Genomic DNA, 72,089 nt, shown 5'->3' on the forward strand with positions numbered 1-72,089 from the left:
CGATATCTGTTAGTAATCATCAATAGTAGTACAAAGAGCTCTAAAATTAATGAAATTATAATGGGTCCTTGAACCACCTAGCGAAGAGTACAAGCACTCGAACGAGTTAATGGTGTAACGCCATCCTCGCCCATCCCTCACATGAGCCGGACAATCCTTGTGGTAGTAGAGCTTGTTGCAGTAGATAGACGAAATGTCGTTATGCTAAGTCCCGAAAGGACCGACGCACCAAAGCAACAATCATTGGTAATGATGATGATAGATCCGAAGGGACATACATGCAATGGCACCAACTGACATGAACACTTACCAGATGCCAGGAGATCCACCGTGAAGAACCCCACATGCCCATCCCGAGACTAATCGCCACTGGGTGTGGTCCGCCACACCTCATGATGGTAAACGAGATACCCAATACCCACCGGTTGGCAAACGACGAGATTTTCATGTAAGCCAACGCCTACTATAGGCGCAGGATAGAAGTCACCAAAGATGGATAGTAAGTTGATATTGGATAAAACCACGAGATTGAAGGGCATATGTTTCAGCGAGAAACAATTAATTATGATTGCTATGTATTCTAGAGTTGTGCCGTTGTTGGATATAGGTCTGCCAAATGCCCAACATCGTCGTCGCTTGGGTCTCAATTGGATCAACAACAACCCCATAGTTCGACGATGTCCTCACGTGGAACCGTACTTAAGAAAGTGGCCAGCAGTGCATGCGGTGAGGACGGTGTGTTCTTGTTCGGTTGGAGCGGGTGGACTTCCCGCCAGGGCTTGATTGGCCGAAGCCGTACATCTCTCTGCCAAGTAGAACTAGCACATGGCAGAGTCAGTGGCTTCGAGGAGACAGTACCGCCGAACCAATTTTGTGTGCACCAACGGGTATGTCGCCATGGCATGTTTAGATGTGATAACTATGGTACTGAAAATCGATGGGGAATACCAAGATGGTTTCTCATGGAATATTGGATCGTAAAGGCGTCGGTTTGGATCTGGTAAAGACTGTGAGCCGGATGATGAGTGTTTTGCAACAGGCTCGTCAAGCGGGAGCAGCAACAAAGGGAGATTTTGTTTTTGGTTGTGTTCTTTGAGCATCAAGTCTAGATTTCCGGTGTAAAAATCCTAGGTCATGTATCTAGATTCATCTCGTTGTTGAAGGCATTGTGTTTGTGTTGTTTAGTGGAGAAATTTTGTTAGCCTCGGTATGGCCATCTGAGATTGGCCATGAAGAGAGACGAGACAGTCCTTCCACGGGCAGGAGCGTGGACTCCGTCTCCATCTCTTCCTTGGTTAGCTCGTGAACCTGACTCCAAGTCGACACCGTCTTTGCTTTCCTCGTACGGCTCAGGGTCCAACTCCCGTCGATAAATATAATTGCCGTGCTCCTTCTGGCTGCACGCCCACGCACGTAGTATACATAGGTTCTATATCCACGCTCACCGTCTTGTCCACAATGGCGGGTGCCCGCTGCTACCGTGACGATAGCCCTTGCAGCCTAGCCGGTTTGTCCACCAGGAGCGGTACGTCATCCTCCGTTGATCAGCAATGAGCCATCTCTCGTTCTCTATACTTGGTTCCTGGTCTTTTTCCTGGAAGATCGAACCTATAAATTCATTTGATCGGCTGTTGTATTTAGGCTCCCAGTCAACGTGGATTTTTTTTAAATAATACGAATTTTTTATATAATTCCAGAAATAGCGCGCGATTTCAAAAAATTCCAAAAGTGTGACCCGCACTAGTAGAAAACCTCTCATCCATCTAAGCCATTGGTACCGGTTCCCTTACGAACCGGTACCAATGGGGTCATCTATACCGGTTGATTGGCTCTGGCGGGCGAGGAGATTTAATACCGGTTCGTTAGGAGCTTTCGTACCGGTTCGTGTTAGGAACCGGTACGAAAGGTCTTCGGCCAAAATTAAAACGCGTGGTGGGGCCCGGGCTGGACCTTTGGTACCGGTTCGTAACACGAACCGGTACCAAAGGGTACCCAGCCATATCAAAATCGCCCAGATCGTCCCGAGCCCCTGCGCTCTCATTTTTCTCTTCTTCCTCACACTCTAAATTTTTCTCCACCTCTCACACTTCAATAATCTTTATTTTTCTCCACCATTTTAACAAGATTAACGGCATACATCTATCCAAGGGTTAGCAATATCATCCTTCCTTCCGGCGTTCCTAATTTAGCTCAGTTCTTTGGTAGTTTTAACTCGTACTATTTTTGTAGTGCAATCAAGGTGTTCGATGAAATGCCTAAGTCAGTGATTTTATTTTTTTATATGCAATTTGAGCTGAAATTATGGTATGTTTTGTAGGTTTTAATTAGTATCATCCCCGTCCTCACCGCCGTCGATCGCTAGCGTCGTCCCCTAGCCGGCACGGTACCACCTCGGTGAGCCCCTCTTCTTTTTTATAAAAAACAATTAGTTTTATGTGATGAACTTGAATATTAATTAAGTTGGTCACTCATATATCCATGATGTTGTGTACTTAATGATTTTTGATATACATATAAAATGCAGATGAGTCGACAATGGATGTACGGTGACCGGTGCCATCCCGAGTTCATTACTGGCATGCATTATTTTCTCAACGTGGCTGAGGCAAACAGGCGGTCGAATGGTTTCATGTATTGTCCATGTAGTTCCTGTAAGAATATGAAGGATTACTCTACCTCGAAGACCCTTCACGTCCACCTGCTGGAGAATGGTTTCATGCCCAGCTATAATTGTTGGACCAAGCACGGAGAAAGAGGGGTTATATTGGAAGACAACGAAGAAGAAGAGGATAGTGACAACTATCCCAGCTTATTCACTGAAGACGGTGGTAGTAGAATGGGGGAAGACGAAGCTGAAGAAGAGCTCATTTTCGATGAGCCGATTTTTGATGACCCGGATGACGATTTGGGTCGGGCCATTCTTGATGCGAAGATGAACTGCGGAAATGAAAAGGAGAGGTTGAAGTTGGAGAAAATGTTAGAGGATCACAACAAACTGTTGTACCCAAATTGCGAAAATGGTCGAAAAAGGCTGGGTACCACGCTGGAATTGCTGCGATGGAAGGCAGAGAATGGTACTTCGACAAGGGATTTGAAAAGTTGCTGAAAATAATAAAGAAGATGCTTCCAGGGAGAACGTGTTGCCCTCTAGCACGTACGAAGCAAAGAAGGTTGTCTGCCCTCTAGGATTAGAGGTGCAGAAGATACATGCATGCATCAATGACTGCATCCTCTACCGCGGGGAGTACGAGAATTTGAATGCATGCCCGGTATGTAGTGCATTGAGGTATAAGATCAGGCGAGATGACCCTGGCGATGTTGAGGGTGAGTCCACCCCCAGGAAGAGGGTTCCTGCGAAGGTGATGTGGTATGCTCCTATAATACCACGGTTGAAACGTTTGTTCCAGAACAAAGAGCATGCCAAGTTGTTGCGATGGCACAAAGAGGACCGTAAGAAAGATGTGATGCTTTGAGACACCCCGCCGACGGGTCGCAGGTGGAGAAAAATCGACAGAGAGTTCAAGTCATTTTCAGATGACGCAAGGAACTTAAGATTTGGTCTAAGTACAGATGGCTTTAATCCTTTCGGGAGCAGAGCTCCGATCCTAGCACCTGGCCAGTGACTCTATGTATCTATAACCTTCCTCCTTGGTTGTGCATGAAGCGGAAGTTCATTATGATGCCAGTGCTCATCCAGGGCCCGAAGCAACCCGGCAACGACATTGATGTGTACCTGAGGCCATTGGTTGAAGAACTTTTAGAGTTGTGGCGTGACGAAGGTGTACCTGTGTGGGATGAGCATGAACAAAAGGAATTTAACCTACGAGCGTTGTTATTTGTAACCATCAATGATTGGCCTGCTCTTGGTAACATTTCAGGGCAGTCAAACAAGGGATACAATGCATGCACACACTGTTTAGGTGAGACTGATAGTATTTATTTGGGAAACAAGAATGTGTACCTGGGGCATCGTCGATTTCTTCCAAAACAACATCACGTAAGAAAGAGAGGAAAGCATTTCGGAGGTGAGGCAGATAACCGAACCAAGCCTACCCGCCCTAATGGGGAAGTTATATATGATATGGTCAAGGATTTAGAAGTGATCTTTGGAAAGGGTCCCGGCGGACAATCTGTTCCGCATGATGTTGACGGACACGTACCCATGTGGAAGAAGAAGTCGATATTTTGGGAGCTACCCTCTTTGGAAATTCTTAGAGGTTCACTCTGCAATCGACGTGATGCACGTGACGAAAAATCTTTGCGTGAACCTGCTAAACTTCTTGGGCGTGTATGGGAAGACAAAAGATACACCGGATGCACGGCAGGACCAGCAAAGTATCCACGAAGGAAACAACCTGAATCCAGAGAAGTATCAAGGTCCTGCCAGCTATGCTCTTACCAAAGAGGAGAAGGAGATCTTTTTGAAGTCCTGAGTAGCATCAAGGTCCCGTCGGCTTCTCGTCGAATATAAAGGGAATAATAAACATGTCGGAGAAAAAGTTTCAAAACCTAAAGTCTCATGACTGCCAAGTGATTATGACACAATTACTTCCGGTTGCATTGATGTGTCTTCTGCAGGAAAATGTTCGAGTACCCATTGTGAAGCTAGGTGCGTTCCTCAATGCAATTTCTCGAGAAGGTGATCAATCCACTTACTCTACAAAATTTACGTAAGGATGTGGTCCAATGTCTAGTCAGCTTCGAGTTGGTGTTCCCACCATCCTTCTTCAATATTATGACACATCTCCCTAGTTCACCTGGTCGAAGAGATTGGCGTTCTCGGTCTGTATTTCTACACAACATGTTCCCCTTTGAGAGATTCATGGGAGTCTTAAAGAAGTACGTTCATAACCGTGCTAGGCCGTAAGGAAGCATCTCCAAGGGCTATGGAACAGAGGAGGTCATTGAGTTTTGTGTTGACTTTATTCCTGACCTTAAGCCGATCGGTGTTCCTGAATCGCGCTATGAGGGGAGACTGCGTGGAAAAGGCACGCTAGGAAAGAAATCAGCAACGTGTATGGACGGACATTCTTTCACTCAAGCACACTACACAGTTCTACTTAATTCCATCTTGGTGGCTCCGTACAAAGAGGAACACAAGGAGATCTTACGCTCTAAATACCCGGAGCAACGTGAAGATTGGATTGATGGAGAACACATGAAGACTTTCGGCGGTTGGTTGCAAACACGTCTCATGAATGTCACCGATGACGAGCAGCTGTACTTGTTGGCCAAGCAACCATCTTCTACTATATCGACTTTTCAAGGGTACGAGATTAATGGGAACACATTTTACACTTTCGCCCAAGACAAAAAGAGCACCAACCAAAACAGTGGTGTCCGCTTTGATGCAGAAGATGGCAATGGGAACAAGGTCACATATTATGGGTACATAGAGGAGATATGGGAACTTGACTATGGACCTAATTTCAAGGTCCCTTTGTTCCGGTGTAAATGGTTCAACCTGAAAGACGGGGTACAGGTAGACCCGCAGTACGGAATGACTACAGTGGATTTCAAGAATCTTGGGTACGACACCGAACCATTCGTCCTAGCCAGTGAAGTGGCTCAGGTTTTTTATGTGAAGGATATGTCTAGCAAACCGAAAAAAAGAAAAGAAAGGCAAGAGGACACATCATACGATGAGCCAAAGCGGCACATAGTTCTTTTAGGAAAAAGAAACATCGTGGGAGTAGAGGACAAGACAAGGACATGTCGAGAAGATTATAATAAGTTTGACGATATTCCACCCTTCAAGGTAAAAATTGACCCAAGCATCATCTTAAACAATGAAGATTGTCCATGGTTGCGTCGCGATAAGAAGAAAGGGAAACGGGCGAAGAAAACTCGAGAAGACTAGAGGAGATGGAGTATAACTTGTGTATCTCAATATGGAAATCACTTTTGTGTAATGATGTTACTGTATGTAAGATATTAACAATGGAGATGGTTGGCTTGTTTTACTAGTTAAGTCACGGGCTTGCAGGAAAAATTTTCCGAGGCGGAACTTCCGAATATGCCATATATAGGGCATGTGCACCAAGGGCATATTCGAGAAGTTCCGCCACGGGAGATTTCCCAACCCTTTCCGCAACATTGTTAGAGGAGATGGAGTCTTCCACGGGCTTGCAGGAAATTTTTCCGAGGCGGAACTTCGAAGATGCCATAGGGCGTGTGCACCAAGGGCATCTTCGACAAGTTCCGCCACGGAGATTTCCCAACCCTTTCTTCCATCCATGGTGATGAAACTCTCCATCCATGTTGGCTTGTTGAGCTGCTTCCCATGGTCTATCGATGCTCCTTTTATAGGCGGAGCGTCCTTATCCTGCCGACAGCTTTAGTACCGGTTGCGGACACGAACCGGTACTAAAGGTTACCCACGCGTCCTTATCCCACCGACAGGGCGTCGTGCGCTACATACTTTATCTCATCGAGCAGGGCGTCCTTATCCTGCCGACAGCTTTAGTACCGGTTGCACCCACCAACCGGTACTAAAGGTTACCCACGCGTCCTTATCCCACCGACAGGGCGTCCTTATCCTGCCGACAGCTTTAGTACCGGTTGCACCCACCAACCGGTACTAAAGGTTACCCACGCGTCCTTATCCCACCGACAGGGCGTCCTTATCCTGCCGACAGCTTTAGTACCGGTTGCACCCACCAACCGGTACTAAAGGTTACCCACGCGTCCTTATCCCACCGACAGGGCGTCCTTATCCTGCCGACAGCTTTAGTACCGGTTGCACCCACCAACCGGTACTAAAGGTTTGCCTCTGTCTTCCCGCCTATTTTCTTCCCACGCTTTCCACCGGTTCCCCGCCTTTGTCTTCCCGCCATTTTTTCACTATATATATGTAGGCTTGGCCACCATTTACATATCACATCTAGACTCATATCTGCAAACCTCATCATTCTCTCCCATGGCTTCCATCGCATCTCTAACCCCCCGGGAGGCGGAGGCGCTTTGCGCCTCGAACTACCCCTGCCCGCCGGGCTACCGCGTCCCGACCGGCTGGTTGCTAAGCGTCGGAGGCGTACCGGTCCCTCCAGTCCCTCTAGGTGTGGCGCGCGAGATGGCCATCACGAACCACTACTACTTCGAGCTCACGCCAGAGCAGCGGAGGAATCCCCAGTGGCATCCCGACTACAGCCCGACTTGGGAAAGCTTCTTCATCAATCGGCGTGAGAGGGCGCTTTCCAGGCATGAGGAGGGCGGTCCGCCTCCTTCGAACTTCAACGAGGCCGGCCGTCGGCTGTGGTGGCGCGGCCGAACTCTCCAGGGCGTCATGGCCTACCGTGGCCCCCGCCTGCGCTACCCTCAGTCCCAGCCCACGCGTGCTCACCCGCCGACCGGAGAGTACCGCGACCCCGATGCCAGCGACGATGATGACGGCGACTACGACGACTACAGTGGCGACTACTACAGGCTAGGCACGAGTATGACCGAATGACTCCAACGGTAGAATTTGGCCATGTAACTTTAATTTTCATTTAAGCTATGTACATTTAATTCGAGTTCAATCTTAATAAAAATTTATTCCCGCCCTTTCTTTCTCGCCTTTTTCTCCCACGCGGCGTCGTGGCGGGAAAGTTTCCTGCGCGACGTCGTGGCGGGAAAGTTTCCTGCGCGACGTCGAGGCGGGAAACTTTCCCGCGCGAACGGCGTCGTGGCGGGAGTGTAAAGAAAGAAATAGAAACAATAAATAGAAAAGAAAATAAATAGAAAAGCAATAGAAAAAATAAATAGAAAAGAAACAGAAAAGAAAATAAATAGAAAAGCAACGAGAAAAAGAAATAGAAAAGAAATAGAAAAGAAAATAAAAAAAGAAAAGAAACAGAAAAGAAAAAGCAAATAAAAGAAAATAAATAGAAAAGCTAAAGAAAATATAAATAGAAAAGAATCAGAAAAAAAAATAGAAAAGCAACGAGAAAAAAGAAATAGAAAAGAAATAGAAAAGAAAATAAAAAATAAAAGAAACAGAAAAAGAAAAGCAACGAGAAAAGAAAATAAATAGAAAAGCAATAGAAAAAATAAATAGAAAAGAAACGAGAAAAGAAAATAAATAGAAAAGCAACAGAAAAAGAAATAGAAAAGAAATAGAAAATAAAATAAAAAAAGAAAAGAAACAAAAGAAACAAAAGAAAAAGAAACGAAATGAAAAGAAAAAGAAAAGAAACAAAGCAAAGAACAGAAACCAGAAAAAGAAAAACAAAAACCAAAAAAAAACCTTTGGTACCGGTTGGTACCACCAACCGGTACGAAAGGCCTTTCGTACCGGTTGGTGGTACCAACCGGTACCACAGGTGTTTCCTGTGTTTTACACTTAGCCGCGGCCATCTTCTTCTCCATTCTCACACACTTAGCCGTGCCGCCGTTCGCACCCACGCCGCACCGCCGCGCACCCACGCCGCGCCGCCATCGGAACCACGCCGCGCCGCCATCCGAGCCACGCCGCGCCGTCCGCAGCCACGCGGTCGCCGTCGCCGCGCCCCGCGGGTAAGTCCGCCGCTCCCTCCCGGCCTTCTTCCCTCCCCGCTCGCACGCGCGCTCGCACTGTCCGGCGTCGGCGCCGCCGACGCTCGCCTCACCACGCCCCGCCGTGCCCGGCGTCGCCTCAGCACGCCCCGCCGTTCCCCGACGCTCGCAGACGCCCACGCCGACGACGCCAAGCCGCACTCTGCGGCCGTCGACACCACCCTTAGGGTGTTCGACGAAATGCCGCAGACGCCACGCCCATGCCCCTGCCCCTGCCGCTGCCGCTGCCGTGCCCTGCCCGTGCCGCTGCCGTGCCGCTGCCGCTGCCGTGCCCTGCCCGTGCCGCTGCCGCTGCCGTGCCCTGCCCGTGCCGCTGCCGCTGCCGTGCCACTGCCGTGCCCTGCCCGTGCCCTGCCCCTGCCGCTGCCGTGCCCTGCCCGTGCCGCTGCCGCTGCCGTGCCCTGCCCGTGCCACTGCCCGTGCCCTGCCCCTGCCGCTGCCGTGCCCTGCCCGTGCCGCTGCCGCTGCCGTGCCCTGCCCGTGCCCTGCCCGTGCCCTGCCCCTGCCGCTGCCGTGCCCTGCCCCTGCCGCTGCCGTGCCGCTGCCCCGCCCGTGAGCTGTGCAGCTGCCCTGCCGTGCCCTGCCCCTGCCGCTGCCCTGCCCGTGCGCCGTGCCGCTGCCCTGCCGTGCCCTGCCGTGCCGCTGCCCTGTCGCTGCCGTGCCGCTGCCATGCTCTATACCATTTCAACACAAGACAACAACATTTGGGTACATGTGAGTGTATGGCCAATTTGCAAATTTGAGCAAAGGCCATACTTTCTTGGTTTGAATTATTAAAACACAACCCTATACCATTTCAACACAACACAACACCATTTGGGTCAAAGAAAATCAAAGAAAAAGGGAAGAAAGTGAAAAAACCTAAGTGACATATGCTAATGGTCAAATCTGCCAAAAATAATATGATGCCTACTTTGAGCCCCTTTGGTTAACTATTTCTAAACTAAACTTGCTAATCTTTTTGCCCAGATCAATAGTACTCATAAAAGTGAACAACTTGGTTAAAGTCAACCTTGCTGATTCAAAGTCAAACTCTTAATATAAGCATGCAAAGTGGCAACTTTGAAACAAATTTTAGATTTCCCCAAATTTTGGAATATTCACAAACCGCCGCGACATAGAGAGAAGAGCGAGAGGAGGAGCGCCGAGTGTTAGGGTTAGGGTCTGTAGCGGTGCCGAGTCCGTGGCGGTGCCGCCGTGTCATAGAGAGAAGAGCGAGAGGAGGAGCGCCGAGTACATAAACATATGAACATCACAAGGTGAAATCTGGATAGATAGAAAGTACCACAACTAAGTTTTCTTAAGGGCATGCTTGTGTTTTTGTTTGGCATATTCATTTCAAAAGGAGGGCATATGTGTTTGTATTTCACATGATTATGCTATTAATTGCTTTCTTAATTTTGCAGTGACATTGAGGTATGGAGGACGGCACCTTCGTCCGAGATGAGGAGGGGGAAGAAGCGGTGCAGCGATTGATCTATGAGAGTGCCCGTGGTCCGGAACCCGACGATGGAGATGACAACGAGTACCCCGACTTTCTGAATGATTTTGGCGAGGGACTTGAGTCTGAACAAGTTAGAAAAGACAATGAAGTGTCCATCACAAACTCCGGCGAGGTGTATATCTATGTATCAATTAGTCTGTGTTCATCCCTAGATGCATTCATTTATTTGTATTGCACTTATTAACGAATAATTTTTTCTTTTAGCCTTCTGGATCATCGAGCAAGTCTGTTAGAACAAAACGAGGCCCGACGCGGGTGCTAAAGGGCGAGGGCAGGTTAGCCCTCACGGCATTCAAGGCTAATGGTGAACCAGTGGAGCCCAAGGAGTTTTGCCGCAAATTTACAAGTCAATCCGGAGTTATTGTTAGGGACCATGTACCGATCAGCATTCAAGAGTGGCATAAGCCGAAGAACCCGGAGAGTGGTGCTACTTATGTCAACGACAGCATGAAAAAATTTCTTTGGGAAACGCTACTGACAAAGTTCAGCCTACCGGAAGACATGACGGAAGGCCAGAAGGATAAAGTCAAGGAATGGACATGGAAGAAGATGGCCATACAATTCGAGCTTCAAGAAAAATTTATGGGACAAATATAAGAATGAAGATCCAGTATTCGATGATAATACCGAAAATCTAGTGAAGATAAAAGATCAACGGGCCGCATTTAAGGAGTATAAGAAATCGTCTAAGTTTGTGTCCCGATCGAAGAAAAATACCGAAAATGCTGCAAAGAAGAAACTTCCGCATCATTTGGGGTCAGGTGGCTACAAGAGTGCCATTCGAAGTGGACAGCGTTTGAGAATAAACTGATGGATCATGGAATCACTCCACAGACATGGGACTGGCCCGAACGGTCCAAGTTCTGGTTGTTCGCTCATGGGGCAGGGTTGGACCCAAAGACAGGGTTGATCGTTGCGCAGGGAAAATGGAAGGAAAAAAATTGAGGCAATTGTTCCGAAGCTTGTAGATGCAATTGCAATGGTGCGAACGGGAGAGTACATTCCGGATCGGGAGAATGTCGAGCTGACTCTCGCGCTGGGGAACCCGGAACTTGTGGGCCGGGTCCGTGCTCGCCCAGGTCTCACCATGAAGGAAGCGTGGCCGGACAGCGCCGACACTTATAGAAGCCGTTTGCGAAAGAAGAAGAAGGACGCCGACATTGTAACGGAGTTGTTATCTAGGGTGGAGGCTCTTGAGAGAAATCAGAGGGCACCCGATCAGCCGCTGTTTCTACAGGATCCACAAGCCGATGCTGCCCCATCTCGGCGAAGAAGCGATGTCGGTTCCTCGCATCTTGACGGATGTGGAGGAAGCTACCCCGTGGATTATGTCACGGAGAAGACAGATTGCGAGCTACATATGTTAATCAGGACCGCGTACGTTAAGGTGGCGGTCGGCTATGTGTACCCAAGTGAAGATGGAGCAATGCACCATCATATGCCCATTCCACCTGGTTGTGTTCGTGTCGGGGTGGATGAAGTTGTTTCGGGGTTTGAAAAAGTGGAGCTTGATATTCCTAGAGGTGAAGATGAGAGGACACTGGGCGATGTCAAGCACGGTTTCGCCCTATGGCCGAAGAAGTACGTCGTCCTTTTGCAAAGGCCACCGACTCCTACACATGAGCAGCAAATGCCATCGACTCCTCCCTGGTGGCAGTCCTGGTGAGCAGCCAAGTCCACACCTACGAGAGGGACCCCAGCGTGAGTCCACCATCTCGAGATCCTCCGCGTAAGACAGCGTCCGTTAAGCGGAACGGTACGCCGCCTAGGAAGAAAGCTAGAAAGGAGAAACAACTGCCGCCTCCCGAGAAGTTACCTTGGGAAAAAACTCCGAGGAAAACGCGGAGGCCGTTCAGGCCGAGGTGAAGAAATTTTTGCACCGAAAGTGCCAGAGATACCTTTCGAGAAGACACTAGATCGGGAGAAAGTTGTGCGTACCGTTGACAATCTATATGACCCTGTACCATCGCCGCCATCCGACTATGCGCGTTCTATTGAAAGGTCGTATGACAAGATGATCGAGGCGACAAAACCCGTTAAATCGGGTATCGGGGAGATAAAAGGGATACACGGTGTCTACCAGCTCGGACAACAACCCGTTCAATCGGTCGCCCCTCTCAAGGTGTTTGACGGGAAGACCGTTCAAAGTTCTCGACAAGACGCAACCGATTACGCCTTAGCTGAACGAGCATATCAGTTTGTTCAAGGGAAAGATTTGGTCGAGAATCTCAGGGAAGGTACCAACATGTATGCGTAACTTGCATTCGTGGTACCTTAAGGCCTCAAAGGAAGGGATCGAGACTATCATGGTGCGAGTTAGGGAAGAGCACTACTTCCCGGAGTACTGTGTGAACGTTGACTTCGCCGAACTCTTTCAGTTATACAATCTCCGGGCCCTCGACAAATCAATCATCAGTTGCTATTGTCTGTAAGTGATTTATTTATTTAATTTGAGAAGTCGTTCATTGTCTGCAGATTATAATCTTTTGTGCGCTATATTATGCGGATCGAAGATGCTCGAATGCAAAAGGGACGATATCACAGACATTGGGTTCATTGACCCGAACACAATGCATGTCAAAACCATAGATGATCCCCTCTATAACAAGGATACACCGCAGACTTTGCTAAGGTTTTTGAAGCGACAACGTGACAAAAAGCTAATACTTTGGCCTTACAACTTCGAGTGAGTCTTACTGTCTTATAACACATTATATTTTGCTCACCGTATGTCAAAATTTTAACTAATGACTACATATTGAAACGTGCGTAGGTTTCACTTTATTCTTCTCGTCATCAATTTGGAAATTGGAGAAGTTGAAGTCTTGGACTCACTAAGCAAAGAAAAGGATCTATACGTGTCTTGTTTTTGAATGCTCGAAGGTAATTTTAATTCTTATCGGTTTGTTTCGTTAATTTCCTGCTTTGAACTAATTGATGACTCTTTTATGCATTTTCTTTTGTCGAGCAGCGTATGGCAAACTTTCATCAAGGAAGATACGTCCCGTGAATGGCCACCGAAGCTGCGATGGCGTGCGAAAGTAAGTAGTACTACCTAGGTCCACACACCTTTCAATTATCATACTTGACTATTGTTTGATTGAATTATATTCTTGTAAAGAAATGCCCGCAACAACCTCCGGGGACCGATCTCTGTGGATTCTTCGTTTGCGAGTACATCCGCAGAATTGTCAACGAGAGAACGAATAATGAAAGAAATAAAGAGGTACAAAAACAATCTTCACAAATTTGTTTTGTTATCATAAGTTGTGCTGAGTTTCAGTAATAGTTGTTTCATGTATTCATTTGTATCTTATTCTTTTATAGTTGGCAAGAAAGCGGAACAAGCTCTCAATCGATGACCGCTTCATAGCAATAGGCGAGGAATTGGCGGGATTTTTCCTTCGGGACGTCATACCACCACTCGCAGAGCACCACAATGAATGAAGATGTACATGTTACATATATCGTTGACTCGAAGAGTACCACTATGCTACATGTAATAGACATATATAGAGTACGCCTCGGAGAGCACCACTATGCATGAAGATCGATCTTCATGCATAGTGCTACTTAATTTGCGATCTCGTGCAATAACATGTGTGTTATATTATATGCACCAACTTGCTATGCATCATCTTGATCTTCATGTACTACCTAAACCCAAACGCGTTTCTGGTGCATCGACGCGATATGAATCAAACCGATATCCCTAAACCTCTCCAAAACCCTAAAAAGCCAATTCTCTGCCGCGGCAGAGATTTGGGAAAATTCCCTGCCGCGGGGGGAACCTTTGGTACCGGTTCGTATTACCAACCGGTACCAAAGATCCTTAGCCCTGAGCTCTCCTGGTGGCCCACGTGGAGGCCCGTTTTATACCGGTTCGTAAGCAACCGGTACGAAAGAGGGGGGGGGGCTTTAGTGCCGAATAATTTGTACCGGTTGCAAAACCGGTACGAATGGCCCTCTGGAACCGGTATAGATGAGCGTTTTTCTACTAGTGCCGGTCGGTCAGCAGCTGACCGATCGGTCACTAGTAGTCCGACTGGCAGTCGGCTGCTGCTGCTTGTCAGAGGGCAGAAGTAGTTGGTCGATAGCTGACCAATTGGTCAGCTACCGACCAATTGGTCAGCTACCGACCGACCACTGCATGGATTTTTAGGTTTATTATTGGCACTTCTCCCCCATTATTTTCTGGCCATATCTTCTCCCTCTCCCGTTCACACCGCCGTGTTTCCCTCCTGCCCTTGTCGCCACCCTTCCCGCCACTTCTTCCCGCCATTCCTTCCCGCCACCATCTCCCGCCACCATCTCCCGCTATATTTTCTCGCCACGCTCTCGGATTTTTTCCTATAAAAGCAGGCATCGACACTCATAGCAGCAGAAGTGCTACTATCTCTGTTTTTTTTTCTGTTGGCTCACCCTTAGCCGTCATGAGTGTGCCGTGCTCTGACCAGGAGTTTAGGCCGGTGAAGGCGAAGGCTGCAAGTTTGCCCCCGGGTGTGACTGCGGAGCGGTGTTGGTGCGGCCGTCTTGCTAAGGTTAAGCAGGTGGAGGATTTCTCCGACCAGTTCGGCATGAAATTTTTTATGTGTGCGAGCTATGAGCATGATCCACCCCGTAGTTCAGCTTCGTCGTCCACCAGGCCGCCGGTATGTTTCGACATAATTTTATGTAGGCATAAATTTATTTATGAATGTGATTTAATGTTACTATTTGTGTTGCAGTCTCCCCCGCCCCTATGCAAATGGTTTCACTGGATAGACACGGAGCAGCCAGATTGGGCGCGCCAGGAGGTTGAGGAGAAACACCGGCGTGCGTGGGCAACGTTCTTTGAGGAGGAGCGTAGAGAAAAGGTTCGTGCAAATGAAAAGGCAGAGCGAGAGAGGCAGATACAGAAACTAAGGGCGGAACAAGCTCGTAATCGCGAGGTGAATCAGAAGAGGATGGATGATGAGGCTGCACGTAGGTTTGCAGAGGAAGATGTGCGTAAGGAGGCTCGTGAAGCGGAGAGAAAGAGACTAAGGGAAAGAGCTGCTGAGGCGCAAGTGGCAGAAGAACGCGGCGACAAGTCTGGAAAATGGCCACGGTGGACGCAGGGAAAGTAGAGTGATGTGACCTACTGGCTATGTATCTTAATTTCAGTTATAGTTTGTCGTTGTATCTTAAATTCTGTTGTAGTGATAAGCCGTATTTTAAATTCAGCTGCAATGTATCTTAATTTCAGTTTTAGTACTAATGTGAAATGAATTTGCCGCAAAAATGTTGTGTCAGAAATTTTGGCTCGTTTGTTTCCCGCCAATTTTTCCCGCCCAATTTTTCCCGCTCAATCTTCCCGCCATTTATTCCCGCCCAAATCTGCCGCCACTTTTTCCCGCCTAATTTTTCCCGCTCACATCTTCCCGGCGGCCTGGTGGACGATGAAGCTGAACTATAGGGTGGATCATGCTCATAGCTCGCACACATGAAAAATTTCATGCCGAACGAATCGGAGAAATCCTCCACCTGCTTAACCTTAGCAAGACGGCCGCACCAACACCGCTCCGCAGTCACACCCGGGGGCAAACTTGCAGCCTTCGCCTTCACCGGCCTTAACTCCTGGTCAGAGCACGGCACACTCATGATGGCTAAGGGTGAGCCAACAGAAAAAATAGAGAGATAGAAGCACTTGTGCAGCGATGAGTGTCGATGCCTGCTTTTATAGGGAAAAATCCGAGAGCGTGGCGGGAAAATATAGCGAGAGATGGTGGCGGGATAAATTTGGCGGGAGATGGTGGCGGGATAAATTTGGCGGGAGATGGTGGCGGGAAGAAGTGGCGGGAAGGGTGGCGGGATAAATTTGGCGGGAGATGGTGGCGGGAAGAAGTGGCGGGAAGGGTGGCGGGATAAATTTGGCGGGAGGGAAATACAGCGGTGTGAACGGGAGCGGGAGAAGATATGGCGGGAAAATAATGGGGAGAAGTGCCAGCAGATATCCCTCGTAATAAACGTAAACTAAATCCATGTAGGGGTGGCTGGCCAATTGGTCTGTAGCTGACCAATTGGTCAGTAGCTGACCAATTGGTCAGCTATCGACCAATTACTTTTGGGCCTGCCAGGGGCTGAGCAGCCGACTTGTAATCGGCTGGCTACTGACCGATCGGTCAGTAGCTAACCGACTGAGTCACACTTTTGGAATTTTTTGAAATCGCGCGCTATTCCTGGAATTATATAAAAAATTCGTATTATTTAAAAAAAATTCGCCCCAGTCAACTGCTAGTAGCCCTAGATTCATATATTTTCTCAAAGTTTCTACTACTTGCATGACCTAACTTGAAAATCGTTTAATTAACTCAGATGGCCATTTGTTTGTGCAGAATTTGGAAACGATGGATCATACGAGCTCGACGCGGTGGACATATGCATCAACAACCTCCACGAGAATGAAGCGGCGCTGCAAGCGCGAGGCAGGCCTAGAGGGGCTCATCACCCTACTCGAGGGCTTCATACCGATGGACAAGGTGGACTACCGTTACCTCACCATATTCTACCGCTGCAGAGCCTCCATCGACAAGGGGTCCGCCGGGGAGGCCGTCCTCGCGTACCGCGCCATCGGCCTCCTCGCGCTCAATGTAGGTGCCAGCGCCGACTGCTCCATGGAAATCCTCACGAACACGCTCCACCTCCACGCCCTCGTGAAGACGTTGCGGACGCCGTCCGACGGCGCCGCCGCGAAGGTGGTAGCCGCCATCGACTGCCTCGCCAACCGTCACCTTCGCCGCTGCGCGGCGCCCGCAGGACGTCGGGGCATCTCTCCGCGCCCTCTGGAGCGTGATCATGATTACACGCAACATGATGGCCAACAATGTGGTCTTGACCGCAGCCATGTCCGCGTGGACGTTATTGCTCACCGCCCTCGGCGGTGACTTTATGACGTACCCGAGACCTCGCCAATATACTCGACACTAGTGACCCGGCCCTGCAGATGTCCTCCACCGAGGCGCTGGCCGTCTGCGCCGAGCTTAGGTTGACGCGGCATGCCTCGCCCGAGGACATGCAGGCGCTCGAGAGCAAAGTGTCTGGCCTCGCAAGTGGCACCCGTGACGAAAACAAGAAGCTCAACAAGCATAGGGTTCATCTTCCAGGAGATCGCCGCCAACATGAAACGAGGCGAGAGTTCGGATGAGGAGTTGATACCGGCGTCATCGAGCCAGCGAAGCGCGCTCAGGGTCTCCAAGTGGGCAAGGATGGTCCAGCTCAGCTTCCTGAAGCGATTCCTCGATAAGGGCTTTGACAAGCACCTCCTGCACAACCCACTGTTCCGGGAGAACCTCAGCTACATCACCGCCGAGGAGGCAACTGAACTGCCGGCCGGGAAGAGCAAACAACAAAGGTTTGGAAGAGAAAAGCAATGGACCGTGTCCCTCAGGAAATATCGCATGATTAGTTGGGAAAACAAAAACGCATTCCAACTTCCTTAAGCCACAACAACATTACTGCTACTTTGTACTTTTCAACACTTTGTTATACAAGCTCGACTTCTCAGTACATTCAGAAGAAGCACTGATGAATTCATCTGAGAAGTCGACCTGCACTGCCATGCATGCTCCGTCGCTGAAAAACACTTCATGCATTATGGATGTTTGAATGTTCAGATTCCTTTAGCATGTTACAGAGTGGTTTTTTTTACATCTAGCATCATTTTTGTAACTGCACTCCTAATCTCCATTCTTCTGATATGCCTAGCTTGTAAATACTCACCATTTTTAAATGTTTATGGTTCATGCCGAATTTTTCCCACGTTATCCATCTAGAACTCATGAAGAGATAGGTACACCGTTTTTTTTTCAAGAACCCGCCGGAGAACTGCGCATACAGTATTCAGAACATCACTAATGTGTGTTCGGAACACATTTGTTGTGCTGCATCCTTGAATTTATATTGGTTTGTATGAGGAAATGACATAAACCATATGTGAAGTTACATCAACATGTGTGACTGGAGGGCAAAATTGCATGACCAGACCAGACTACATCATTACTAGCGTGATTGCAAGGCTAAACTAGATGAGCAGACTAGTACTTAGAATGCAAAGTCATGTTTCGTTATAAATAGGCGAGGATTGTGAAAGCCAGGGATATATAGGTGCAAGAACTCACTACGGGAAAAAAGCTCGTTGCCGTGCATCCACCTTTTGCCGTGTGCTGGCACACGGTAAAGAAAACTTTGCCGTGCAACGCAAACAAAAAACGCACGGCAACGAGCGACGCACGGCAAAGAGGACCTACGGCACACGGCAAAGACAAAGCGCACGGCAAAGCCTCAGGAAAGCGCACGGCAATGAAAAGACGCACGGCAAAGGGAACAAGGCATTGCCGTGAGAGGTCCTTTGCCGTGCGCCGGCCCCACACGCACGGCAAAGGCTGCTTTGCCGTGCGCTTTACACAGTCGCACGGCAAAGGCTGCTTTGCCGTGCACATTTTCCTTTGTCGTGTGCCTTGTAGTATTTTCTCCTTTTTCTTTCTATATTGTACTTATTTTAATGCTTACATTTTATTCTTGAAATATGACAAGTACCACATCTTGATTAATGCAATGTTTATACCATATTTTTGCTATACGATCACTCTAAGTCCTTACTCCCCCTCCAACATATCAGGGTTTCGGAGTAAACAAATCGCGTTCGGGGGATCTTCCAAGTGCTATCGCCTGAAAAAGAGGCCGGCCACACAGCCTTGCACCATTTGGTGAATCACACCTTCCACCACACTTTCACACATATCATAGGTCCACATGCAAGTTTTGGTGGTATTCCGGTGCTCCGGCGGTCGTTCCCCCCCGAAAACGGCGGTCTGCGTGCCTCGGGGGTCTACCCCCCTAGATTTCTCCGCGCGGGGTTCCACCAACATACTTTTTGGTAGGTTTAGTTTTGTTTAGGCCATATACACATGGAAAGCTAGGTTTGGCACACTTTGGCACATTGTAGCCACCGGTATACCCTTGACGGGACACTTCAGCCTACAAGTCGAGGAATCTTCCAAGTGTTATCGCCTGAAAGAGAAGAATGTCACACATGGGAGCAATGCCTTGCACCATTTGGTGAATCACACCTTCCAACACACTTTGACACATATCCTAGGTCCACTTGCAAGTGTTGGTGGTATTCCGGTGCTCCGGCGGTCGTTCTCTCCCGATAAAGGCGGTCTGCGTGCCTCGGGGGGGTCTACCCCCTAGATTTCTCCGCGCGAGGTTCCACCTACATACTTTATGATAGGTTTAGTTTTGTTTAGGCCATATACACATGAAAAGCTAGGTTTGGCACCATTTGGCACACTATAGCCTCCGGTATACCCGCAGCGGGACACTTCAGCCTACAAGTCGAGGAATCTTCCAAGTGTTATCTCCCGAAAGAGAGGAATCTCACACATGGGAGCTATGCCTTGCACCATTTGGTGAATCACACCTTCCACCACACTTTCATACATATCCTAGGTCCACATGCAAGTGTTGGTGGTATTACGGTGCTCCGGCGGTCGTTCTCTCCCGATAACGGCGGTCTGCGTGCCTCGGGGGGTCTACCCCCTAGATTTCTCCGCGGGAGGTTCCACCAACCTACTTTTTGGTAGGTTTAGTTTTGTTTAGGCCATATACACATGTAAAGCTATGTTTGGCACACTTTGGCACATTGTAGCCACCGGTATACGCGCAGCGGGACACTTCAGCCGACAAGTCGAGGAATCTTCCAAGTGTTATCGCTTGAAAGAGAGGAATGTCACACATGGGAGCAATGCCTTGCACCATTTGGTGAATCACACCTTCCACCACACTTTCACACATATACTAGGTCCACATGCAAGTTTTGGTGGTATTCCGGTGCTCCGGCGGTCGTTCCCCCCGATAACGGCGGTCTGCGTGCCTCGGGGGTCTACCCCCCTAGATTTCTCCGCGCGGGGTTCCACCAACATACTTTTTGGTAGGTTTAGTTTTGTTTAGGCCATATACACATGGAAAGCTAGGTTTGGCACCATTTGGCACATTGTAGCCACCGGTATACCCGCAGCGGGACACTTCAGCCTACAAGTCGAGGAATCTTCCAAGTGTTATCGCCTGAAAGAGAGGAATGTCACACATGGGAGCAATGCCTTGCACCATTTGGTGAATCACACCTTCCAACACACTTTGACACATATCCTAGGTCCACTTGCAAGTGTTGGTGGTATTCCGGTGCTCCGGCGGTCGTTCTCTCCCGATAAAGGCGGTCTGCGTGCCTCGGGGGGTCTACCCCCTAGATTTCTCCGCGCGAGGTTCCACCTACATACTTTATGATAGGTTTAGTTTTGTTTAGGCCATATACACATGTAAAGCTATGTTTGGCACACTTTGGCACATTGTAGCCACCGGTATACCCGCAACGGGACACTTCAGCCGACAAGTCGAGGAATCTTCCAAGTGTTATCGCTTAAAAGAGAGGAATGTCACACATGGGAGCAATGCCTTGCACCATTTGGTGAATCACACCTTCCACCACACTTTCACACATATCCTAGGTCCACTTGCAAGTGTTGGTGGCATTCCGGTGCCCCGGCGATCGTTCCCCCCCCGAATACGGCGGTCTGCGTGCCTCGGGGGGTCTACCCCCCTAGATTTCTCCGCGCGGGGTTCCACCAACATACTTTTTGGTAGGTTTAGTTTTGTTTAGGCCATATACACATGGAAAGCTAGGTTTGGCACCATTTGGCACACTATAGCCTCCGGTATACCCGCAGCGGGACGCTTCAGCCTACAAGTCGAGGAATCTTCCAAGTGTTATCGCCCGAAAGAGAGGAATGTCACACATGGGAGCTATGCCTTGCACCATTTGGTGAATCACACCTTCCACCACACTTTCACACATATCCTAGGTCCACATGCAAGTTTTGGTGGTATTCCGGTGCTCCAGCGGTCGTTCCCCCCCGATAACGGCGGTCTGCGTGCCTCGGGGGTCTACCCCCCTAGATTTCTCCGCGCGGGGTTCCACCAACATACTTTTTGGTAGGTTTAGTTTTGTTTAGTACATATACACATGGAAAGCTAGGTTTGGCACACTTTGGCACATTGTAGCCACCGGTATAGCCGCAGCGGGACACTTCAGCCTACAAGTTGAGGAATCTTCCAAGTGTTATCGCCCGAAAGAGAGGAATGTCACACATGGGAGCTATGCCTTGCACCATTTGGTGAATCACACCTTCCAACACACTTTGACACATATCCTAGGTCCACTTGCAAGTTTTGGTGGCATTCCGGTGCCCCGGCGGTCGTTCCACCCCGAAAACGGCGGTCTGCGTGCCTCGGGGGGTCTACCCCCCTAGATTTCTCCGCGCGGGGTTCCACCAACATACTTTTTGGTAGGTTTAGTTTTGTTTAGTACATATACACATGGAAAGATAGGTTTGGCACACTTTGGCACATTGTAGCCACCGGTATACCCGCAGCGGGACACTTCAGCCGACAAGTCGAGGAATCTTCCAAGTGTTATCGCTTAAAAGAGAGGAATGTCACACATGGGAGCAATGCCTTGCACCATTTGGTGAATCACACCTTCCACCACACTTTCACACATATCCTAGGTCCACTTGCAAGTTTTGGTGGCATTCCGGTGCCCCGGCGATCGTTCCCCCCCGAATACGGCGGTCTGCGTGCCTCGGGGGGTCTACCCCCCTAGATTTCTCCGCGCGGGGTTCCACCAACATACTTTTTGGTAGGTTTAGTTTTGTTTAGGCCATATACACATGGAAAGCTAGGTTTGGCACCATTTGGCACACTATAGCCTCCGGTATACCCGCAGCGGGACGCTTCAGCCTACAAGTCGAGGAATCTTCCAAGTGTTATCGCCCGAAAGAGAGGAATGTCACACATGGGAGCTATGCCTTGCACCATTTGGTGAATCACACCTTCCACCACACTTTCACACATATCCTAGGTCCACATGCAAGTTTTGGTGGTATTCCGGTGCTCCAGCGGTCGTTCCCCCCCGATAACGGCGGTCTGCGTGCCTCGGGGGTCTACCCCCCTAGATTTCTCCGCGCGGGGTTCCACCAACATACTTTTTGGTAGGTTTAGTTTTGTTTAGTACATATACACATGGAAAGCTAGGTTTGGCACACTTTGGAACATTGTAGCCACCGGTATACCCGCAGCGGGACACTTCAGCCTACAAGTTGAGGAATCTTCCTAGTGTTATCGCCCGAAAGAGAGGAATGTCACACATGGGAGCTATGCCTTGCACCATTTGGTGAATCACACCTTCCAACACACTTTGACACATATCCTAGGTCCACTTGCAAGTTTTGGTGGCATTCCGGTGCCCCGGCGGTCGTTCCCCCCCGAAAACGGCGGTCTGCGTGCCTCGGGGGGTCTACCCCCCTAGATTTCTCCGCGCGGGGTTCCACCAACATACTTTTTGGTAGGTTTAGTTTTGTTTAGTACATATACACATGGAAAGATAGGTTTGGCACACTTTGGCACATTGTAGCCTCCGGTATACCCCCGATAACGGCGGTCTCTACCCCTAGATTTCTTCGATCGAGGGTCCATCCCGGTACTTTTAAAATATCATGATAATTACATTATTAAACAATATACATGTTAAAAGACATGTTTAATATAATTTTGAAATAGATTTGAATTTTACCGATTATTAAAATGGTAAAAAAATAACTGTACCGTGCCAAAGCGCACGGCAAAGACATTGTTGCACGGCAAAGAGTTGTTTGCCGTGCAGAGGCGCACGGCAAAGGCTCTGTTGCACGGCAAAGAAGCCTTTGCCGTGCGGAAGCGCACGGCAAAGCCTCGAGGCGCACGGCAAAGCCTTAGGCACACGGCAAAGGTGTGCCGCTCGGCAAAGGCTGGTTTGCCTTATCCACGCGCGCGGCTCGGCCCGACCACACATCGCCTCCCACCAGCCACGCACGCTCCTCACCAGCTGCCTGCGCCGCCGCCGCCGAGACCCCGCCCCCGTCGCGCCGCGCCGCTCGTCGCCGCCGCCCTGCCCCCCCGGCCGCCTCGCCTCGCCTGCCCCCGCCGCCGCCTCGCCTCGTCGCCGCCGCCTGCCCCGCGTGCCGCCGCCGCGCCAAGGCCGTCCCCGCCGCCGCCTCGCCTCCACCACCACCGCGCCAGGCCCCCTCCTCCCCCGCGCCAGGCCCCCCTCCTCCTCCCGCCCCGGGCTCCCCCTACGCCTCCTCGCCCGAGTCCTCCCCCAAGCGCGCCCCCCGCTCCTCCTCCCCGCCGCCCCCGCAGGACTGCCCCGAGACCGAGCCCGAGCCCGAGCACGAAGGTAACAACCCCTCTCCCCTAGCTGAGTTGGCTTCTGCAGCGGAGCGTGGGCACTGCGCTGCCGGCGCCGCTGGATCCGCGATCTGCGGCCGCCCGTGCGCGTCCCCTCGCGCGGCAGTCCCGCTGATTCGGGCTGCTGCTCTGCTCAGTACGTCGCCGCAGCGCGAACGAGAGGCGCCAGCTGACGAACGATCATGTTTTTATTTTTAGTTTGTTTGGTACACACACTTCACGTGCCGCCCCTGGTTCGCACGGGGATGCTAGAATAATCCAGTGAGTGGTGGCATAGTTAATGTGCCCATGGTTTTTTAGCTCATTCGGAGGAATTAATGCCAGTGCTTCACGCGGCATCATCGTGGTGGTGATGGAAGCAGGCGGTGTTTTCGCATGGTTGCACTTCGGTTACTAAGGAAATTGTAAAAAATGTAATGTGCTGCGGTAAAAGTTGTGAAATGTGTGTGTTCCCCGGCCCTTCTCCGATTATAATGTGATAGTAATAGTTGTCAAATAAATTGTGTTCGCTTGCAATAATTAGTAATTCATTTTGTCGCTATGCAGGCGATGCTTCGAGGAGGACACGGGGGGGCAGCGTCGCGAGGGTCTCTGAGGGGGCGTCCCGGATCTTCTTCGAGGTGGTCACGGGGGCGGCGTCGCGGGGGTCTTTGAGGAGGCGTCCCGGATCTTCTTCGCCGATTCGCTCACGCGTCAAGGGTAAAAATCTCGCCCCTATGTACCTAGGTTTTTTTTTGGGTCTAGATCACCAAGTATGTCGCGTTACCTAGGCGTCTTTTCCCGACCGTAAGGGTTACGCGGATAAATATGCATTAGTGGTCTCGCATATTATGAAGCGTAACTCTTACGGCATTTATCGGGACAGTCGGCGGATGCGTAGTTGGGTATGTTCTCCCTGCTCTACCCCGACCCGAGTCAGGATTTCGGCAGCGCCTCCCCGTTGTTCTCCGGATGCACACCCCTCTCGGCTTTTTGGCGAGACGTGTATCGGGAGAGCAGCGGGGAGGTGCTGCCGAAATTCTGTCTCGGATCAGGGTAGAGTAGGGAGAACGTACTCAATCTACGGATCCGGCGGCTGCTAGGAGCCCACCTAGTAGAGATTCAAGTTGATGCATGCGTAAAAAAGGAAAAATTAAAATGCGGATCATGTTTGATATAAATTCTAAGTTTGTCTGTTTTGGTGCTGGTTAGAGGATGGATAATCGTGACTGGATGTACGATGGCAGAATTGGTCCATGGAAATATACTGAGGAATGGGGAGAAAAGACCAAGCAGTTCGTGGACAGGGCGTTTGACATCCCTAGCAGACCCAGGACAGTTTTTTGCCCTTGTAGTAAGTGCGCTAACCAAAAAACGCAGGACAAGGAAACTACGAGTCTTCACCTGATCAAGTCTGGGTTCAAACCATCCTACAAGATTTGGACTTTTCATGAAGAAAAGGCGAAGAAACGTGCTAGGAAGGAGGTGCGGCAGATTCAGCCTACGAGAGAATATGATACTGGGTTTGATAGGTGCCTAGAGAACTTGGCTAATGGTAATGTGCCAGAAAGCCCTCATGTAGAGGCGGAGACATCTAGGGATGCGGAGACAAGTGAGGAGCCGGAGGAAAACACAAAGAAGTATTACGAGGCTTTGTTTGCTTCGCAGAAACCCCTACACGTAAATACAGATGTTACCCAACTAGATGCCATCGCTCGCCTTTTGGCCTTTAAGTGCCACAGGAATCTGTGCAGAGATGGGTTCGATGAACTTCTGGTCCTCGTTGGCAGCATTCTGCCGAAAGGGCACCTCTTGCCGCAAAACTTCTACTATTCGAAAAAATTGCTCAGTGACCTGAAGATGTCATCTCAGCAGATACACGCTTGTCCAAAGGGATGTATGCTATTCAGAGAGGAGCATGCTAACACAAACTATTGCATCCATTGCAATAGCTCTAGGTACTTTGAGGTTGACACCAATGGTGATGGTCAGAAGAGGCAGACCACGGTTGCCAAGAATATCCTCCGCTATCTTCCAGTCCTACCGAGGATCCAGCGGCTCTTCATGACCGAGGATACTGCCCAGCAGATGAGGTGGGCTGTAGAAGGGATCAGACCAGACAGTGGCAAGATGATACATCCGTCGGATGGTACTGCATGGAAGAACTTTGTCAAGAAATATCCCCTGAAAGCCGGTGACCCGAGGAGCGTAGCAATTGCGATATCAACCGATGGGTTCAATCCATATGGTATGTCGGCTGCGGTATACAGTTGTTGGCCAGTGTTTGTTATTCCCCTGAACCTACCCCCTGGCGTACGCACGAGATCGAGTACATGTTTGTGTCGATGATAATCCCAGGACCGAAATACCCGGGTAAGAACATGAACGTGTATCCTGAACCACCGATTGATGACTTGCTTCTTGGGTGGGAAGATCGCGGGATCCGAACTTATGACGCGGCAAAGAAGGAACACTTCGATATGTATGTCTGGTACCACACGTCTCTGCATGACTTGCCAGCACGTGCTTTGTTCTGCGGGTGGTGTACACATGGGAAGTGGCCTTGTCCGGAGTGCAGGCAAGCCGTGACTTTCTTCTGGCTAAACAAGGGTGGCAAGTATTCCTGCTTTGATGAAGCTCGACAGTTCCTTGAGCAGAGCCATGAATACAGGAGTGATGTAAAGAGCTTCAAAAAAGGCCGCGTTGTCCATGCACCGAAGCCAATTCCGAAGACCGGACATGAAACCAAGGCCGAGTTAGACGCTCTCCAGCCTAACCCTGATGGGAATGGTTTCTTGGGATATGGGGAGACACACCAATGGACCCACAAGCCGTGCTTCTGGAAGCTTCCTTACTTTGAGTTTCTGGAGCTCCCGCATAACATTGATGTAATGCACACCGAGAAGAATATCAGTGAAGCCATTTGGAGCACCATAGTGGACACTGAGAAGACGAAGGATAACATAAAGGCTCGAATTGACCAAGAAAAGTTGTGCGATAGGCCAGAGTTGAACATGAAGCCACCTCAAGGTGCCAAAAAAAATTGGACTAAGCCACACGCTCCGTTCTGCCTCAGAAAGGCCCAAAAAAGGGAGGTCTTCCAATGGATGAAGGACTCCTTGTTTTTCCCTGATGGGTTCGCAGCCAACTGGATGAGGGGTCTTAACATTGAAACGTTGCGAGTACAAGGACTGAAGAGTCATGACTACCACGTATGGATTGAGCGGATAATGCCGGTGATGATTCGAGGCTATGTCCCTGAGAAGACTTGGCGAGTGCTAGCGAGGTTGAGTTATTTCTTCCGCCAGATTTGTGATAGGGAGTTAGACACTAAAGTGATTGAGAAGCTGGATGAACAGGCACCCATGTTGCTTTGCGATCTAGAGAAGATCTTTCCTCCAGCGTTCTTTAATCCGATGCAACATATGATCCTCCACCTCGCGAAGGAATGCTTAAAGGGGGGGCCGAATTGGGGCCGTTGGCAGTTTGGTCCCGAGAGAGAAACACAAAAGCTTCGTCAGATGACTGGCAATAAATGCAAGATCGAATCATCCATAGCCGAGGCAGTCCTGAACGTGGAGGTGGCAAACTTCACCACTAAGCACTATGATCCCAACATTCCCACAAAGCACAACCCGGTCCTCCGTTACAATGCCGCCAACAATGAAGATGTACCCAAGCTTAGCATCTTCATAGGGCTTGGCGGCAAGTCAAGTGGCTCGAAGCCGTACACAACGAATTTACATGAGCGGGAGTTGATCCACTCATATGTCTTGAACACCATGGTGGAAGTGAAGCCGTACATCAAGTAAGTGCTAACCATTTAGTTATTCGCAAACATTCATCGTATGTTCGTGGCTAACTCTTCCTCCGTTCACTGTTGTAGACAATTCACGACTAAATATTGGAGGTATACCCACAGGGATCCTACCTCGGAAGAATCCAAGGAAATTTTCGATAAGGGCGGCGGTCACGGTTTCAGTAGCTGGTTCTGTGGTTTGGTACTATCCTATCCAAATTTGTTTGTACACTGTCGACATTTCGGCCGACATTTCTTGTTCTAAACTTGTCGTCCTAATCTTGTAGGCAAGAACTGACAAAGACATGAATCCCTTGCTACGAAAAATTGCTAGGGGCTTCAACCATTCCGTCGACTCGTTCAATTCTTATGACGTGAACGGGTATCGCTTCCAGACCCATCAATACACAACAAGCCGTCCAAACAAGAAGACAATAAATAGCGGGGTGGTATGTCAAGGTGATGATGGACTCCATTACTATGGAAGAGTCGAGGGTATATACGAGCTGAATTACGGGTTTGACAAAGGGCTAAATGCCGTCGTATTCAAATGCCATTGGTTCGACCCACGCCGCGTGAGACGGGATCCTGAAATTGGATTGGTCGAAGTTGAAAGAAGCTCTGTTTATAAGGGAGAGGACGTGTACATTTTGGCCACCCAAGCCTTCCAAGTATTCTATCTCCCGTACGCGTGCCGAAACCCGACCAAACGTCTACATGGATGGGATGTTGTGATGATGGTTCCTTCACGCATTAGGCCACCCCCGCCAAACAAGGATGATTACCGCCGCGTAGACCCCTCAACAAGGAGTGTTGATTTTTATCAAGAAGAAGGGCTCCCCGGTCATTTCACTATCGACTTGTCGGCCGTTGTTGATAACATGGTCGTAGACGATGAGCAAGAAGAAGATGCGGTTATGGAGGAAGACAATGAAGAATATGAAGCTGAGGATGTGTGTGCCGTCGAAGACCTAAGTTTGCTCGAGGCGTTCAAAGCAGGCATTGACCTAGGTCCAAATGGACCACCTCCAGGTTTCATCGATGATTATTGGTTCGCTGAGCCTGATGATGATGAAACATGTGGTCCGATTACGGATGTCGACAACGGCTACTGATCGATGTAGTTGTAATTGTGAGGCTATCCTATGTAATAAACTATGTGCTATGTAGTTGTAATTGTGAGGCTATCCTATGTACTGAACTATGTGCTATTTGTAATAAACTATGTTATATGTAGTTGTAATTGTGAGGCTATCCTATGTACTGAACTATGTGCTATTTGTAATAAACTATGATCTATGTAGTGAACTATGTGCTATTTATTGTTGATTTCACTAATATTCATCTGTTTACATTGCATACTAATAAACCACTCTTTTCATTGTGTTTGCAGGTGATTGAAACATGCCGCCAAGAAAAAGAAAGGGAGGTTTCAAAAAGAAGATCAAGGCCGTGGCTGAGCTTGTGGGACTTTCGAGTGGTTCGTCGTCGCAGACACGTCCTCCTAGCGCTCCTCCTAGCCCTCCACCACGGAGGAAGAATGCCCAGCCACGGCGACTTCGTACCCCTTCTCCTAGTCCTCCCCCAGCCGAGGATGATGACGAGGAGCAGTGGGGTGGGGAGGACGAGGAGGACGGTGAGGAGCACGGTGGGCAGGATGAGGAGGATGGTGGGGAGGACGGTGGGGAGGACGGTGGGGAGGACGGTGGGGAGGACGGTGGGGAGGACGGTGGGGAGGAGCTCGAGGAGGATGAGGGGTTGGGGGGTTTGCCGCAGGAGCTAAACAAAGACCTAGCTTTGTATCCGCCCGAGGAGGAGGAGTACGTTGCAGCCGAGGAGAGGCTGGAACCACGGGACAAGAAGCCGTATAAGCGCGGGATTACGAAACTCCCCAAGCTAAAAACTTGGGCCTTCCGCGATGTTGTTCTCGTGCCCGCTGGAAAGAGGTACATGCTGATTCTGGCATTCCATTATTGAAATTTTTATCATTATACAATTTTTTTATCACATGCATACTGATTTTGGCAATTCGTTGTGCAGCATGTTCAAGTATGGTGACCCGAGGAGGCTGCCGACACGTGAGTACTCGAACATACTTGGAGGCCTAATTAGGAAGCATTTCCCTGGGATTGTCAATCTCCCTAGTGGTGGCCGCGATGTGGCTTGGACTTGGAAGCACTACAGCTACGCGGAAGATCCTAGCGGCAAGTGCGCCAACATGCAAGAGCGGGTTGTCCGCCACTTCTGGGTACGTGACTTTTGACTTCTTAGCATTCAAACACTTCTTGACTACCAATAGTTGCTCTAATTCCTCTTGTTTTACCTATGTGCATGGTTGCAGAAATACTTCACGAGGGCTGAGGGCAAGGAAATTGCGTGCGACGTTATCTTACACGAGTTGTGCAGGGTGAGGGTGATCGGCATGCACTACGAGGCACGTGTCCAAGGGCCCGCGATCGGCACGCCGAGCGCAAAGTTTGGATGAGTAAGGCTGATTGTCGGGATACGCTCATGGCACCGTGGCAGCACTGCAGTATTAGCATCGATGTGTTCTTTATTTCCGCATTTTCATGTAGTTTATGTTCTAATAATGGGTCTATCTTGTGTATGTAGAACCCTCCTCAGTACGTCGGGGAAGACAAGGCGTGCTTTCTTGCGATGGTCATATGGTGGACATCCCCCGAGTACGCCCGGAAGCACGAGGAGGGCAAGCAGAAGCGTTTAGAGATGGGAGGTGGATCACATGTCCTGGGCAGCAAGAACTTGGCCCTTACCTTGCAGCAAGAGGTGAGCAAATGGTTTCTTCATTCTTTCGTTTCATGTTATTGTTAGCCCCGCAAGGGTGTCCCTCTTCACTTACTTGCATGTACTCTTTTGCAGGAAGTGAAGACAGGCGTGACACCAAACTTGTTTGGCCTTTTCCAAAAGTCCAAGACCAGGAGGGAGCCGCATCCTGAAACGGGGTCCGTGTGGGTCAACGGGCTAGCGGAGGCCCAGTGTGGCGCGTACCGCTCGAAGTTCAAGGGCAAGCACGGCGAAGACGCCGACCCAACCACCGAAGACTTTGACGTTGAGGTTGCGGTGCTTGCGGGACAAGGCAAGAAGGGTGGCCGCCTATGGATTGCTGACGGGTTAGTCGACCCAACGACCATTCCATCTCTACGCCAGATCCGTCGTGGGCGTACGAGCGAGCAGCCTCGGGTAGAGACCCGCCCACGGGCTTCGGACCTAGCTGTGGAGAAGTTACGGGTAAGTTCTTCGTCGATCCTCTACGCTTCATTACATGTTTTCCATTGCAATGTTACTGACATCGCGGCAACACAACGTAGGCGGAGATGGAAGAAAGGGAACGGAGGCACCAAGAGGAGCAGATGCAGATGCAGCAGCAGCTTAGGGAGAACATGCAGATGCAGCAGCAGATGTTGCAGCAGATGCAACAACAGCACCAGATGTTCCAGCAGATGTTCATGAACCAGACCGTGCTGACTTCACCACCGGGGAGTAGTGGTCCTAGCACGTCGTGTCCTCCTATGTTCCCACATTTTGTAAGTGGTTAACTTAATATCTCCGTCTCAATCTTGTTTGTTGTCTAACCGAACTTTGGATATTGCAGATCCCCACGCCCGATCCGGCTGTGATGGCGCTCCTCCAGCAAGCGCCAAGTCAGAGCCCGCTGACACCTGGCTTGACCGTCAACAATACGGGTATCATCCGGAGCCTGCAGCAGTTTTTAGGTGAGTTCTCCTACACATCTAATTCTTCCATACCATGTCACTTGTGAATTTTAGCCATTCAACCATGTCAATTTTAGCCATTATGTTCAATTTTAGCTATTCCATGTTAATTTTACTCATTCCATGTCATTTTTAGCCATTATGTTGAATTTTAGCCATTTCATGTCAATTCTAGCGATTATGTTCAATTTTAGCCATTTCATGTCAATTCTAGTTCTTACATGTCAATTTTAGCCATTACATGTCAATTCGAGTTCTTCCATGTTAATTCTAGTTCTTACATGTCAATTTTAGCCAATCCATGTCAATTCTAGTTCTTCCATGTCAATTCTAGTTCTTACATGTCAATTTTAGCCATTCCATGTCAATTCTAGTTCTTCCATGTCAATTCTAGTTCTTACATGTCAATTTTATCCATTCCATGCCACTTATGCATCTACGAACTTGTAGGAGGACAAGGAGGTGGAGAAGGACAAGGAAGTGGAGAAGGACAAGGAAGTGGCGAAGGTTGATGTTGCTTGTGTATGAACTTGTTGTGCGACTTGGAACATTCTATGTTGGAGACTTTGTTGTTGATGTTGCTTGTATGAAATAATTATGCGACTTGGAACTATTGTATGGACATTGTTGGACTACTCGTGTATGAACTTTGTTGTTGATGATGCAAATACTCTATATATTGTGCTATATGTGTATCTGGACTGTTAAGTGTATTTGTGAATTGCATATGCAGGGATTAATGGGGAAGCAGGGAAATTCTGGAAATTTTGAACCACCTTTGCCGTGCACATGCACACGGCAAAGGCCACAGCACACGGCAAAGGCACTCTTTGCCGTGCACATGCAGACGGCAAAGGCCGCCCGCGCTGCCCACCTGGTGCTGCTGTAGGTAGCTTTGCCGTGCAGGGTGGAAGAGAAGCACACGGCAAAGCCAAATTTTTGCCGTGCGGGCTGGAGTGGAAGCGCACGGCAAAGACAGCCGCACGGCAAAGCGGCACAGCGCACGGCAAAGGGAATCGCACGGCAAAGAGTCCACAGCGCACGGCAAAGCTGCGTCGCTCGGCAAAGCCTTTGCCGTGCGATTTTCGCGCGACGCACGGCAAAGACGGCTTTGCCGGGTGGATCTTTGCCGGGCAATCTTTGCCGTGCACGGCCGCACGGCAAAGACTTTGCCGAGCTGATTTGCCCCTTTGCCGTGCGTTTAGGCTGCACGGCAAAGCCCTGTTTTGCCGTAGTGACTCGACAACGACATGCAGTTCATGTAAGATCTTGGGTAGAGAAAATAAGCATACTGTTGATAGAAGGTAATTAAGAACATGTTGTCATCAATAGAATACAATATGTAGTTGGTGTGTGAGATATTGGAGTAGAACAAAAATCCTGGGAAACAAGAACATATTGTATAGCGCGTCCACCACCTTGTGTACATCATCAGAGAGGGGCTTCATTTAGGCCAATATGTTCGGTCGAGTGGAAACCAGAGGACACGGTGTACTTTCTACACCGGGAGGCCGTACACTATCATGCCACCTCACCTGTTTGATAGTCTGAGCGATGCATGAGCCGCGCCTGGAAGTTCAACCTCCGTGTTTTCCGCCGCCTCGCCGACCCGCATGACGTGAACTCCATCGACTACCTCGCCAGCCCGCGGCCTCAACGTCGACACGCTCGCACAACACGGCGTCAACGCCCGTAGCCTCGGTGCCATGCTGCTGAGAGCTCCAGCCTGATCGGCCCTGAGAGCAATGTCGCGGATCACATACACCTGCGCCTATCAAGTCGCGTACCTGCTCAAGATCATCACCGGCGGTGACCCGCTTCCGCCTGAGATGGAAAAGTTCCTCGGCGTTGTGTGTCAGTTCCTCGGCGAGCAGGTCTACGATGTCGCGAGGATGGCGGCCGACTGCCCAGCCTTGTCGGTGGGGTTAGAGCGCATGCATCGCAGCGCACCTTGGCATCCATCCGCGTTGGGCAAGCCTGACTGCCTGAGGCTGCTACCGTCAGCCTGCGCGCTCGGCTGGCGTTTAGGAGATTATTGGAGCAGGTAGAGTTCGGAGGCAACGTGTAGAGATACAGAGATCTGCTTCAAGGCAGCTGATTTAGAAAAAATCACATCCTCACTCTTTCAGTTGAATACGATCTAATAATAAAAAATGAATTTACCAAGGATCATAGGATGCAGCAGATCGAAGTGCGGACGATGAGCACCAGCTGGGCCACCCGCTCAACGCCTCGATCTGATCCGCGCTCAAATCCAGCGGAGGCCGTGTCACAGTCTTGGACTGCAATTCTTATCTTTTCCTCCTTTTCCCTTTCAATGAATCCACTACGCATACCAAGGCAAAACAACACAATTAGATGAACTCCAGGAAATAACACAATCAGATCGACGAACCTAGCAAGGTTGTGAATTAGAGGGTAAGTTTGTTAAGTATATCGTTGGGTTGTGATAGGACTAAGGATTAAAATAGCATGCTAAATGAAAAAGCCGTAGCGTCCTTCAAACCCTATGAACCCTATATTGTGCTAATAGCATGGTATATTTAAAATAGCGCTTTCAAAATAATAATAAATATGACCTAAATATAAATAATTTTACTAGAACGAATAGATATATAGTCCAAAAGTGATTGAATCATACATACATAACCACATATAAAAATAGATCTCAAATATTTTAGAAGGCTAACATCAGTATTTCACAAGGCAACAACATAGTATAAATTATTTATTAAAAATTATTAGCATTAGCGATATTATCTTCTGATTTAGAAGTGGAACCAACAGATTGCAATTCATCACAATGAAAAAGTGAAAGCAACTTGCCTGAAAAAAAATAGCGCGCTAACGCTATCAAGTTTTAGCGTAATATAGCATGCTATTTCGCAAATAGCGCTACAGCGAGCAAAATTACTAAAATTTAGTGTGGACCCTCTAGATATGCTATAGCGCGCTATTAGCGGAGAAATAGGGTGCTATTTTAAACCTTGGATAGGACTCTACATTTTCTTTTGTCTATATCCTTTTCGTACTCTATGTATCATAGATGTCCGTCATGTGTATGATCTGAGAATGCAGCTGAGTCAAAGCGCCTGGACGTATCCTCATCTTAGGGAGAATAAGAGTTTGCTCCCTGCTCCGTGTTGACTACGTGTGGTCAAAAACACTCTTGTTAGGATGGTATTTGTAGAGCTTGGCCCTCATGCACGATAGGTGAAATGCAGACAATTAGCACCAGCTAGCTATCATCCTGGCCACCTCCACTGGGATACAAGCATCCTCGACGATGCATAGGGAGCGGGCTTGACTGTTCATTACATCCGCCCTTTAGATTAGTGCGTCGAGAATAAATGAAAAGGGGTCTGTGTCTGCCGCAGAGAGCACTGCATCACTCGTGTCCTTGATGGGTCTAATTGAGAATATTTTCTTTCATGAATACACGAAAAGATAGTTATCTGCTAAACGCGTGTCCGGCCGCATGGTTTAATTTCCTGAACGCGTCCTTGATGTGATGGTGGAAAATCAAGTTTGTAATGCTATTATGAACGCATAGATTGTTTGTATTGCAGCATAACTGAAGGTATGAACTGAAATTTTGGCGATACAAGTTAGGCGAAATGCCCTCTGATAAAGCGTAGAGTCCAGCGTGTGGATTCAACGTGAGTTGGGTAATCAATTTAGACGCATTGCATACAACCAACATCTGACTAAATGGGTCAATAGCTTCTATGCGACGTTTTTCCATTGCATTGGATGAGAATCGACGTTGTTCGTGAAAATAGCTAGCATGCGACGTTATTTAGGTAGGAAATAGCTCAGGGTCACCCGTGTCATAAAACGGCTGTTAAGGAGACCATTAGGTTAGCTAAGGGTTTGGTCAAGTTAGTGGTAGCCCTAAGTCAAACCAACTGACCCAACCGCACCCTTCCGACCGAGCGCGCGCGTGACATTTTCTGGCGGCGGGGGCGGAGCTTGCTCCGAGGACGGCGGCGCTTTCATTCTACGGCGGACGTGGTGAATGCCATTCGAAACCCCAATTCCTCTTCCATCATTCTCACCCATTAGATTTGAGGGTTGGGTTGTGTTGAGCTTAGATTGTGGCCGGTGGCGTTGCTGAGCGAGGGGAACGAGATGGGGAGGCGGGAGAGGGGACAAGCAACCGGTAATTCGGGTAATTCATCCCATCTTGAAGCTTAATTTCAATTCTGTTTGCGTACCGCCTCGAATCGTAACTCACATTGCCCACCAAAAACAGGGGAGGGGTACATTTAAAATTTGCATAAAATTATTTCCCTCCATGGCAGTGTTAATTGATGGAAGCATGCGGGAGATTGAGAGAGACACGATGGTTGGATGGGATGTACCTTTAGAAGACATTGATCCACAAGAACTAGAAAGAATGGAAGAGGAGGCGGTGAGAAATGTGGTGGCCAAAATTGGGGAGAGTGTGGTTTGGGGGCCAAAGCAAGAAGTATCTTTGTTAGCGTTTGATGATTGGAAACAGGAGTATGTTAGATTGAAACACGGGAAGAAATGGTAGAAGAAATCGATCGGCGAGACGGCTGGACAAGCAATAGTGTTCTGTTTTTGGCAGAGCTCATTGATCTGAACCCTGCATCTAGGGTTGGATATGTGGCATCGAAGTTGACTTGCCAGATTGTTGAGGATGATTGGGATACACAAATGCAGATACTGCCTATAGTTACTGAATTGGCAGTGTTACCAGGGGAGGCAGGTGAAGAAGAGGCAGATCATGTTGAGGAGGTCCATGTATCTATTGATTGGAATACCGTTGACATAAGTGACCGAACAGATTTGGTCATTGCTCCAATGTCTGACATAAAAATGGTAACTATGTTTGGTATTCCTGTAGATGAGAAAGACAAGGAAAAGGAGAAAGATTAAGCTGCAGATGATGATAACAGATAATCAAAGACTGCAAATGCAATGCTGATGCAGATATAGATTCAGAGTTGATGCATGATGCTGCAGTTGAAGTGGGTGATGGACATGATGATGAGCTTATTTGTGTTTATGACAAAGAAAATCCAGTTATTGAAGTAGGTAGATTGTTTCCAAGCATGGATGAGTTTAGGATGTGTTTTAGGACTTATGCAGTCAAACATGAGTTTGAAACCAAGACTTTGTGGACAGATACAAAGAAATTCTATACCAAGTGCAAAGGTTTTGATGGTGGTGACATGCCATGCAAGTGGTATATATCAGCTAGACGTCAACCTGATGGAAGGACAGTAAGGGTGAATCAAATTCCAAAAGCACATACCATTTTTACAAGTTCACAAATGGTTTCAAAAATGACATCCCAACTTTGGTGGCAGAAAAAATCAATCCTATTTTAGCCAAGACACCAAACACCACTGCAAAGAAACTGAAAAGTAGACCTGGAAAAGGATTACCCAATCCAACTGAAATATACTACAGTTTGGAAGGCAAAGCAAAGAGTGATGAAACAATTATTTGGTGATTGGGCAAATACATTTAGAATGCTTTATAGCTTCAAAGCAGAAGTGGATAAAAGGTGTCCTGGCAGTGTTGTTGAGATAGATACTGAGGTGACACCAGATGGGAAAGTGTACTTCTCCAAATTCTTCATGGCTTTAAAGCCTTGCATTGATGGTTTCAAAGCAGGCTGCCGTCCATATTTAAGTATAGATTTATCATTTTTTACTGGCAAGTGGAATGGTCAACTTACAGCTTTGTAATATCCCAGGTTTAGAGGCTACAAAATGAGAGAACACCAAAATGTGTATTGCATTCATGCATAGAAAATCCGGAGAATTTTCGCACTTTCAAATACGACTTGTCACAGTAACTGAAGTTTCACTTGACTTGCTTGATTTGAAGTAGATTGCTAGCGTGTAGTTGACACGTCCGTTGGGAACCCCAAGAGGAAGGTGTGATGCGCACAGCAGTAAGTTTCCCTCAGTAAGAAACCAAGGTTATCGAACCAGTAGGAGTCAAGGAGCACGTGAAGGTTGTTGGTGGCGGAGTGTAGTGCGGCGCAACACCAGGGATTCCGGCGCCAACGTGGAACCTGCACAACACAATCAAGGTACTTTGCCCCAACGTAACAGTGAGGTTGTCAATCTCACCGGCTTGCTGTAAACAAAGGATTAGATGTATAGTGTGGATGATGATTGATACGTCTCCAACGTATCGATAATTTCTTATGATCCATGCCACATTATTGATGTTATCTACATGTTTTATGCACACTTTATGTCATATTCGTGCATTTTCTGGAACTAACCTATTAACAAGATGCCGAAGTGCCAGTTGCTGTTTTCTGCTGTTTTTGGTTTCAGAAATCCTAGTAACGAAATATTCTCGGAATTGGACGAAATCAAAGCCCAGGGGCCTATTTTTCCACGAAGCTTCCAGAAGTCCGAAGGAGAGACGAAGAGGGGCCACGAGGGAGCCAAACCCTAGGGCGGCGCGGCCCCCCCCTTGGCCGCGCCGACCTATGGTGTGGGCCCCCCGTGCCGCCTCTTGACCTGCCCTTCCGCCTACAAATAGCCTCCGTGACGAAACCCCCAGTACCGAGAGCCACGATACGGAAAACCTTACTGAGACGCCGCCACCGCCGATCCCATCTCGGGGGATCCAGGAGATCGCCTCCGGCACCCTGCCGGAGAGGGGATTCATCTCCCGGAGGACTCTACACTGCCATGGTCGCCTCCGGAGTGATGTGTGAGTAGTCTACCCCTGGACTATGGGTCCATAGCTGTAGCTAGATGGTTGTCTTCTCCCCATTGTGCTATCATTGTCGGATCTTGTGAGCTGCCTAACATGATCAAGATCATCTATCTGTAATTCTATATGTTGCGTTTGTTGGGATCCGATGAATAGAGAATACTTGTTATGTTGATTATCAAAGTTATATCTATGTGTTGTTTATGATCTTGCATGCTCTCCGTTATTAGTAGATGCTTTGGCCAAGTTGATGCTAGTAACTCCAAGAGGGAGTATTTATGCTCGATAGTGGGTTCATGCCTCCGTGAATCTGGAGGAGTGACAAGAACCACTAAGGTTATGGATGTGCTGTTGCCACTAGGGATAAAACATTGATGCTATGTCTAAGGATGTAGTTATTGATTACATTACGCGCAATACTTAATGCAATTGTCTGTTGTTAGCAACTTAATACTGGAGGGGGTTCGGATGATAACCTGAAGGTGGACTTTTTAGGCATAGATGCAGTTGGATGGCGGTCTATGTACCTTGTCGTAATGCCCAATTAAATCTCACTATACTCATCATGATATGTATGTGCATGGTCATGCCCTCTTTATTTGTCAATTGCCCAACTGTAATTTGTTCACCCAACATGCTGTTTATCTTATGGGAGAGACACCTCTAGTGAACTGTGGACCCCGGTCCAATTCTCTATCTTGAAATACAATCTTGCAATACTTGTTCTACCGTTTTCTCGCAAACAATCATCTTCCACACAATACGGTTAATCCTTTGTTACAGCAAGCCGGTGAGATTGACAACCTCACTGTTTCGTTGGGGCAAAGTACTTTGGTTGTGTTGTGCAGGTTCCACGTTGGCGCCGGAATCTCTGGTGTTGCGCCGCACTACATCCCGCTGCCATCAACCTTCAACGTGCTTCTTGACTCCTACTGGTCCGATTAAACCTTGGTTTCTTACTGAGGGAAACTTGCCGCTGTGCGCATCACACCTTCCTCTTGGGGTTCCCAACGGACGTGCCAACCACACGCATCAAGCAAATTTCTCGGCGCCGTTGCGGGGAGATCAAGACACGCCGCAAGGAGTCTCCACTTCTCAATCTCTTTACTTTGTTTTTGTCTTGCTTATTTTTTATTTACTACTTTGTTTGCTGCACTAAATCAAAATACAAAAAAATTAGTTGCTAGTTTTACTTTATTTGCTATCTTGTTTGCTATATCAAAAACACAAAAAAATTAGTTACTTGCATTTACTTTATCTAGTTTGCTTTATTTACTACTGCTAAAATGAGTAATCCTGAAGTTGAAGTTCGTTCGTTTAAGCAACAAGGGGGAGAATGTTTAAGAGATGCTTGGTATAGAATTATTAATGCCCATAATAGGTGCACTAAGAAACACTCCACCACTATTTTACTCAGGAATTTTTATGTTGGTATCTCTAGCTGGAATAGGCATGTTCTTGATTGTCTCGTAGGAGGTAACTTCTTAAGTACCCCTGCATTAGAAGCTAGCTGCATTATTGAGAGTCTATTTGGAATACCCCCTGTTGATAAAGTTAAAACTGAAATCTCTCTTGAAGATGTTATGAAAAAATTGGAAACCATAGAGAAAAATTTTCCAAGTATTGAAGCTAAAGTGGAAGTGTTACTTGATAAAACTGATGAACTTGATACATCCTTAGTAGGAATTGATGAAAGAATTAGTGCCCTAGGAACTTGTGTTGTCCATGATGATCAAATTAATAGGATTGATGAACTTGAAAAGGCTATGGGAACCTTGGGTTCAACATTTTCTTCTCTTAAATATAAGGAGAAAGCTTATGTGGGTAAGGAGCAAAAGTTTATGTATGTCTCTAAAGTGCCTAGACCAAAGAAGTATTATTATAGGCCTAAAATTGACAAAGCCCTTAGTACCACTATGGATGGGGGAGCTCATGATAACAACACACCACCCTTTGATAATACTTGATACACACTTTCTGCGCCTAGCTGAAAGGCGTTAAAGAAAAGCGCTTATGGGAGACAACCCATGTTTTTACCTACAGTACTTTGTTTTTATTTTGTGTTTTGGAAGTTGTTTACTACTGTAGCAACCTCTCCTTATCTTAGTTTTGTGTTTTGTTGTGCCAAGTTAAGCCGTTGATAGAAAAGTAAGTACTAGATTTGGATTACTGCGCAGTTCCAGATTTCTTTGCTGTCACGAATCTGGGCAAAATCCCTCTGTAGGTAACTCAGAAAATTATGCCAATTTACGTGAGTGATCCTCAGATATGTACGCAACTTTCATTCAATTTGAGCATTTTCATCTGAGCAAGTCTGGTGCCATTTTAAAATTCGTCAATACGAACTGTTCTGTTTTGACAGATTCTGCCTTTTATTTCGCATTGCCTCTTTTGCTATGTTGGATGAATTTCTTTGATCCACTAATGTCCAGTAGCATTATGCAATGTCCAGAAGTGTTAAGAATGATTGTGTCACCTCTGAATATGTCAATTTATATTGTGCACTAACCCTCTAATGAGTTGTTTCGAGTTTGGTGTGGAGGAAGTTTTCAAGGATCAAGAGAGGAGTATGATGCAACATGATCAAGGAGAGTGAAAGCTCTAAGCTTGGGGATGCCCCGGTGGTTCACCCCTGCATATATCAAGAAGACTTAAGCGTCTAAGCTTGGGGATGCCCAAGGCATCCCCTTCTTCATCGACATTATCAGGTTCCTCCCCTGAAACTATATTTTTATTCCATCACATCCTATGTGCTTTTTCTTGGAGCGTCGGTTGGTTTTTGTTTTTGTTTTGTTTGAATAAAATGGATCCTAGCATTCACTTTATGGGAGAGAGACACGCTCCGCTGTAGCATATGGACAAGTATGTCCTTGGTTTCTACTCATAGTATTCATGGCGAAGTTTCTCCTTCGTTAAATTGTTATATGGTTGGAATTTGAAAATGATACATGTAGTAATTGCTATAAATGTCTTGGGTAATGTGATACTTGCCAATTGTTGTGCTCATGATTAAGCTCTTGCATCATATGCTTTGCACCCATTAATGAAGAAATACATAGAGCATGCTTAAATTTGGTTTGCATATTTGGTTTCTCTAAGGTCTAGATAATTTCTAGTATTGAGTTTGAACAACAAGGAAGACGGTGTAGAGTCTTATAATGTTTTCAATATGTCTTTTATGTGAGTTTTGCTGCACCGGTTCATCCTTGTGTTTGTTTCAAATAAGCCTTGCTAGCCTAAACCTTGTATCGAGAGGGAATACTTCTCATGCATCCAAAATACTTGAGCCAACCACTATGCCATTTGTGTCCACCATACCTACCTACTACATGGTATTTTCCGCCATTCCAAAGTATATTGCTTGAGTGCTACCTTTAAAATTCCATCATTCACCTTTGCAATATATAGCTCATGGGACAAATAGCTTAAAAACTATTGTGGTATTGAATATGTAATTATGCACTTTATCTCTTATTAAGTTGCTTGTTGCGCGATAACCATGTTCACTGGGGATGCCATCAACTACTCTTTGTTGAATTTCATGTGAGTTGCTATGCATGTTCGTCTTGTCTGAAGTAAGAGCGATCTACCACCTTATGGTTAAGCATGCATATTGTTAGAGAAGAACATTGGGCCGCTAACTAAAGCCATGATCCATGGTGGAAGTTTCAGTTTTGGACATATATCCTCAATCTCAAATGAGAAAATTATTAATTGTTGTTACATGCTTATGCATAAAAGAGGAGTCCATTATCTGTTGTCTATGTTGTCCCGGTATGGATGTCTAAGTTGAAGAATAATCAATAGCGAGAAATCCAATGCGAGCTTTCTCCTTAGACCTTTGTACAGGCGGCATAGAGGTACCCCTTTGTGACACTTGGTAAAAACAGTGCATTGTGATGATCCGGTAGTCCAAGCTAATTAGGACAAGGTGCGGGCACTATTAGTACACTATGCATGAGGCTTGCAACTTATAAGATATAGGTTACATGATGCATATGCTTTATTACTACCGTTGACAAAATTGTTTCATGTTTTCAAAATCAAAGCTCTAGCACAAATATAGCAATCGATGCTTTTCCTCTATGAGGACCATTCTTTTACTTTCAATGTTGAGTCAGTTCACCTATTTCTCTCCACCTCAAGAAGCAAACACTTGTGTGAACTATGCATTGATTCCTACATACTTGCTTATTGCACTTATTATATTACTCTATGTTGACAATATCCATGAGATATACATGTTACAAGTTGAAAGCAACCGCTGAAACTTAATCTTCTTTTGTGTTGCTTCAATGCTTTTACTTTGAATTATTGCTTTATGAGTTAACTCTTATGCAAGACTTATTGATGCTTGTCTTGAAGTGCTATTCATGAAAAGTCTTTGCTTTATGATTCACTTGTTTACTCATGTCATATACATTGTTTTGATCGCTGCATTCACTACATATGCTTTACAAAGAGTATGATCAAGATTATGATGGCATGTCACTCCAGAAATTATCTGTGTTATCGTTTTACCTGCTCGGGACGAGCAGAACTAAGCTTGGGGATGCTGATACGTCTCCAACGTATCGATAATTTCTTATGATCCATGCCACATTATTGATGTTATCTACATGTTTTATGCACACTTTATGTCATATTCGTGCATTTTCTGGAACTAACCTATTAACAAGATGCCGAAGTGCCGCTTGTCATTTCTGCTGTTTTTGGTTTCAGAAATCCTAGTAACGAAATATTCTCGGAATTGGACGAAATCAAAGCCCAGGGGCCTATTTTTCCACGAAGCTTCCAGAAGTCCGAAGGAGAGACGATGAGGGGCCACGAGGGAGCCAAACCCTAGGGCGGCGCGGCCCCCCCCCCCTTGGCCGCGCCGACCTATGGTGTGGGCCCCCCGTGCCGCCTCTTGACCTGCCCTTCCGCCTACAAATAGCCTCCGTGACGAAACCCCCAGTACCGAGAGCCACGATACGGAAAACCTTACTGAGACGCCGCCACCGCCGATCCCATCTCGGGGGATCCAGAGATCGCCTCCGGCACCCTGCCGGAGAGGGGATTCATCTCCCGGAGGACTCTACGCCGCCATGGTCGCCTCCGGAGTGATGTGTGAGTAGTCTACCCCTGGACTATGGGTCCATAGCTGTAGCTAGATGGTTGTCTTCTCCCCATTGTGCTATCATTGTCGGATCTTGTGAGCTGCCTAACATGATCAAGATCATCTATCTGTAATTCTATATGTTGCGTTTGTTGGGATCCGATGAATAGAGAATACTTGTTATGTTGATTATCAAAGTTATATCTATGTGTTGTTTATGATCTTGCATGCTCTCCGTTATTAGTAGATGCTTTGGCCAAGTTGATGCTAGTAACTCCAAGAGGGAGTATTTATGCTCGATAGTGGGTTCATGCCTCCGTGAATCTGGAGGAGTGACAAGAACCACTAAGGTTATGGATGTGCTGTTGCCACTAGGGATAAAACATTGATGCTATGTCTAAGGATGTAGTTATTGATTACATTACGCGCAATACTTAATCCAATTGTCTGTTGTTAGCAACTTAATACTGGAGGGGGTTCGGATGATAACCTGAAGGTGGACTTTTTAGGCATAGATGCAGTTGGATGGCGGTCTATGTACCTTGTCGTAATGCCCAATTAAATCTCACTATACTCATCATGATATGTATGTGCATGGTCATGCCCTCTTTATTTGTCAATTGCCCAACTATAATTTGTTCACCCAACATGCTGTTTATCTTATGGGAGAGACACCTCTAGTGAACTGTGGACCCCGGTCCAATTCTCTATCTTTGAAATACAATCATCGCAATACTTGTTCTACTGTTTTCTGCAAACAATCATCTTCCACACAATACGGTTAATCCTTTGTTACAGCAAGCCGGTGAGATTGACAACCTCACTGTTTCGTTGGGGCAAAGTACTTTGGTTGTGTTGTGCAGGTTCCACGTTGGCGCCGGAATCTCTGGTGTTGCGCCGCACTACATCCCGCCGCCATCAACCTTCAACGTGCTTCTTGACTCCTACTGGTCCGATTAAACCTTGGTTTCTTACTGAGGGAAACTTGCCGCTGTGCGCATCACACCTTCCTCTTGGGGTTCCCAACGGACGTGCCAACCACACGCATCAATGATATTTGTTTGCGAAGAACAGTAAAGAACAATTGCAGTAGACTGTATTTCAGATGTAAAGAATTGGACCGGGGTCCACAGTTCACTAGTGGTGTCTCTCCCATAAGATAAATAGCATGTTGGGTGAACAAATTACAGTTGGGCTATTGACAAATAAAGAAGGCATAACAATGCACATACATATATATCATGATGAGTACTATGAGATTTAATCAGGGCATTACGACAAAGTACATAGACCGCTATCCAGCATGCATCTATGCCTAAAAAGTCCACCTTCAGGTTATTATCCGAACCCCTTCCAGTATTAAGTTGCAAACAACAGACAATTGCATTAAGTATGGTGCGTAATGTAATCAACACAAATATCCTTAGACAAAGCATCGATGTTTTATCCCTAGTGGCAACAGCACATCCACAACCTTAGAACTTTCTGTCACTGTCCCAGACTCAATGGAGGCATGAACCCACTATCGAGCATAAATACTCCCTCTTGGAGTCACAAGTATCAACTTGGCCAGAGCCTCTACTAGCAACGGAGAGCATGCAAGAACATAAACAACATATATGATAGATTGATAATCAACTTGACATAGTATTGAATATTCATCGGATCCCAACAAACACAACATGTAGCATTACAAATAGATGATCTTTATCATGATAGGCAGCTCACAAGATCTAACATGATAGCACAATGAGGAGAAGACAACCATCTAGCTACTGCTATGGACCCATAGTCCAGGGGTGGACTACTCAAACATCGATCCGGAGGCGATCATGGCGATGAAGAGACCTCCGGGAGATGATTCCCCTCTCCGGCAGGGTGCCGGAGGCGATCTCCTGAATCCCCCAAGATGGGATTGGCGGCGGCGGCGTCTCTGGAAGGTTTTCCGTATCGTGGCTCTTGGTACTGGGGTATTCGCGGCGAAGGCTTTAAGTACGCGGAAGGGCAGGTCAGGAGGCGTCACGGGGGCCCCACACGCTAGGGCCGCGCGGGCCCCCTGTAGGCCGCGCCGCCCTAGTGTGGCGGCGCCTGATACGTCCCAAACGTATCTATAATTTCTTATGTTCCATGCTACTTTTATGATGATACTCACATGTTTTATACACATTATATGTCATATTTATGCATTTTCCGGCACTAACCTATTGACGAGATGCCGAAGAGTCAGTTGCTGTTTTCTGCTGTTTTTGGTTTCAGAAATCCTAGTAAGGAAATATTCTCGGAATTGGATGAAATCAACGCCCAGGGTCCTATTTTTGCACGAAGCTTCTAGAAGTCCGAAGGAGAGACGAATTGGGGCCACGAGGTGGCCAGACACTAGGGCGGCGCGGCCCAAGCCCTGGCCGCGCCGGCCTGTTGTGTGGGGCCCTCGTGTGGCCCCCTGACCTGCCCTTCCGCCTACTTAAAGCCTCCGTCGCGAAACCCCCAGTACCGAGAGCCACGATACAGAATCCCTGGTGTTGCGCCGCACTACACTCCGCCGCCATCAACCTTCAACGTTCTTCTTGGCTCCTACTGGTTCGATAACCTTGGTTTCTTACTGAGGGAAAACTTGCTGCTGTGCGCATCATACCTTCCTCTTGGGGTTCCCGACGGACGTGATAACTACGCGCAATCAAGCTCTTTTTCTGGCGCCGTTGCCGGGGAGATCAAGACACGCTGCAAGGGGAGTCTCCCACTTCCAATCTATTTACTTTGTTTTTGTCTTGCTTTATTTTATTTACTACTTTGTTTGCTGCACTTATATTAAAACACACAAAAATTAGTTGCTAGTTTTACTTTATTTACTGTCTTGTTCTCTATATCGAAAACACACAAAAAATTAGTTACTTGCATTTACTTTATTTAGTTTGCTTTATTTACTACTACTAAAATGGGTACTGTTGAGAATACTAAGTTGTGTGACTTCACTAGCACAAATAATAATGATTTCTTATGCACACCTATTGCTCCACCTGCTACTACAGCAGAATTCTTTGAAATTAAACCTGCTTTACTGAATCTTGTTATGAGAGAGCAATTTTCTGGTGTTAGTTCTGATGATGCTGCTGCCCATCTTAATAATTTTGTTGAACTATGTGAAATGCAAAAGTAAAATGATGTAGATGGTGACATTATAAAATTGAAATTGTTTCCATTCTCCTTAAGAGGAAGAGCTAAAGATTGGTTGCTATCTCTGCCTAGAAATAGTATTGATTCTTGGACTAAATGTAAGGATGCTTTTATTGGTAGATATTATCCTCCCGCTAAAATTATATCTTTGAGAAGTAGCATAATGAATTTCAAGCAATTAGATAATGAACATGTTGCTCAAGCATGGGAGAGAATGAAATCTTTGGTAAAGAATTGCCCTACCCATGGACTGACTACTTGGATGATCATCCAAACCTTTTATGCAGGATTGAATTTTTCTTCGCGGAACCTATTGGATTCAGCTGCTGGAGGTACCTTTATATCCATTACCTTGGGGGCGGCAACAAAGCTTCTTGATGATATGATGACAAATTACTCTGAATGGCACACGGAAAGAGCTCCACAAGGTAAGAAGGTAAATTCTGTTGAAGAAACCTCCTCCTTGAGTGATAAGATTGAAGCTATTATGTCTATGTTTGTGAATGGTAGATCTAATGTTGATCCTAATAATGTTCCTTTAGCTTCATTGGTTTCCCAAGAAGAACATATTGATGTGAACTTCATTAAAAATAATAATTTCAACAACAATGCCTATAGGAATAATTATGGTAACAATTATAGGCCATATCCTTCTGCTAATGGTAATAGTTATGGTAATTCTTATGGGAATTCTTACAACAATAATAGGAGTGTACCCCCTGGTCTTGAAGCCATGCTTAAAGAATTTATTAGTACACAAACTGCTTTTAACAAATCTGTTTTGGAAAAGCTCGATAAAATTGATATTCTCGCTTCTAAGGTTGATAGTCTTGCCTCTGATGTTGATCTTTTAAAATTGAAAGTTATGCCTAATAGGGATATTGATAATAAGATTATTACTACAGCAAATTCCATCCAAGTTTGAATTAATGAGAATATTAGATTGATGGCCGAATTGCATGCTAGGTGGGAAAGAGAAGAAAATGAAAAACTAGCTAAAAAGAATAATGTAGCTAAAGTTTGGACTATTACCACCACTAGTAATGTTAATGATTCACATGTTGCTACACCTCCTACAATCAATGTTAAAATAATTGGTGTTGGCAATGTTTCTACTCCTAGTGCAAAGCGTGCAAAATTGCCTGAAACTGCTAAAACTGCTGAAATTGATAAAACTGCTGAAATTTTTCAAAATATTGGGGACAATAATCCCATTGCTGTAGATCATAATGGTTTAGACTTTGATGATTGTCACATCTCTGAAGTTATAAAGTTCTTACAAAAGCTTGCTAAAAGTCCCAATGCTAGTGCTATAAATTTGGCCTTTACAAAACATATTACAAATGCTCTCATAAAAGCTAGAGAAGAGAAACTAAAACTTGAAACCTCTATTCCTACAAAGTTAGAAGATGGTTGGGAGCCTATCATTAAGATGAGGGTCAATGATTTTGATTGTAATGCTTTATGTGATCTTGGTGCAAGTATTTCTGTTATGCCTAAGAAAATTTATGATATGCTTGACTTGCCACCATTGAAGAATTGTTATTTGGATGTTAATCTTGTTGATAATGCTATAAAGAAACCTTTGGGGAGGATTGATAATGTTCGTATTATGGTTAACAATAACCTTGTCCCCGTTGATTTTGTTGTCTTGGATATTGAATGCAATGCATCTTGTCCCATTATATTGGGAAGACCTTTTCTTCGAACTGTTGGTGCCACCATTGATATGAAGGAAGGTAATATTAAATATCAATTTCCTCTCAAGAAAGGTATGGAACACTTCCCTAGAAAGAGAATGAAGTTACCTTATGATTCTATTATTAGAACAACTTATGATGTTGATGCTTCGTCTCTTGATGTTACTTGATACACACTTTCTGCGCCTAGCTGAAAGGCATTAAAGAAAAGCGCTTATGGGAAACAACCCATTATTTTACTTCTGCACTTTATTTTATATTTGAGTCTTGGAAGTTGTTTACTACTGTAGCAACCTCTCCTTATCTTTATTTTGTTACATTGTTGTGCCAAGTAAAGTCTTTGATAGTAAAGCCAATACTAGATTTGGATTACTGCGCAGAAACAGATTTCTTGCTGTCACGAATTTCGACCTGCCTCTCTTTAGGTAACTCAGAAAAATCTGCCCATTTATGTGCGTAATCCCCAGATATGTACGCAACTTTCATTCAATTTGGGCATTTTCATCTGAGCAAGTCTGGTGCCACTTTAAAATTCGTCTTTACGAACTCTTCTGTTTTGACAGATTCTGCCTTTTATTTCGCATTGCCTGTTTTGCTATGTTAGATGGATTTCTTTGTTCCATTAACTTTCAGTAGCTTTGTGCAATGTCCAGAAGTGTTAAGAATGATTATGTCACCTCTGAATATATGAATTATGCACTGACCCTCTAATGAATTTGTTTCGAGTTTGGTGTGGAGGAAGTTTTCAAGGGTCAAGAGAGGAGGATGATACAATATGATCAAGAAGAGTGAAAAGTCAAAGCTTGGGGATGCCCCCGTGGTTCATCCCTGCATATTTTAAGAAGACTCAAGCATCTAAGCTTGGGGATGCCCAAGGCATCCCTTCTTCATCGACAACTTATCATGTTCCTCTAGTGAAACTATATTTTTATTCCGTCACATCTTATGTGCTTTACTTGGAGCGTTTGTTTGTTTTTATTTTTGTTTTTGTTTAAATAAATCGGATCCTAGCATTCTTTGTTTGGGAGAGAGACACGCTCCGCTGTTTCGTATGAACACATATGTTCTTAGCTTTATCTTTAATGTTCATTGCGAAAGTTGAACTACTTCATTCATTGTTATATGGTTGGAAACGGAAAATGCTGCATGTGGTAAATGGTTTAATGTCTTGAATAATGTGATACTTGGCAATTGTTGTGCTCATATAGATCATGTTTAAGCTCTTGCATCATGTACCTTGTACCCACTAATGAAGAACTACATAGAGCTTGTTAAAATTTGGTTTGCATGATTGATCTCTAGAGTCTAGATATTTTCTGGTTGAGGTGTTTGAACAACAAGGAGACAATGTAAAGTCTTATAATACCTACAATATGTTCAAATGTAAGCTTTGCTGCACCTTTTACACTTGAGTTTGCTTCAAACAACCTTGCTAGCCTAGCCTTGTATTGAGAGGAATTCTTCTCGTGCATCCAAATCCTTGAGCCAACTACTATGCCATTTGTGTCCACCATACCTACCTACCACATGGTATTTCTCCGCCATTCCAAAGTACATTACTTGAGTGCTACCTTTAGAATTTCTATTCTTTACCATTGCAATATATAGCTCATGGGACAAAAATAGCTTAAAAACTATCGTGGTGAAGAATATGTACTTATGTGTCTTATTTCTTAGTAAGTTGCTTGTTGAGCGGTAACCATGTTTTCTGGGGACGCCATCAACTTTTACCTTTGTTGACTATCATGTGAGTTGCTATGCATGTTCGTCTTGTCTGAAGTAAGGGCGATTTTCATGATCAAATGGTTTGAGTATGCATAATGTTAGAGAAGAACATTGGGCCGCTAACTAAAGCCATGATTCATGGTGGAAGTTTCAGTTTGGACATCTAATCCTCAATCTCTTATGAGAATAATAACTGTTGTTGAATGCTTATGCATTAAAGAGGAGTCCATTATCTGTTGTCTATGTTGTCCCGGTATGGATGTCTAAGTTGAGAATAATCAAAAGCGAGAAATCCAATGCGAGCTTTCTCCTTAGACCTTTGTATAGGCGGCATAGAGGTACCCCTTTGTGACACTTGGTTGAAACATATGCTATGCAATGATAATCCATGTTAATCCAAGCTAATTAGGACAAGGTGCGAGCACTATTAGTATACTATGCATGAGGCTTGCAACTTATAAGATATCTTATACATAACTCATATGCTTTATTACTACCGTTGACAAAAAAATTTCTTGTTTTCAAAATGAAAAGCTCTAGCACAAAAATAGTAATCCATGCTTCCCTATGCGAAGGGCCTATCTTTTACTTTATTGTTGAGTCAATTTGCCTATTCTTTCTATCCCAGAAGCAAACACTTGTGTCAACTGCGTGCATTGATTCTTACATGTTTACCTATTGCACTTGTTATATTACTTTGTGTTGACAATTATCCATGAGATAAACATGTTGAAGTTGAAAGCAACCGCTGAAACTTTATCTTCCTTTATGTTGCTTCAATACCTTTACTTTGAATTTATTGCTTTATGAGTAACTCTTATGCAAGTCTTATTGATGCTTGTCTTGAAAGTATTATTCATGAAAAGTGTTTGCTATATGATTCATTTTTTTACTCATTATCTTCATCATTGCTTCGAATCGCTGCATTCATCTCATATGCTTTACAATAGTATGATCAAGATTATGATAGCATGTCACTTCAGAAATTATCTTTGTTATCGTTTACCTACTCGAGGGCGAGTAGGAACTAAGCTTGGGGATGCTTGATACGTCCCAAACGTATCTATAATTTCTTATGTTCCATGCTACTTTTATGATGATACTCACATGTTTTATACACATTATATGTCATATTTATGCATTTTCCGGCACTAACCTATTGACGAGATGCCGAAGAGCCAGTTGCTGTTTTCTGCTGTTTTTGGTTTCAGAAATCCTAGTAAGGAAATATTCTCGGAATTGGATGAAATCAACACCCAGGGTCCTATTTTTGCACGAAGCTTCCAGAAGTCCGAAGGAGAGACGAAGTGGGGCCACGAGGTGGCCAGACACTAGGGCGGCGCGGCCCAAGCCCTGGCCGCGCCGGCCTGTTGTGTGGGGCCCTCGTGTGGCCCCCTGACCTGCCCTTCCGCCTACTTAAAGCCTCCGTCGCGAAACCCCCAGTACCGAGAGCCACGATACGGAATCCCTGGTGTTGCGCCGCACTACACTCCGCCGCCATCAACCTTCAACGTGCTTCTTGGCTCCTACTGGTTCGATAACCTTGGTTTCTTACTGAGGGAAAACTTGCTGCTGTGCGCATCATACCTTCCTCTTGGGGTTCCCAACGGACGTGTTAACTACGCGCAATCAGCTCCCCGTGGCCCCACTTCGTATCTCCCTCGGTCTTCTGGAAGCTTCGTGGAAAAATAGGCCCCTGGGCGTTGATTTCGTCCAATTCCGAGTATATTTCCTTACTAGGATTTCTGAAACCAAAAACAGCAGAAAACAGCAACTAGCTCTTCGGCATCTCGTCAATAGGTTAGTGCCGGAAAATGCATAATAATGACATATAATGTGTATAAAACATGTGAGTATCATCAATAAAGTAGCATGGAACATAAGAAATTATAGATACGTTTGAGACGTATCATAGATCATCAAGTCAAGCGCTATAAACTTCACTGTGATCTTTGCTAAAACCCTGTTTTGGGTAGACATAATCTGATCCATAGGTTGGATCAAATGGAACTAAAACTATTACACAACACTTTAAGTGAGGATCAAATACCAAATCCTATAAAGGATCATAACATGGTATTCCTTACAACAACACATTCTTTAAGAATCAAACCCTAACTTAATAACACTTAAAAGTTAGCAACTACCTTTGTGTGATTAAATTTAAACCCATTACCAAATAAGGTAAACCACGGGATCTAAAGTGCATAAAAGCCACACATTCTTATTTAAATCGTAACTTATTAAATATATGGAATATCATAAAACTAAATCCATTTACATTATGAATTATAGTTCAAACTATTTGAATAAAACTAACTATGAGTATTTTGAAACTCATATGATCATGCCTTGGTGAAATCAAATACCAACTATCCAAAATTGAGGAATAATATTCAACCTTGAACTTTTGACCAATATTATAATATAAACCCAATCAAATATGATATAGTTCCCCATCCACAATAATAAAACCATCCACAAGATATTTAGTAACAAATGCCACTTGGCTATCCGAAGATAAATCATATGAGAGGATAATGATCATGCCACATAGGATGAAAATATCTACATAACTTGCATCCCAAGCTTTTCTACCTCATGCTCAAAGGATTGCTATGGATGACGGCATCACAACCAAGCACCTTACTCATCAAACCAAAACAAGAGTCACCCACCTATGTGTCATGATACTAGAGCTTACCCAAGCCTATAAAAGGAGCCACACCCTTCATACATTTGATCATCTTGTAGCATGATACAAGGAAACAAACACATAGAGCCACTTCATCCATTAGCTAGGATCAAGAGGAAGAAGCTAGGAGGTGGAGGCTGATGGCGTGTAAGACACACGTCCGTTGGGAACCCCAAGAGGAAGGTGTGATGCGTACAGCAGCAAGTTTTCCCTCAGTAAGAAACCAAGGTTATCGAACCAGTAGGAGTCAAGGAGCACGTGAAGGTTGTTGGTGGCGGAGTGTAGTGCGGCGCAACACCAGGGATTCCGGCGCCAACGTGGAACCTGCACAACACAATCAAATTACTTTGCCCCAACGTAACAGTGAGGTTGTCAATCTCACCGGCTTGCTATAAACAAAGGATTAGATGTATAGTGTGGATGATGATGATTGTTTGCGAAGAACAGTAAAGAACAATTGTAGTAGATTGTATTTCAGATGTAAAGAATAGGACCGGGGTCCACAGTTCACTAGTGGTGTCTCTCCCATAAGATAAACAGATGTTGGATGAACAAATTACAGTTGGGCAATTGACAAATAAAGAAGGCATAACAATGCACATACATATATCATGATGAGTACTATGAGATTTAATCAAGGCATTACGACAAAGTACATAGACCGCTATCCAGCATGCATCTATGCCTAAAAAGTCCACCTTCAGGTTATCATCCGAACCCCTTCCAGTATTAAGTTGCAAACAACAGACAATTGCATTAAGTATGGTGCGTAATGTAATCAACACAAATATCCTTAGACAAAGCATCGATGTTTTATCCCTAGTAGCAACAGCACATCCACAACCTTAGAACTTTCGTCACACGTCCTGCATTTAATGGAGGCATGAACCCACTATCGAGCATAAATACTCCCTCTTGGAGTCACAAGTATCAACTTGGCCAGAGCCTCTACTAGCAACGGAGAGCATGCAAGAACATAAATAACATATATGACAGATTGATAATCAACTTGACATAGTATTCAATATTCATCGGATCCCAACAAACACAACATGTAGAATTACTAATAGATGATCTTGATCATGATAGGCAGCTCACAAGATCTAACATGATAGCACAATGAGGAGAAGACAACCATCTAGCTACTGCTATAGTCCAGGGGTGGACTACTCACACATCGATCCGGAGGCGATCATGGCGATGAAGAGACCTCCGGGAGATGATTCCCTTCTCCGGCAGGGTGCCGGAGGCGATCTCCTGAATCCCCCGAGATGGGATTGGCGGTGGCGGCATCTCAGTAAGGTTTTCCGTATCGTGGCTCTCGGTATTGGGTATTCGCGACGAACGCTTTAAGTAGGCGGAAGGGCAGGTCAGGGGGCGTCACGAGGGGCCCACACGCTAGGGCCGCGCGGCCAGGACCTGGGCCGCGCCGCCCTAGTGTGTCGCCACCTCGTGGCCCCACTTCGTATCTCCTCCGGTCTTTTGGAAGCTTTGTGGAAAAATAGGACCCTGGGCGTTGATTTCGTCCAATTCCGAGAATATTTCCTTTGTACGATTTCTGAAACCAAAAACAGCAGAAAACAGCAACTGGCTCTTCGGCATCTCGTCAATAGGTTAGTGCCGGAAAATGCATAATAATGACATATAATGTGTATAAAACATGTGAGTATCATCATAAAAGTAGCATGGAACATAAGAAATTATAGATGCGTTTGAGACATATCAAGCATCCCCAAGCTTAGTTCCTACTCGCCCTCGAGCAGGTAAACGATAACAAAGATAATTTCTGAAGTGACATGCTATCATAATCTTGATCATACTATTGTAAAGCATATGAGATGAATGCAGCGATTCGAAGCAATGATGAAGATAATGAGTAAACAAATGAATCATATAGCAAAGACTTTTCATGAATAATACTTTCAAGACAAGCATCAATAAGACTTGCATAAGAGTTACTCATAAAGCAATAAATTCTTAGTAAAGGCATTGAAGCAACACAAAGGAAGATATAAGTTTCAGCGGTTGCTTTCAACTTCAACATATATATCTCATGGATAATTGTCAACACAAAGTAATATAACAAGTGCAATAGGTAAACATGTAAGAATCAATGCACACAGTTGATACAAGTGTTTGCTTCTGGGATAGAAAGAAGTAGGCAAACTGACTCAACAATAAAGTAGAAGATAGGCCCTTCGCAGAGGGAAGCATGGATTACTATTTTTGTGCTAGAACTTTTCATTTTGAAAACATAGAATGTTGGGGGGATAACCCCCGGTATGCCAAAGGCATGCCAAACCGGATGGTTTTGGCCATCAAGATACTGGTTTAATGTTCATACCGGAGCACAAAGATAAGAGCTTGGCTAAGTGAGGCCAAGACGGTATCCCCAAGAGGGGTATGCCGGAACCGGGTAAAGAAGATACCGGGCTACCGGAAGGAAGAGCAAGTCGGCAGGACTGGTCAAAGATCCTCTCCAGAGCTAGAAGACAAAGATGAGCTAAGCAAGGTAGCTTTAAACGAAGGGCTAACGATAAAGAGGAGGATGACGAAGAAAGAAGCCGGAGGACGTCAGCCTCCCTGATTAAAGAAGACCCCGGTGTCGTCTATGATTAAAGTAGCTTTGTAAAGTAGTTTGTCTAGTCAAAGATGCCATTAGGGTTTCTTGCCTTGTAAGCCACCCTCTCCCCTATATAAGGAGAGGGGGCAGCCCCCTTCACGGGCGACGAACACATGTACTGAGAAACTTGTAACCTGTGAAGATCAATAAAGAAGATGATCTAGAGCGAGTTCTTCCTTGTGTATTTCTTCTTCAACCTTTAGGCTTGGCTAAGTTCTTGAGGAAACCATCTGGAAGTTCATCCCATCTAATCACAAACCCTCCCCCGAATCCTCTAACGTCCATTCGGCCCCAACTCAAGCCATCCTATGGCATCTGTCTGTTCACCACGATGACAGTTGGCGCCCACCGTGGGGCATGAAGTGGCGCTTGCAGGAGTTCATATTCGGGCGGGCATCCTCGAGGTCGCCGGCAAGCGGACAGTGTCTACGCTCGTCCAGCGCCTCTGCTCCATGGACTTCATCAACGACAACGCGGGTTGCTTCGCCAACGGCGGCATCTTCCCCAAGAACGGCCGCATCATCGAGTTCGGCAGCCACCGCGTCTACTTCGGCACCGTCCCCGTGCGCCAGCGCCTCTCGCCGGTGCTGGTGGCACCGGACCCGCCAAGGTGGCTCTGTGCAGGCCGCGCCGCCGGCAGCGTCGAGGTAATGATGACCGGTGTGGTTGGTGCAGGCAAAGAAGCTGTGGATGAAGGTGCTGGTCGTGCGGCCTCGACCCATGCGGCCAAGCCTCCGCTGGAGCGCGACGCTGGCGCTGCGGGAGCATCTTCCGCACCATCGGCAACACCACTCCAAGCGGCGATGAACGTGCTGGCAACGCCCATCGCGCAGAACATCGACCCGGCAGCGGCTCAGGCGGAGCTGGAGGCACAACGCCAGAAGCTGCTCGCAAACGGCGCCGACATCGTCCGGGCGCAGCGCGAGCTGAACCTAACCCTACGTGAGTACAACCCTGCCCATGGCTTTGCTTCTGTTAGCGCTCATGCTGCTAGGATACCGGAGAACCGGCTTAAAGCTCGCAATCTAGATCAGGATTTGCGTAAGGAAGTTCTTGCCGGCAAAAGCACCTCTGCATCTGTTAGCATCGTAGAGAAACCTAAGTACAGTAGCCCGGATAAAACCATAAAAGCTGCTAAGGCTGCGGTAGTGCTATGTGAATCGCTTTCCGGAGAAGCTTTGGCAAAACAGCAAGAGCGTATTAGAGAGCTGCTGGAGACTATCGAGCAGCAGAATGCTGAGCAGCTGGCTAAGCTGAACAAGGCTGCGGCCTCAAGATCCGCGCGTTCAACAAAGAATGCCGGAAGCAAGTCCCATGGGCAGGCCTCGTCCCCCCATCCGGACAGAAGGAGAGAAAAAGAAATGAACGTTACGATGAAGCTGACTCGACAAGACTCACCGCTTACCGGAATCCTTTGGGAGAGCGTGTGGGAGAAAGACACCTGCCGGAACGGGATGCGAGGCACCGTCTGGATAGAGTGTACCTGTCTGAAATGATAGAGGCAGAAGGGCCTCCGGGTCCAAAGTGTTTTGGCCCAAGGATCATGAAAGAGCCGCCGCTGGTTCGCAACTTCCAGTTGCCCCGTGACACCAAAACATATGATGGCACCACTATGAGTATTTTTGGCTCGCTGAGATCCACCGAGGGGAGTGTGGGCATCACGCTTCGTCAAGGGCGCTGGTGGCAAAAGTATTCCGGCATGGGTTCTATTGGACCACGGCTTTGGAGAACGCGGAGGATCTGGTAAGAAAATGCAATGGGTGCCAGAGGTACCCCAAGCAAAATCATACCCCAGCATCCGGTTTAAAGACAATACCGCTAACTTGGCCGTTTGCCGTTTGCTGCCTAGACATGGTCGGCCCATTCAAAACCGCAAGGGGAAACATGACCCACATCTTGGTTATGGTGGATAAGTTCACCAAGTGGCTAGAGGTGAAGCCCATTGCAAAGTGTGATGGGCGCACAGCGGTGAAATTCTTAAAAGATGTTATTTTGCGGTATGGCTACCCGCATAGCGTTATCACTGACAATGGCACAAACTTTGCTCAAGGTGAGTTCAAAAGGTTTTGTGAGGACAACAATATCCGGTTGGATTTGTGCTTAGTGGCACACCCGCAAGGCAATGGCCAAGTTGAAAGAACAAACGCTTTGGTACTTTCCGGTATCAAACCAAGACTCATCGATGCGGTGGAAAAATCGCCGGGGTGTTGGCTCGATGAGCTACCATCAGTGCTATGGAGTATAAGAACAACTCCAAACCGGTCTACCGGATACACTCCATTCTTTATGGTTTATGGAGCAGAAGCGGTCATACCAACCGACATTCTCCATGATTCACCAATGGTGCAACTCTATACCGAAGAAGAGGTAAAAGAGGCCCGAAAAAACGATGTGGACTTGCTAGAAGAAGCAAGAGAGTTAGCCTTGGCAAGAACAGCCATTTACCAGCAAAACCTCAGACGCTATCACAGCCGGAAGGTTAATCCGAGGGTGTTCCGAGAAGGAGACCTAGTGCTACGCCTAGTGCAGCGCACTGAAGGCCGGCACAAGCTTTCCCCCCCATGGGAAGGACCTTTCATTGTGAGCAAGGCTCTCCACAATGATGCCTACTACCTAATTGATGCACAGGAATGGAAGAAAGGAAAGGCGGACATGTCCGGAGAAGAGACCAAGCGTCCATGAAATGTAGCTCTGTTGCGTCCTTTCTACTCTTGAAGTTGTGGTGTAAGAAGTTCCTTTTTTGTACCTTATTTGCTATGAATAAAAGATGTCGGAACCTCGAATGAGTCTCGGGGACTACCCTTACTAAAGTTGCATGTAACATGTCTATTTTTTCAGTTTACCGGTTGCTTATTGAATGTTTTTTCTTTCCGGTTTAGTAGTGTGCTAAACCCTACCGGAGTCTTCGACTCTGCTGCTGTCCGCAACCCGGCTTCATGGCAAGCAAGATAAACCGGTAGGGGATAAGCACATGAACTGCGAAGAGGGAGAGCGGGAAAGAACAATCCGGAATTTTTTTAACTAACCCCGGGTATACCGGTTTTTTGCAAAAATTTCGAGTTATTTCTAAGTTCAAGAAAGTGCTTGCTTGCTAAAAGAACTTTGTGCTCATACGCCAAAAAACGCCCAGAGAAGGTAGGTAGAGCCAAAGCAAAAGAGCCAAGTGTGCATCGGATTGGATGCGGAAACAATTTCGGAATCATTGCAGTGCAAGACAAAAATCGGAACGATAAGCAAAGTGCTAACTAGCAAACCAACATAGCTTAATAAGTTACCGGTATGCAAGACACCGGCATGAAATTGTACCACAACCAAAATAGAGATTAAGTTTTATCTTACATCATAGACCCCGGCATACCGGGTTAGAATTTAACGGGCAATGTTTCCAAGTCAAACAGGGCAGGCCTATCACAGGCAATCAGTTAACAAGCAGTATTCAAGCAACAGGAGCTTCAGGGGGAGCAGCATCGGTCTCGGGGGCTTCAGGGGGAGCTGCGTTGGCCTCGGGAGCTTCCGGTGGCACATCCTCGGCACCCTCGTCCTCACCTTCCTCTTCTTCCTCCTCATCGCTGAGTTAGTCCTTGACATCAGGAGGAGGGGGGATGAAGGTGCGAACCTGGGCGTACTCAGCAAGCCGGTAGGCCCGATCCTGCCGCTTAGCGGTAAGAACCGGGTCCACGTCGGTTGGAGCATCTTGGCGCACGCCTTGGAGTGCATCCAGATCCAACTCCGGGTACCAGGAGCACGCGGAGCGCAGCGCGGTGTCAGCTCCGGCACGAGCTGCGGAGCACTGCCACTCACGAATCCGGCGCCCTGCCTCCTTGAGCCGGCTAGCGGTGAGGGTGATGTTGGCTGGCATAGCTTCTTCAGGCCACAGCACCTTGAAAATTTGGATGGCGGCGTCCGGTAGATCGACAAGGAGCCGGTCCACTGACCGCATGTGTTGGACTCGAGCGGAAAGGGCGACCAGATAGTCGTACCTGTCCCAGTGCGCGTCCATGTTGGGAAACTCCCACGCCACCCGATCCTCCATCACCTTTTTCACCGCGTGTGCCTGGGAGTCCGGGAAGTGTTCTACAGGAAGAAGGGAAAAGCATAAGCGTAAGATACCGGAAAACAATCTACCGGAAGGAAAAGAACACGGATGCATTTTCAAAAAGAAAAATCTTGTAAGCGAAAGAAGGGACAAGGCAAGAACTTACGGAGAGCCAGCACGTCAATCTGCATGACCAACCGATCATATTCCTTATGGTCAGTGGTCATGACTTCAATATGATGCTCCGCCGCTTTCCGTGCCTTCTTCTCCTCCTCCAGCTCAGTCCTAAGCACCACATTGGAGTTCGTGGAATCATCCACAACCTCCGCCAGCCTGGCCTCGGCTGCGGCCTTGGCGTCCTTTAGATCTTGCTCGTGCTGGAGCGCGGCCTGCATCGCCTGTTCCTTGAGCTCCTTGTAGCTGGTTTTCTGGGCGCTCAGGTCCTCCTGATGCTGCCGGATGAGCTGCTCCTTTTCGCCTAAGCACCGGAAAGAAAAGTGTTGGCAAAGTGGCAGTTGATAAAATGAAGAAAGAACGAGTTAACCGGAAAAGAAAAAGTGACACCTTGGAGAGTGGCAATCTGGGCCTTGAGGACCTCAAGGGTAGCTTCCGGGACAGCTGTTGAACAAAAGATTCGTAAGTGTTAAAGAAGAAAAACATTCCGGTAAAAAGATGCCGGAAGAGAAGAAAGGAAATAAACCTTGGCAGTGGTTGTGGGCCTCGGCAAGGTCCCGGTGCTCCCACAGAAGCTCCTCGAAGAGCTGCTTCCGGGCGTCCGCGGTGCTCTGTTCAAAGGAAGATAATTGTGAAAAAGAGAGAAACTATGGTATTAACCCGAAGCTCGGGGACTGGCTATGCCAGTTTCGCGCGTTTCTAGTTAAATTTCACGCTAAGAGCTATGCTCTCAACACGAAACTCGGGGACTGGGAAGATAGACAAGATCCGGAAAGAAAGAAACCGGCATCAACAAAAGTTGCAAAGAGATTGGAGAAACTTACCACCACGTTGCTGGTGGCGTCGTACCATGCACTGTCGAACTCCTTCACGGCGCGCTTCAGCCGCATGAAGTGTTCTTCAGTGGACCGAGGCCCAGCAGGGTCTAGCGCTGGAAGGCGGTCCTTCCCCAAGCCGCGGGTGGATGCAGAGATATCCGCATCGTTACATTTTTGGGCATAGGGGAGAAAGTGCCCCAGGTCCCGGCCCTCGCGCTTCAGCTCAACAATCCGGCCCAGGAGGCCGGAAGGTTTTTCATGGACCACAACAGTGGCAGGGCCGACGTGCAGCACTAGGGACTGCGAGCTGGCTGAGGCGCTGCCCTCCACGGCCTTGCCCCGAGAAGCCCCCCGGCTTGAGGAACTTGGTGATCTTGGGGGTTTCCGGCGGCGGCTTGGGCTTAGCCGCGGGAGGTCCTTGGCTCGGAGGCGGTGTTGGAGTAGTTCCGGTAGGCTCGAGAGTAGGAGCTTCCGGGTGCGGTGCAGAGGAGGCCGGCGCGGAAGTATCTGGCGCGGTCTTGGTGGGGGAAGAGCTTGGCTGCTTCTTCTTCTTCTTCTTCGAGGCAGGAGGAACCAGAGGTTCCGCCCGCCCGGCAGTTTCGTCGTCGGTGCCGGTGTTGCTGGCGCCGGTGTCTTGGGTCTCAGGAGGGGAGGTGAGATCCTCCTCCGCGCGGTGATCAGGAGGTGTAGGGGCCACGCGCCCCGCACTTGTAGTGCCTCCCAGAGGGGAGGCAGAGAGGTCGCCGGTACTGGATGGTACCGGGCTTGTTTGAGGAGGAGGAGTTGAGGTCCTTGCGGAGCCGGCAGAGCCTTCAGGCTTGGACCCAAGCTTGAGCGCGGGGCTGGAAGAGAGAAAAAGAAAGGGTTGGAAAAAAGTAACCGGAAAAGAACTTGGTAAGAACAAAACAAACAAAAAGAGAAATAAGGAACTTACCCGGAAGAAACCGGCATCTGCTTATGCTTGTAGCACTTAGTGCCCACTTGCTTTCCCCAAGTGACTTCCGTCCGGGAGCGTTTGGCGGGAGGAGCCTGGCTCGAACCGGCGTCAGAGGCCGGAGCCTTGTTCTTTTGGCCTTGGGCCATGAGTTTCTCCACGAACTCGTGGCCTGCCTCGGCCTGCAGGGGAGGAACGTGCTCGTGGACCTGTGGTTCGAGGCTAGCTGAGGGAACGTCTACAGAAGGAAATAGGTAACAGAAGAGTATGAGAGATCAAAAAGAAGAGCTACCTCGAGCAAGGTCAGGTCGTCAGACGAACCAGCTGGTTCCGGTGGAGATCTGCCGAGGCGCGAGGCTGGAGTCCGGCCCATCTTCAGGTCCGGCCAATGGATGAAAGGGTCCGGGTCGAACTTGTCTAGAGCACGCTTCCGGCAAGGGCCTCGCCGCTCTGACTCAATGCGAGGGAAGCGGTCCTTGGCCTGAAAACAAAAAGAAATAAAAACAGCCAGCCACAGCGCAAAAGTTACCGGTAGAGCAACCCGGGGGGCGCGGTCTCTTACTTCCTTGGTTGGGGGGTTGGTGGAGCTGAGAGGAAGAAAGCCCCACTCCTAGTCATCCGGCATGTCCGTTTGGCATATTTGGTTAGCCTTCAGGACCACATCCGCCTTGCTCAAGGGTAGGCCGGTGATCTTGGTGGGATCGCCAGGACCGTACATCTCGCTTATCTTGTGAGCGCGGCCCTTAAGGGGAAGCACCCGGCGACAGATGAAGGTGCGGATAATGTCATCGGAGCAAATGTTGGTCTCCTTCATCAGCTTCAGCATGAAGCGTACCACCCGGTTCGTCTCTATGTGATCCGTGCCAGGGTTGTAGTTCCAGTTGACCTTGGCGGGCGGCGCCGGATTGAAGGGCGGCAGATTGAGGAGGTCAGCGGCGCCCTTGTTCTTCACGTAGAAGAACGTTGTCTGCCACAACCGGCAAGACTCAAGGCCGTTGAACTTAAAAAAGGGGCTCCCTTGGCGGGAGCCGATGATACAAGACCCGCATTGTACGGGGGGTTTGGGCTTGGGAATGTCCTTGCCCTGGACCGAGTTGATCCAGAGATAAAAGAAGCGGGCAAACGTCTCGCGAGCGGGACGGATGCCGATATAGCCTTCCATGAAAGCCACAAAATAAGAAAGATAAAAAACGGCGTTTCCGGGAAGGTGGTGAGGCTGGAGTCGATAGAAATTGAGGATTTGGCGGAAGAAGTCGGAGGCAGGAAGGCCGAAGCCACGCTCAAAGTGAGCAAGGAAAACAACGACCTCACCGGGTTCAAGCACCGGTTCGATCTCATCACCAGGAAGCCGGCAGGAGACCCCCTCCGGTATCCTCCTAGACCGGTAAAACCAGTCGATCTCATGTTGTGTGACATCGGAGCCTCTCCAGGCTCCGCGTGTGATACCGGAAAGATCCTTTCCGGGGGCCCGGCTAGAAGTGCCGACCTCTTGGTCCTTGCTGGATTCAGCTTCCATCCGGGCGAGATCTTCGGTCAGCCCGTCGGAAGTCCTACTTCCTTGACTACTAGAAGAGGAAGCGAGAAGAGATTCTTCGCCAGACATGTAGATCTGGAAGACGCCGGAATCTACTGATACGTCTCCGACGTATCGATAATTTCTTATGTTCCATGCCACATTATTGATGATATCTACATGTTTTATGCACACTTTATGTCATATTCGTGCATTTTCTGGAACTAACCTATTAACAAGATGCCGAAGTGCCAGTTCCTGTTTTCTGCTGTTTTTGGTTTCAGAAATCCTAGTAACGAAATATTCTCGGAATCGGACGAAATCAACGCCAAAGATCTTAGAATCCCCGGAAGCATCCAGAACACCCGGGAAGGACCAGAGGGGGGGCACTGGGCCCCCAGACCATAGGCCGGCGCGGCCCAGGCCCTGGCCGCGCCGCCCTATGGTGTCGTCGCCCCTTCGACCCTCCTGCGCCGCCTCTTCGCCTATTTAAAGCCTCCGTCGCGAAAACCCTGATGCGTTCGACGAAACCCACAGAAACCTTCCAGAGCCGCCGCCATCGCGAGGCCAAGATCTGGGGGACAGGAGTCTCTGTTCCGGCACGCTGCCGGAGCGGGGAAGTGCCCCCGGAAGGCTTCTCCATCGACACCGCTGCCATCTCCACCGCCATCTTCATCACCGCTGCTGCTCCCATGAGGAGGGAGTAGTTCTCCATCGAGGCTCGGGGCTGTACCGGTAGCTATGTGGTTCATCTCTCTCCTATGTACCTCAATACAATGATCTCATGAGCTGCTTTACATGATTGAGATTCATATGAGTTTTGTATCACTACTATCTATGTGCTACTCTAGCAAAGTTATTAAAGTAGTTTTATTCCTCCTGCACGTGTGTAAAGGTGACAGTGTGTGCACCGTGTTAGTACTTGGTTTATGCTATGATCATGATCTCTTGTAGATTGCGAAGTTAACTATTGCTATGATAGTATTGATGTGATCTATTCCTCCTACATATGCATGAAGGTGACAGTGTGCATGCTATGTTAGTACTTGGTTTAGTCTTTTGATCTATCTTACACTATAAGGTTACTAAAATATGAACATTAATTGTGGAGCTTGTTAACTCCGGCATTGAGGGTTCGTGTAATCCTACGCAATGTGTTCATCATCCAACAAAAGTGTAGATTATGCATTTATCTATTCTGTTATGTGATCAATGTTGAGAGTGTCCACTAGTGAAAGTGTAATCCCTAGGCCTTGTTCCTAAATATTGCTATCGCTGCTTGTTTACTGTTTTACTGCGTTACTACTGCTGCAATACTACCACCATCAACTACACGCCAAATAAGCTATTTTCTCGGCACCGTTGCTACTGCTCATATATATTCATACCACCTGTATTTCACTATCTCTTCGCCGAACTAGTGCACCTATTTGGTGTGTTGGGGACACAAGAGACTTCTTGCTTTGTGGTTGCAGGGTTGCATGAGAGGGATATCTTTGACCTCTTCCTCCCTGAGTTCGATAAACCTTGGGTGATCCACTTAAGGGAAAACTTGCTGCTGTTCTACAAACCTCTGCTCTTGGAGGCCCAACACTGTCTACAGGAAAGGAGGGGGAACGTAGACATCAATCTATTTTCTGGCGCCGTTGCCGGGGACCAGAAAGCTACACAACAGGGATTTCCTCCCTCGTCAACCACGCGCCAGTCCTGGACAGCATCAAGTATTTTCTGGCGCCGTTGCCGGGGAGGAAAGGTAAAAGGTACTCACACTCCGTATCTCGGCTACTAAGCTATTTTCCGGCGTTGTAAGTACTCGAAGCTATTTCCTTTAGATCCTGCAATTGCAACTTTTTGTTTCTTGTTTACACTAGTAAGGCATAATGGACAACATCTGTGAGCTTTTTATTCTATTTCCTGAGTCAAGACATGAATGGTTTAATGCGAAAATTAAAAAACCCATGGAATCTTATTTGCATGCTAGTAGCAATGATATTAGTATGAACGCTTTGAACACCATTGTTGCTAATGATATGGAAAATTCTAAGCTTGGGGAAGCTGGTTTTGATTAGCATGATCTTTTTAGTCCCCCAAGCATTGAGGAGAAAATTTTCTTTGATGATACTTTGCCTCCTATTTATGATGATTATAATGATACTGGTCTTTTGGTGCCACCTACTATGGAGAGTAAATTTTGTTGTGATTATACAATGCTTCCAACACTTGATGAGAATAATAATGATAGCTACTTTGTTGAATTTGCTCCCATAACAACTAATAAAATTTATTATGCTTATGTGGAGAGTAATAATTTTATGCATGAGACTCATGATAAGAATGCTTTATGTGATAGTTATATTGTTGAGTTTGCTCATGATACTACTGAAAGTTATTATGAGAGAGGAAAATATGGTTGTAGAAATTTTTATGTTACTAAAACACCTCTCTATGTGCTGAAATTTTTGAAGCTACACTTGTTCTATCTTCCTATGCTTGTTACTTTGCTATTCATGAACTTGTTTATTTACAAGATTCCTTTGCATAGGAAGCATGTTAGACTTAAATGTGTTTTGAATTTGCCTCTTGATGCTCTCTTTTGCTTCAAATACTATTTCTTGCGAGTGCATCATTAAAACTGCTGAGCCCATCTTGATGGCTATAAAGAAAGAACTTCTTGGGAGATAACCCATGTGTTATTTTGCTACAGTACTTTGTTTTATATTTGTGTCTTGGAAGTTGTTTACTACTGTAGCAACCTCTCCTTATCTTAGTTTTGTGTTTTGTTGTGCCAAGTAAAGTCTTTGATAATAAAGTCAATACTAGATTTGGATTACTGCGCAGAAACTGTTTTCTTGCTGTCACGAATCTGGGCCTAATTCTCTGTAGGTAACTCAGAAAATTATGCCAATTTACGTGAGTGATCCTCAGATATGTACGCAACTTTCATTCAATTTTAGCATTTTCATCTGAGCAAGTCTGGTGCCATTTTAAAATTCGTCAATACGAACTGTTCTGTTTTGACAGATTCTGCCTTTTATTTCGCATTGCCTCTTTTGCTATGTTGGATGAATCCTTTGATCCATTAATGTCCAGTAGCATTATGCAATGTCCAGAAGTGTTAAGAATGATGGTGTCACCTCTGAATATGTTAATTTTTATTGTGCACTAACCCTCTAATGAGTTGTTTCGAGTTTGGTGTGGAGGAAGTTTTCAAGGGTCAAGAGAGGAGGATGATATACCATGATCAAGAAGAGTGAAAAGTCTAAGCTTGGGGATGCCCCGGTGGTTCACCCCTGCATATATCAAGAAGACTCAAGCGTCTAAGCTTGGGGATGCCCAAGGCATCCCCTTCTTCATCGACAACATTATCAGGTTCCTCCCCTGAAACTATATTTTTATTCCGTCACATCTTATGTACTTTACTTGGAGCGTCTGTTTGTTTTTGTTTTTGTTTGTGTTTGAATAAATTGGATTACATCATGCTTGTGTGGGAGAGAGACACGCTCCGCTGGTTCGTATGAACACATGTGTTCTTAGCTCATAATATTCATGGCGAAGTTTCTTCTTCGTTAAATTGTTATATGGTTGGAATTGGAAAATGATACATGTAGTAATTGCTATAAATGTCTTGGGTAATGTGATACTTGGCAATTGTTGTGCTCATGTTTAAGCTCTTGCATCATATGCTTTGCACCCATTGATGACCCACAAGTATAGGGGATCGCAACAGTCTTCGAGGGAAGTAAAACCCAATTTATTGATTCGACACAAGGGGAGACAAAGAACACTTGGAAGCCTTAACAACGGAGTTGTCAATTCAGTTGCACCTGGAAACAGACTTGCTCGCAAGAGTTTATCAGTAGTAACAGTTTTATAGCAGTAGCAGTAGTGAAATAACAGCAGCAGAGTAACAGAGACAGCAGTAGTGATTATAGTAAACAGCAAGATTAAAATACTGTAGGCACGGGGACGGATGACGGGCATTGCATGGATGAGAGAAACTCATGTAACAATCATAGCAGGGCATTTGCAGATAATAATAAAACGGTGTCCAAGTACAAAGCAATCAATAGGCATGTGTTCCATATATAGTCGTGCGTGCTCGCAATGAGAAACTTGCACAACATCTTTTGTCCTACCAGCCGGTGGCAGCCGGGCCTCAAGGGAAACTACTGGATATTAAGGTACTCCTTTTAATAGAGTACCGGAGCAAAGCATTAACACTCCGTGAACACATGTGATCCTCACATCGCTACCATCCCCTCCGGTTGTCCCAATTCTTGTCACTTCGGGGCCATTGGTTCCGGACAGCGACATGTGTATACAACTTATAGGTAAGACCATAAACAATGATTATCTTCATGAAACAATAACATGTTCAGATCTGAGATCATGGCACTCGGGCCCTAGTGACAAGCATTAAGCATAACAAGTTGCAACAATATCATCAAAATACCAATAACGGACACTAGGCACTATGCCCTAACAATCTTATGCTATTACATGACCAATCTCATCCAATCCCTACCATCCCCTTCGGCCTACAGCGGGGGAATTACTCACACATGGATGGGGGAAACATGGCTGGTTGATGTAGAGGCGTTGGCGGTGATGGTGGCGATGATCTCCTCCAATTCCCCGTCCCGGCGGAGTGCCAGAACGGAGACTTCTGGCTCCCGCGACGGAGTTTCGTGATGTGGCGGCGTTCTGGAGGGTTTCTGGCGACTTCGACTTCTTTTCGGCTGTTTTTAGGTCGAGGCGAATAAGTAGTCCGAAGGAGGGCGTCGGAGGCCGGCCGAGGGGGCCACACCACAGGGCCGCGCGGGCCCCCCCTGGGCCGCGCCGCCCTATGGTGTGGGGCCCTCGGGCCTCCACTTCAATTGCCCTTCTGGCTCCGTTAGTTTCCTAGGAAAATAGGGCCTTCTGCATAAATTCCGAGGTTTTTCCCGAAAGTTGGATTTCTGCACAAAAACGAGACACTGTGAGCAGTTCTGCTGAAAACAGCGTTAGTCCGTGTTAGTTGTATCCAAAATACACAAATTAGAGGCAAAACAATAGCAAAAGTGTTCGGGAAAGTAGATACGTTTTGGACGTATCAACTCCCCCCAAGCTTAGCTTATTGCTTGTCCTCAAGCAATTCAGTTAACAACTGAGCGATAAAAGAACTTTCACGAACACATTTACTCATATGATGTATATATTCTCATGCAATAGCTAATACTTAAGCAGTTCATAATGAGATACATGCAAATAAGATCATCTAACAGCTATGTCAATCATGGAGAGGTACCAACAATTAATAATAAGCATCATGAATCATGTATATAAGCAGGATCGCAATGTTCATAAGAGAGTATGATAAAGTGGTATCTCGCTTGCCTGTATTTGATTGGCAAAACATAAATGCCCGGGCACCTCTGGAGTTCATAGAAAGACTAGAAGTAGTGATTGTCAAAAGATAAATGCATCAAAGTTATACCACAATCAATCATATTTTGAGACAAGCATATTGTACTAAGAATGACAGTTGTGCTCTCAAGATAGTGCTCAAAGAAATAATGGAGACACAACATAAAAGTAAAAGATTGACCCTTCGCAGAGGGAAGCAGGGATTAACTTGCGCTAGAGCTTTTCATTTTTATAAAGACAGGAGTAAAATTATTTTGAGAGGTGTTTGTTGTTGTCAACGAATGGTAATGGGTACACTAACTACCTCGCCAACCGGACTTTCAAGAGCGGCTCCCATGGATTATTGCATATTTATTTGGCACTCCTTCCAACCTTTCTTGCACAAACCATGGCTAACCGAATCCTCGGGTGCCTGCCAACAATCTCATACCATGAAGGAGTGCCCTTTTATTTTAGTTTTATTATGATGATGACACTCCCCCCAACCTTTGCTTACACAAGCCATGGCTAACCGAATCCTTCGGGTGCCGTCCAACAATCACAAACCATGGAGGAGTGTCTATTTAAGTTAATTAATTTGGGACTGGGAATCCCATTGCCAGCTCTTTTTGCAAAATTTATTGGATAAGCGGATGTGCCACTAGTCCATATGAGAGTCCGTCAAAAGTAAATGACAAGGTTGAAAGCTAAACACCACATACTTCCTCATGAGCTATGAAACATAAACACAAATTGAGAAGCATTTTGAAGGTTTTAAAGGTAGCGCACGAGAATTTACTTGGAATGGTTTGAAATGCCATGCATAGGTATTTATGGTGGACACTCTGGAATAACTTGGTTTTCATGTGTTTGGAAGCACGAGCAGCGTTCCCGCTCAGTACAAGTGAAGGCTAGCAAAAGACTAGGGAGCGACAAATCAAGAGAGCAGTAACTGTCATAATCATGCTTGCGGCAAAATAAATTAACGGAGGCATAAAAGTGATACAAGAACTCTGAAGCAATATAAATCATCGAGGCTTAATTGACTTTTTGTTCAGTCATATGCATGCGTGAGCATGTGCCAAGTCGATATAAATGAATTATTCAGAGGAGGATACCACAATGCCATACTTACTTATGAATAAAACAATGCAAACAAACATACATGACATGCTACTCATATTAATAAATCGGAGCTAAACATGAGAGATCATGAACTACTAGACTTTCTCAAATAACATATACCTCACATGAACCAACTAAGCATGCTCACATGGATGAGTATATGTACAAAAATGAAAGCAAATAGAGTTCATACCAGCCTCTCACCACAATCAGGTTGTCGCAGATCGTCATTATTGCCTTTTCACTTGTGCAGCTTGGATAATATGAAATGAAAACCACGCTCCAGCCACCGAAGACCATTGAACTCATAAAGAACTTTACAAAACAGAGAAGAACAGCAAATATTTTTGGCGTTTTCGAATTGCAAATAAGAACAAGAGGAAACAAACAAACAAAGCAAAATCTTTTTGGGTTTTCTTATAGCAAACTAGCAATAGCAAATAAAGTGAAACAAATGCAAGAAACCAAAGCAAACAAATGGTGAAGAGAAACAACAGAAATATTTTTGGTCTTTTTGTGTTTTGGGAAGGAAAACAAAGCAAAACAAGAAATAGCAAACTAAAAGAAACACAGAAAAGCGAGATGGCAGAAATCTGCCAAAACCTGACAGCAGTACAGAAATCGATTTTAACAAAAATCTTACGTTGCTCAGATCGAAAAGTGTTCAACTAATGAAAGTTAGATAACAACCTGGGGAACCTACACAAAAATTTGCAGCTCAAAATGACGCTCTGGCTATTTTTGACGATTTTTACAGTAACGTTCCAGAATCTGTTTTCAGGCAGCATTTCCCCAAATATCATCTTCCTCTCATTAGAAAGCCACTCAATCGAACAAAACAAGTATGCACAAGTATCCAGAAACCATAATATGCAAAGAATGAGTGATGCCGGTATACCTCCCCCCAAGCTTAGGCTTTTGACTCTTCTTGATCATATATCATCCTCCTCTCTTGACCCTTGAAAACTTCCTTCACAACAAACTTCTCATAAACTTCATTAGAGAGGTTAGTACTCAAAAAATTTGAATCCACCTTGGTCCTGTAGTGGCACATTGCAAGAGCTCAATAAAACATTAGCTACAGCTCTCTACGTCTAGAAAAGCTCGCTTAAAGTCCATAAGAGACAATGCAAAGAACAGAGACAGAATCTGCCAAAACAGAACAGCCAGTAAAGACGAATTTTAATAAAATACTTCCGTTGCTCAAATCAGAAAACTCAAAACTAATGAAAGTTGCGTACATATCTGAGGAACACGCACGTAAATTGGCATAATTATCTGAGTTACCTACAGAGAAAACAACCCAGATTCGTGACAGATAGAAATCTGTTTCTGCGCAGAAATCCAAATCTAGTATCAACCTTCGATTAGAGGCTTCACTTGGCACAACATTGAAATAAAATAAAGATAAGGAGAGGTTGCTACAGTAAGTAAAACAAGTGGAGGAAGAAAGAGATGTTGTTTACCTCCTCTATGCATATAAAAAGTATTCGTTAACAAGGTTGATCAAGTCTTGCCACCAAATAAATTTTCATAGCATAAGAAGAAATAAACCTCAAATCAATCATGTTACCTTGAATTGTATTGATATGGATCCAATCACGAGAGTTTGATATTCTTCTTTAGGCTCATATATAGGACAATCAATAGTTCCCACTTTGATAGTTCTCACATTAGAAATAGTATTAACTCCACACGCTTTCTCAATCCTCTTGGGGAAATAAACGGTATGTTCCCTATCATCAACATTGAAAGTAACCTTCCCTTTATTGCAATCAATAACAGCCCCTGCGGTGTTAAGAAAAGGTCTCCCAAGAATAATAGACATATTATCATCTTCAGGCATTTCCAACACAACAAAATCAGTTAATATCAAGCAGTTAGTCGTAACTTGAACAGGAACATTCTCACATATACCAACAGGAATAGCAGTAGATTTATCAGCCATTTGCAAAGATATATCAGTAGGTATCAACTTATCTAAGTAAAGTCTCTTATAAAGAGAAAAAGGCATAACACTAACACCGGCTCCCAAGTCACATAGAGCAGTTTTAACATAATTATTCTTAATAGAACAAGGAATAGTAGGTATACCTGGGTCGCCCAACTTCTTTGGAATTTTGCCATTGAAAGAGTAATTAGCAAGCATAGTGGAAATTTCCTCATTGGGGATTTTCCTTTTGTTAGTAACAATATCTTTCATATACTTTGAATAAGGTGGCAATTTAATAGCATCAGTTAAAGGGATTTGCAAGAATAAAGGTTTCATCCAATCGCAAAATTTATTATAGTGTTCTTCTTCCTTTGATTTTAATTTCTTAGCAGGAAAAGGCATTTGCTTTTGCACCCAAGGTTCTCTTTCATTACCATGTTTCTCAGCAATAAAGTCTTCTTTAGTGTACTTTTTATTTTTAGCATGCTTTTCAGGTTCTTCTTCAACCTCTTCTTTATCAGGAGTATCATTCTTAACATTATCATTATCATTATCATGTTCATTACCACTTTCAGTTTCAGCATCAGAAATAGAAATACTATTAGGATCATTAACAGGTTCAGAGGATTCTACAACATTTTTATGTTTCTTCTTCTTTTTCTTCCTAGAATGAGCACTAGGTTCAATGCGTTGAGAATCTTGTTCAATTCTTTTGGGATGCCCTTCAGGATATAGAGGATCCTGGGTAGAGACACCGCCTCTAGTTGTTACTTCATAAGCATGTTTCTCTTTATAATTATTCCCTAACAAGTCATTTTGCACTTTAGTGAGTTGATCAATTTGGGTTTGAATCATTTGAAAATGTTTAACAAGCATCTTAACATCATTGGAGGTTCTCTCCACAATATCATGCAATTCACTAATAGCTTGAGAATTTTCCATTAAATGATTCTCTACTCTCATATTAAAATTTTCTTGCTTAACAATATAATTATCAAACTCATCTAAGCATTGTGCAGGAGGCTTTGAATACGGAATATCCTCCCTAGTAAAGCGTTGAAGGGAGTTTACCTCAATCATGGATGCAGGGGCAATTATCTCACATATATCTTCAATAGGAGGTAGATTCTTCACATCTTCAGATTTAATACCTTTCTCCTTGAGAGACTTCTTGGCTTCCCTCATATCTTCATCATTCAATTCAATTAAACCCCTCTTCTTCAATATTGGAGTTGGAGTCGGTTCAGGCGTAGTCCAATCATCATGATTCCGGCTTATTTTAGCCAATAATTCTTCAGCGTCATCCGGAGTTCTTTTCCTGAAAACACAACCAGCACAACTATCCAGGTATGCCCTAGACTCAATGGTTAGTCCACTATAAAATATATCAAGTAAATCATGCTTTTCCAAATCATGCTCAGGTCGAGCTCTAATAAGAGAGCAGAATCTCGACCAAGCCTCAGGCAATTTCTCTTCATCTCCCTGATTAAAATTATAAATTCTCTGCAAAGCAATATGTTGAGCACTAGCAGGAAAGTATTTGCGGAAGAAAACATCAAGCAATTCTTTCGGACTTTTAATAGAATTAGGTG

The 72,089-nt window shown here is 46.2% G+C and overlaps 2 protein-coding genes across 2 annotated transcripts; both read left to right on the plus strand.

Moving 5' to 3' along the window:
• The first annotated feature begins 14,048 nt into the window (after positions 1 to 14,048).
• LOC127305398 (uncharacterized) lies at positions 14,049 to 15,302 on the plus strand. Its single transcript, XM_051335815.2, has 2 exons — positions 14,049 to 14,691; positions 14,767 to 15,302. Exons 1-2 carry the CDS (start codon positions 14,473 to 14,475, stop codon positions 15,145 to 15,147), a joined length of 600 nt encoding a protein of 199 aa, XP_051191775.2. The 5' UTR covers positions 14,049 to 14,472; the 3' UTR covers positions 15,148 to 15,302.
• Positions 15,303 to 30,160: 14,858 nt separating this feature from the next.
• LOC139832724 (uncharacterized) lies at positions 30,161 to 31,742 on the plus strand. Its single transcript, XM_071822546.1, has 6 exons — positions 30,161 to 30,368; positions 30,449 to 30,664; positions 30,733 to 30,853; positions 31,088 to 31,116; positions 31,304 to 31,375; positions 31,587 to 31,742. Exons 2-6 carry the CDS (start codon positions 30,455 to 30,457, stop codon positions 31,740 to 31,742), a joined length of 588 nt encoding a protein of 195 aa, XP_071678647.1. The 5' UTR covers positions 30,161 to 30,368; positions 30,449 to 30,454.
• The last annotated feature ends 40,347 nt before the right edge of the window (positions 31,743 to 72,089 follow it).

This window comes from Lolium perenne, chromosome 6 (assembly GCF_019359855.2).
Source record: "Lolium perenne isolate Kyuss_39 chromosome 6, Kyuss_2.0, whole genome shotgun sequence".
NCBI classification, from domain to species: Eukaryota; Viridiplantae; Streptophyta; class Magnoliopsida; order Poales; family Poaceae; genus Lolium; species Lolium perenne.

Coding starts and splice junctions, on each gene's coding strand:
- LOC139832724 (XM_071822546.1), top strand. CDS start 30,455: ATGGAAGAAAGGGAACGGAGGCACCAAGAGGAGCAGATGCAGATGCAG. Junction 31,117..31,303: donor GTCAATTCGAGTTCTTCCAT/GTTAATTCTAGT, acceptor ACGAACTTGTAG/GAGGACAAGGAGGTGGAGAA. Junction 31,376..31,586: donor CGAAGGTTGATGTTGCTTGT/GTATGAACTTGT, acceptor TTGCATATGCAG/GGATTAATGGGGAAGCAGGG.
- LOC127305398 (XM_051335815.2), top strand. CDS start 14,473: ATGAGTGTGCCGTGCTCTGACCAGGAGTTTAGGCCGGTGAAGGCGAAG. Junction 14,692..14,766: donor CGTCGTCCACCAGGCCGCCG/GTATGTTTCGAC, acceptor TTTGTGTTGCAG/TCTCCCCCGCCCCTATGCAA.